At 31.6% G+C, this 72,089-nt stretch overlaps 5 protein-coding genes and 2 long non-coding RNA genes across 30 annotated transcripts; 2 read left to right on the top strand and 5 right to left on the bottom strand.

Moving 5' to 3' along the window:
- Window positions 1-13,776: 13,776 nt before the first annotated feature.
- LOC114166496 (peroxidase P7-like) lies at window positions 13,777-15,284 on the bottom strand. The gene is made up of 3 exons (XM_028051236.1): window positions 14,978-15,284; window positions 14,580-14,774; window positions 13,777-14,460 (listed from the first exon to the last, which is right to left on the bottom strand). The coding sequence occupies exons 1-3, from the start codon at window positions 15,191-15,193 to the stop codon at window positions 13,912-13,914; spliced, it is 960 nt and encodes a 319-aa protein (XP_027907037.1). The 5' UTR covers window positions 15,194-15,284; the 3' UTR covers window positions 13,777-13,911.
- Window positions 15,285-27,154: 11,870 nt separating this feature from the next.
- LOC114167000 lies at window positions 27,155-36,127 on the bottom strand. 22 transcript variants are annotated; one of them, XR_003600051.1, is made up of 10 exons: window positions 35,979-36,127; window positions 35,743-35,908; window positions 35,458-35,640; window positions 34,106-34,337; window positions 33,544-33,579; window positions 32,629-32,702; window positions 32,055-32,231; window positions 31,586-31,820; window positions 27,435-27,527; window positions 27,155-27,349 (listed from the first exon to the last, which is right to left on the bottom strand). It is a non-coding gene; the product is annotated as an uncharacterized LOC114167000 (long non-coding RNA). The 22 variants fall into 22 exon arrangements; XR_003600048.1 differs by having other exon boundaries at window positions 27,155-27,527; XR_003600061.1 differs by lacking the exon at window positions 31,586-31,820.
- An 809-nt stretch (window positions 36,128-36,936) lies between these two features.
- Window positions 36,937-38,770, bottom strand: LOC114165487 (cationic peroxidase 1-like). Its single transcript, XM_028050099.1, has 4 exons — window positions 38,555-38,770; window positions 38,152-38,343; window positions 37,826-37,991; window positions 36,937-37,346 (listed from the first exon to the last, which is right to left on the bottom strand). The coding sequence occupies exons 1-4, from the start codon at window positions 38,768-38,770 to the stop codon at window positions 36,961-36,963; spliced, it is 960 nt and encodes a 319-aa protein (XP_027905900.1). The 3' UTR covers window positions 36,937-36,960.
- A 3,667-nt stretch (window positions 38,771-42,437) lies between these two features.
- Window positions 42,438-45,354, top strand: LOC114166667. 3 transcript variants are annotated; one of them, XR_003599976.1, is made up of 3 exons: window positions 42,438-42,625; window positions 44,459-44,573; window positions 44,922-45,354. It is a non-coding gene; the product is annotated as an uncharacterized LOC114166667 (long non-coding RNA). The 3 variants fall into 3 exon arrangements; XR_003599977.1 differs by having other exon boundaries at window positions 42,438-42,716; XR_003599978.1 differs by lacking the exon at window positions 42,438-42,625 and adding an exon at window positions 42,738-43,533.
- A 2,543-nt stretch (window positions 45,355-47,897) lies between these two features.
- Window positions 47,898-50,525, bottom strand: LOC114167299 (cationic peroxidase 1-like). The gene is made up of 4 exons (XM_028052354.1): window positions 50,204-50,525; window positions 49,021-49,212; window positions 48,745-48,910; window positions 47,898-48,512 (listed from the first exon to the last, which is right to left on the bottom strand). Exons 1-4 carry the CDS (start codon window positions 50,471-50,473, stop codon window positions 48,127-48,129), a joined length of 1,014 nt encoding a protein of 337 aa, XP_027908155.1. The 5' UTR covers window positions 50,474-50,525; the 3' UTR covers window positions 47,898-48,126.
- Window positions 50,526-62,355: 11,830 nt separating this feature from the next.
- LOC114165486 lies at window positions 62,356-66,023 on the top strand. Its single transcript, XM_028050098.1, has 6 exons — window positions 62,356-63,910; window positions 64,364-64,595; window positions 64,677-64,991; window positions 65,074-65,173; window positions 65,250-65,576; window positions 65,691-66,023. Exons 1-6 carry the CDS (start codon window positions 62,356-62,358, stop codon window positions 66,021-66,023), a joined length of 2,862 nt encoding a protein of 953 aa, XP_027905899.1.
- A 4,348-nt stretch (window positions 66,024-70,371) lies between these two features.
- Window positions 70,372-71,095, bottom strand: LOC114165485. The gene is made up of 2 exons (XM_028050097.1): window positions 70,478-71,095; window positions 70,372-70,392 (listed from the first exon to the last, which is right to left on the bottom strand). The coding sequence occupies exons 1-2, from the start codon at window positions 71,093-71,095 to the stop codon at window positions 70,372-70,374; spliced, it is 639 nt and encodes a 212-aa protein (XP_027905898.1).
- Between the last annotated feature and the right edge of the window lie 994 nt (window positions 71,096-72,089).

The following is a 72,089-nucleotide window of genomic DNA, read 5'->3' as shown; positions in this document are numbered from 1 at the left end:
CCTTTGTCTTCATTTTCTACTTATAAATACCACTTAAGTGCATCGGAAAAAAAAAACAACAATAACAAAGAATAATAAATACTAGAGTTTTCTCCAATGTGTTATTCTTTTCTTTCTATATTATCTTTAAGACATTGGTGTTCATAAGGTTCGGAGATCCTTCGCTACACTCGATCGATTTGATGGGTTGTTATATCTTGAGAGAGAAACGCATATTATTTGATTTGAAACACATATGATTATGCGATAGAGGCGTTTTCTCTCTAAGGATAGCACTATGCGTGCCTCAACCCAGGCTATTTCTACTCCTTTCCTCATATACTTTTTATCTCTTATTGTTATTATAATTGTCGATCTCTTATTAATATTCATTGATATATATATATATATATATATATATATATATATATATATATATATATATATGTGTGTGTGTGTGTGTGTCTTAGTGTTATTATTGCGCTAATAATTATTATTATGTTATTTCATATTTTTATTATTATTAGTATTATTTGAGTAATCATTTTCTAACATTCTTAGAGAGAAAAATTTCTTGTTATTTCTATTTTTAATTACTCATTTGTATTCATTTCTAAAATATAAAAAAAAATATAGAGCTATAGACTAAAAATTCATTTTATAAACTAATGTGTTTATTATGGTTATAATTAAACCAGTTTCAACTGAGCCTAAAAACTTATGTGTATAATTATTTTTTTCTTTTTTATTGGTAACAATAAATGAAATTATGGATAAATAAAATTTTGGATAAATAAAATTTTGGATCATTGAATAATTTTTTGTGATGTCTAAAGCTAATATTTTTGTTGTTATATTAATTTATGCTTTAATATTGTCTATTCTTACCATTGATAAAAATGTTCTATATCATGTATATATTTTAAGTGTTTTGTCTGAAAGTAATTATAAAATAATTTGTCATATTAAAACTACTATTGTGTTATGGAAAACACTTGAACTAAACTTTACATTTGCAAAGGAAAAAAAAAAAAACTTAGCTTGATATTTATATGAAAAGAATGACTGATCAATAGTGCATGGAAGGCAAACAACAACGGTTATTTTGAAGTGGTTTTTGATTACAATAAATTATTAATTCTAGACATGTTCTTTGGTTGGTAAATGATATATTTGTGATGATTTATTTGAGTTGAGTACCTTTATCTTGTAATAAAATATTTATAAGTTTTCTTTGATTATTACAAAATGTTAAGTTGTGATTTATGACATGCTATTATTACAATTGTTGAGATGTTGAGAAATTGTGATTAGAGACCATTCAAATTATAAAATTTTGAGGTACAAAATTAATTAAATAGAGAAGTGATAATACATGTCTTTACAAATGGGTGTTTTTATGTAAAATTCATGGTATAATTCATTAAGCAACATTTTCATATAGTGTTAATCTAATGGTGCAACAAAAGAAAGAAAAAAAAATGCTTTGATATGGTAACATTATATTAGTGAAATTTTTATATCATGCTTACCATATTTTGAACACAAAAGATTGTGATAAAACTTGTTATGAGTTATGAAAGAAAAAAGAACCACATTTAAAATATTTCAAAGTGTGGGGGTGTCTTGCAATGGTAACATACCTGTTAATAAAAAATCTTGGTTATATATTATAAAGTGAATGAATATATACATCACCGTTTTGCCATCTAATGTAATATTATTTGTGTTTTTTCTAGTTATGACAATATGTCCAATTTCTTGAGATGATTGAATGATATTTTAATGTAAATTGAATATTGATTTTGGTGACACAAAAATCACCTATTGGTTATGGTTATGGTTATGGTTATGTTTTAACCTTGGATGAAGTGTCCTATCATGGAAATATGTTAAAAAGTTGTTGTCATGATATACTATGCAAGCATAAATTATTCCTATTTTCAATGCATCATCCTGATAATCAAATTGTTATATTTAAAGTTTCTAGTAAAAATGTCAATGAAAAATTGACATATAATGATGAGAGACAAATGTATTAGAAACTTAACTACTCATGATATTGTCTCTCTTGACTTTCTCAAGTCAAAAGAGAAACATTGCATATATGATTATCAAATGGTTGATGCATAAACTAGTATTTGAGTCGTCGAGGGGAATGGGACTATAGCCCATAAATTAGTTGCACCAATGGACACCCATCTCCACATGAATGGTAATCCCATGAAATGGAGTTCAATGGGTAACAACGAAGTTGTTGTTGACTAAAGTACACCAAATAATTTGATTAAATTTTATGTCTCATTCCTATGATGAGGTGTACTATAAATTGTGGCGATAATTAGGTTGAGCTATATGCATTGTTATGCTTATATATTCTTTTATAAAATACCTCTTAATAAACTCAATGACAATTATTGTAAGGGTGTGAGTCACAAACCACCCTTTGAGGGTTTACCTAGTGAGTGTGATGGTGGGGCCGCCATTGTGAGACATGGGCAAGTCTCTAAGTGACACTCATGAAACAAGATACATGCACAAGGTCGTAACGTGCACCCACTTATTAGAACCTATAATCAACACCAATATTGTATGTGTTATTTACTAACACCCGGTCACAGGAGATGTAGCTCAAGGCAATTAAGTCTCTGCATTTTCTCGGGTGGAAGTTTATAAGTACTAGGTGTAAGGGTCAAACTCGGAAGGGTTAAACTCGGAAGGGTTAAACTCGGAAGGTTCCTTACGCTGAACTACAATATTTTGTTTTAAAAGATAATATATTTTTTTGTTTTATTTTATTTTTTAAATTATGTGGGGGATTGTTAGAAATATTTTAATATAATTTAAAAAATAAATAATTAAAATAAAAAACTTATTGTTATTCATGTGTTTATAAACCTTTAATTTATGGGTTAATATTTTTTATGGCTAACGACTATATTCTTATTATTATTTACTCTGTCTTCCTTTTCTACCTATAAATATCACCTAGGTGCATGGGAAAAAAATAACAACAACAAAGAATAACAAACACTAGAGTTTTCTCCGAAGTGTTGTTCTTTTCTTTTTATATTATCTTTAAGACATTGGTGTTCATAAGGTTCGGAGATCCTTCGCTGCACTCGATCGATTTGACGGGTTGTTATATCTTGGGAGAGAAACGCATATGATTTGATTTGAAACACATATGATTGTGTATTTGTTTAGCCTTGTGCAGTATGGGCGTTTTCTCTCTAAGGATAGCGTTATGTGTGCCTCAACCCAGGCTATTTCTACTTGTTTCCTCATATACTTTTTATTTCTTATTGTTATTATAATTGTCGATCTCTTATTAATATTTATTGATTTATATATATGTCTTAGTGTTATTATTGCTCTAATAATTGTTATTATGTTATTTCATATTTTTATTATTATTAGTATTATTTGAGTAATCATTTTCTAACATGCACTATTTTTAATGTGATCAATATTTCTTTTATAAGAAAAATCAGTCATGATTATTACCTATGATAAAAAAGTTATTAGTTTTTTATCGCTAATAACTAATAATAATATTAAAGAATGACAAAAACAAAAGTTAGTAATAATAATAATAATAATATACCCAAAAATGCAAAAATTTGAAATCTTGATCTTCATTTCCTATCACTAATATTACAAAAACAAATTATTGTTGAATGACAAAACTTATATATATATATATATATATATATATATATATATATATATATTATATTATATTATATTATATGATCTTTCCAAACCAAAAATGTCCTATAGTCTTTCTTCTAATATATTTAAGAAGATAAGAATTTCCTTTGAAAAAACCTAGATAACTTAATATTAGAACAAGAGAAAGCAACCTACTGGCAACACGGGATAGAAAACACAAGATAGAACAAACAATACAAAAAAAAGCCTTATTTTTTAGTTTTCCATTGGAAATAAAAAGAAACCTTTTCCCGAGACACTACAAAAAAATTTTATATTAGCTACAGAATATTTCCTAGCTATTCCGTAGCTAATCCTTCATTAACTAGTTTTGCAACAGATTAACTATTAAATTGCTACGTAATGTTTGGTAGCTAAATCCAAGTAGCTAATTGGAGAGGGATATATTTTCTCGCTATTCCGTAGCTAATGTCTTGCTAATTCCTCGCTAATCCCTCGCTACTTAAAATCAGAAAGTTTTATAAATTGTAGCTAATTTGTAGTTATTTCGCCGCAATTATGTTATCGCTAATCCATAGCTAATCTGTCACAATTGATTTCTCGCTAATCCGTAGCTAATTTGTCGAAATTAATTTATCACTAATCCGTAGCTAATTTGTCGCAATTAGTTTCTCGCTAATCCGTAGCTAATTTGTCGCAATTTATTTCTCGCTAATCTGTAGCTAATCTGTTGCAATTAATTTCTTGCTAATCCGTAGCTCATATATCGCAATTTATTTCTCGCTAATTCGTAGCTAATCTGTCGTAATTAATTTCTCGCTAATCCGTAGTTAATTTGTCGCAATTTATTTCTCGTTAATCTGTAGCGAATCTATCGCAATTTTTTCTTGCTAATTTGTAGCTAATCTGTCGCCATTTTTTTCTCACTAATCCATAGCTAATCTGTCGTAATTTAGTTTTTGCTAATCCGTAGCTAATCTGTCGCAATTGCTTTCTCACTAATCTATCGCAATTATATTCTCACTCATCTTTAACTAATTGCTCACAAATATTATTTTGTTAATTACAATTACTTCATAGTTATTCACTCTTTAATATGCCCATGAATGATTAACAAGAGTGTCTAAACAACTCCAATATTTGCACTACATATTTGAAAAGGAAATTAGTCCTGCCATGATCAAAGTATTTCCAACAATTATAGCAAACTGTACAAAATAACATAAGTTCTCACCAATATATAATGGTTTTAGGGCACAAAAGCATTAGAATGTATCAACAAAAAGTAATGTATCAACACAATTATAATAAAAACAAAGTTTTTTTAGTCTGAGACACATCTTCATTCTTGTTTCTTTAATGCAGACAATAATTCTCTCTTAAAATATTGCATTTGCTCTTGCATTTATTGTTGCATAACTGCTTGCATTTCTACTTTGTGCCTTCATTTGTGCTTGCATATCAGTATGTGCTTGCAACTGTGTCTTCACTTGCTCTTGCAAATTAGATATTTGTGTAGCTAAAGTAGTGATTTCTTCAGTTGTTGCATTTGGATTTTTGGAAGAGGAGCCTTCAACTGTTGAAGATGATACATGTGGATTAGTGTCAAGATCCAAACTGTGACCAATGTCATAGACTCTACCTTTCTTATTTTCACCCCTTATTTTTATCCAAACATCAGAGTCAACTATAGGATTCTTTGATGTGTCTTCCCTATATTTTTCAGTCATAGCATTTTCATATGATTCCTACATCAAAATTAATATGTTAGCAATATTATAAATAAATAGTTTAACATTTATAGAATAAACACATACACTTACAATGAAGCTTTTTGCTTTGTTAGACACATATTGATCATCTTTTCTTTTATGAACTTTGTTGTATAATTCACCATAACAAAATATACATGAACATTATTACACTAGATAAAAGCTTAGCCAAAGTCTTTGGCTCTTAGAAATAGAGAATGTTTAAGCAATAATAATGGTGAATACCATTTTTTTCAAGTGTTGTCCAAAGCTTCGTGATCCTCCTGTGTGAACCATGGCATCAGGCTTGGCAGCCCTATTGCTTTTACCCGCATTAGACTTTTTTTTCCATTCTTCTGTTGCCCATATGTCTACTAATCTATTCCACATCTCAGTCTTAATGCCTCTTAGTCCAAGACCCTTTAAGTCTTGAATATTAGCTGAATTTGCCCTTTCTTTTGCCTTTTTCCTTACCTTACATAAAGAGTCAGAATATCGATCCATGCATGTCAAATTCCAAACCTTTCTTGCCATACTACGATCATAATTTGACGCAAAATGATACTTATCCTACATTAATAAAAATCAATTAAATTCATTTATTATGCAAAAGTTTATGCAAAAGTACTTCATTACATTAACATAATGATTACTAACCATAAACTCATTGAATAAAATTTCTTTCATATCACCAAAATATTTTTTCCAATTTGGTGTTGGATTAGGCATCCTGATGAGTAACTCAGATATAATATCTCGAGTAATTTAATCTGGAACAAATTTGGAACAACATATACACTGTTGACAACATTCTAAGGATTAGTTTTTTTTATACCAACCAAATTAAGCATTCCATATCTTCTTAATAAAGTTGTAACATCGAATGCATTGCATTGAAATATATTCGATAGAAACATCCAATTTGTTCTTGAATGGAATTTGCTATTCAAACCATAAAACCCTAAAATAGTTTAATCAATCAAAAATCCTAAAACTTAAAATACGTTATGTCAGCTTCTTTCACCTTCAATCTTTAAAAACCTACTCCATTTACTGAGAAGAGTGTTATCCTTGAAAGATTGAGACAATGAAAGGGAGTATATGAGACAGGAAAATGGAAAATTGAAAAAATAAATGGAGGAAACCACGTACCTATGAGCACAACTGAACTATGAGCACGAAGACGAAGGATTCAGAGTATGAGTGAGGAGAAGAACAACAAAAGTGTGAGTGAAGAGAAAGTGAACATTTGAGTGTTTGAAAATGTGAACGAGAAGCACGGAAACAAGACAAAAATGTTTGAAGATGTGAACAAGTGGCACGTTGGTCTCTTTCAAAAAAATTAAAAAAGATAGTTTCTAAATAGAAAAAATCTAAATAAAAAAAGGAAAACCGCTTTACTAATTTTCTTTTTAAACTATCTTAGTAAATAAAAAATATCCTTAGTTAAAGTATACATAAGTTATCTCCTTCTTTGATTTATATTTTTATTAAACTTATAATTTTTTTACTAAAATTAAAATTTATATATATGATTTCCTCTTTTATTTTATTATATATTTTAATTAATTTATTAATATCTATATTTATATTTTAATATATAATTATATTTAAAACTATTTTTAAAATTTTAAATGTTAAAATATTTAAAATTAAAAATATTTAAATTAAAAGTATTTTAAAATATTTAAATTAAAAGTAATTTTAAAATATTAAGGTTAAAAATAATTTTAAAATATTTAAATTTAAGATAATTTTAAAATATTTAAATTATAAATAATTTTAAAATATTTAAATTATAAATAATTTTAAAATATTTAAATTATAAATAATTTTAAAATATTTAAATTATAAATATTTTTAAAATATTTAAATTATAAATAATTTTAAAATATTTAAATTATAAAAAAATTAGAATATCTAAATTAAAAAAGTATATATTTATACTAAAATTAAAAATAATTTTAGTATGAATTTAATTGAGAAGGATTAACTACAAATATATTTTGTAGTAAATTTGTAGCTATTTCAAACTAGCTACATTTTTATTCCTTCGCTATTTCATTGCAAATTAGAGAGGAATTAACTACAAATATATGTTCTAGTAAATTTGTAGTTATTTTGCTATGAAGAAGCTACAAATTGTTTCTTTCACCATTCTCTCGCAAATTAGTTAGAGATTAGTTACAAATATATGTTCTAGTAAATCTGTAATTATTTTGCTATAGACACGCTACAATATTATTCTTTCGCTATTTCCTCGCAAATTTGTGAGGGATTAACTACAAAATTTTTTCCTCTCTAATTTTCCTAGCAAAATAGAAATTTTCTTGTAGTGTACACTTGTGTGTTTCTATAAAGATTTCATTAGATGAGATTTGTGTACATGCAGTGAAACAAACAACACCAAAAACATGTTTGCTATACTAGAAAATATTTAAAAAAAAATACTAATTTTAGTAATTATATTTAAAAATCAATTTTTTAATTAAAGGTCAATTTTTTTAGTAGTCAAAATCTTAGTAACTAATTTAGATATGAATTTATAATGAAAACTATTTTAATTATTAATTTAGAAATCAATTATAATTTTTTATTCATCATAGAAATTATTTTAGTTATCAATAATTTTTAGTTTAGAAATTGGTATTTTTAATTATTTTTAGTTACTAAAATTGATCATTATTTATAATTGGTACTTATAATTATTTTAATCATAGAAATAAATTATAATTAGTTTTGAAGTGATTTTCTAAATATTTATTCATTTATAATAAACAATTTTAGCAAAATAATTAGTATATAATTTTATTATATATGTAGATAAGTTATGAACGGTTAAATTATGAAACTTCTGATCATGAATACGAAGCAACCATGAGACTCCTTTGTTACTTCCTAGTAAATTATGGAGAATATGTGAAAGGTCTTTCAAAGGTGAAAAAGTATAGGACGTTTTCATCTTAATGAAATTGAACAGGCATGGACACTGAACAAAGATTTGAATTTGAGAGATTCGTTGGAGTAGGAATGCGTTGGAATTTGAAAAATCGGTAGACAAAATTTAGATTGAGAATAGCATACACAGTCTTCATCATCAACCTTCGTATTCTTCCAAAGACCAGTGTTCTGGAAAAAAAATTATATTTTAGATTGGATGTTCGGAATTTTATTTTTTTAACTTGATAAATATTTTTCAAAACATTCCATTCAAAATAGTTTCGAATTAAATTTTCTAGAATATTGGATTTGGATTTTTTTTTTATATTTTAAAGATTGAGTATTCCATAATGTATTTTTAAATTTTTAAATCCAGAAATACGTTTTGGAACACTTTGACAAATATTAAAAAAATGAGGTGTAGGGACTTTTATTACAATTTTAATGAGGAGTGGATTGGAAATTACAGGTTTTGTGGGGCTAGGGGAAGAAAAAAGTGGGGTGTAAAAAGAAATAATAGATGAGATACTAAACAAGTCCAAATGCACATGGGACATGGGGTCATTAACGAAAGGCATGTGCTTCTTACACCTTATAGGCTATGATGAAATGAAAGTTTTATCTCCATAGGAGTATGTGCATCTTCTCCACCACCAAATCTGGTGGCGTAGAATAGAGGTGATAATGGATTGAATTTTTAATGATCTAATCTACATCTATTTTAGATCCAAATAATTGGATTAGATTTTCGATCCAAATATATGTTTTTAGAAAAAGTAGATTAGATTTTTTAAAATCTAGATCCAAGTATTTAGATCAAATTTAAATCCATATCCAAATATTTGGATTAAGTTCAAAATCCAAAATTCATTTTCCATAAAATAAATTTAAATTGATTTTTCTAAAACTTGTGTCCATAGGGCCGACACCATAGAATTTGGCAGATTTTTTGCCGAGACTAACGAGGCCAATTTTCAGCATGGGACGAACTCAACTGACTTTTGGTCGGAGTCAACCGATTTTTTGTCGAGCTCGACTTGGTCGAATTCGTCCAAATTTTTGCTGGGGTCGACTCGACTGAATTTTGGCTAGGGAAGACTCGACCAAATTCGAACGAATTTCAGTCGGGGACGACGTGACCAAATTTGGACCAGGGCCGACTCGGCAAAATTTTAGTCAAGATCAACTTGACTGGATTTGGCCATAGCCAATTTTGCCTAATACGACCAAATTTTGGCCAAACCCGACTTGGCCAAATATGGCCACATTTTGACCCGGGCTTGATCAGTCAAATTTTGGTTAGGGTTGACTCTACTAAATTCATCGGTTGGGACCAACTCAGTTGAATATGACCAATTTTCCCTCACAGTCCACTCAACTGAATACAATCAAATTTCATTCGGAACTTACTCTACCGAATACAGCTAAATTTGGGCTAGGGCCGACTCGACTAAATTCAGCAAAATTTAGTTATAGGTCGACTTAACTCGACCTTCGGTCTTAGACCAACTCAGTCGTATATTCAGTTCGGGTTGACTCTGCTCGACCCCCGGCTCGGATGGATTCGACACGACCTTCTTCCCGACCAACTTCTCGACCTTCAGCCCATGCCAACTTGGCTCGACCTTGAACCGTGCTCGAATAAACTAGACCTTTGGCTGGAGTCCAAGTCATCTTGACCTTTAGTCTGGGCTCGTCTCAGCTCGATCTTCAGTTTGGGCCCGAATGGACTTGACCTTTGACTTGGACCTAACTTGTCACTACTTTTGGTCAAGGACGACTTTGCATGACCTTTGATCTGGGCCGATTTGTCCAAGTCGACTCGACTCAACCTTCAACCCAAACCAACTCGTCTTAACCTTTTGCCTGGGTCAACTCGTCTTCACTTCGACCCAATCGATTTGTCTCGTCCTTTGACTTTGGCTAACAAGTCATAACCTTCAACTCAAGCCAATTGTTTTAAAACTTCAGTTTCCAGAAATTTGACTTTCAGCCCAAGTCGACTTTGTTGAAATGTCAATCCAAACTGACTCGATTGAGTTTTGGGTCTTAATCAACTTAAAGTCTAAGCCCACTTGACTCAACCTTTGTGGATGGAATGAAAATTATTGAAAATTTTAAATTTCTTATATTTTTTAGGATATTTAAAATGATTCTATTTTATTTATTTGAAATATCTTCCAATTCTTTTTAAATTTTAATTTCTTTTTAATTATTTTATTCAAACAAATTATTTTAGTGTGAAAGTTATCAATTCAAATAAATAAATTATCCTTCTAAATTTTAGGAATTATGAACATGTACAAAATTTTACTTTGACCTACTCTCTTACATCATGCCCAATTGTACATTTTATATATATAATATAATATAAAAATTAAATATATATATATATATATATATATATAAATTATTTAAAAAGTAATCCCTACATAACACGTATAAACGTAATTATTACACTGTAAACTTGTCGTAAGTATATACAGTAAAATATGTGGTTAGTTAAAGACTGTTCCAATAAGGTTAATCAGCATCAAACCCATAGTAAATGACATTTTTTTTCCAATGACTTTTGTGTAAAATTTCTCAGCGTCAAAATATCATGTGCAATGAATAATATTTATCACAATGAATCTGGAATATTTTATCTTTGGTCTTGGATTGGAGGCGTGAATCTAATCAATGAATACAATATAATACATTGAGCATAAAGCAACACAGTTTTTTTTCAGTGATATAATTTACTTAACAGAATATAATTAGAATATTTCATCTTGCATAAATTATAAAGTAAAACTGTTAAAAAAATAAAATAAAATATAAATTGATTAGAAAACTAATAAGAGAAATACAATGTATAATGGTTTTAAAACTGAACTTGTTTTGGGATATTAAAATGACCTTAACTTCTTCCTTAAAAAGATGAATTTGACCGTCCAGTTTCAAGTTGTCAGTGTACTTAATCATAAACTATTTGTGGAAATACAGCTTTGCGTTTGGATCATACAACAAAAATTGCTTCAGTTGTTAATGTCTGTCTAAGGAAATGAGGCCTCTTAAAGTTTTGTTTTACAATTTTTATATTATTTTGTTATTGGGGGAGACAACTCAGTTTTTTTATCAACAATCATATATCCTACAACTAAGAAATAAATGACTGATTGACTCATATCTTCACACGTCACACAAAATTTGCATGCTATCTTGACCCCCCTTTTGTACATAATATCCTTCGTGGGCACCCTATTTTATATCACTCTCCATTCGAAAATCTGGGTAGAAGGTAAGCCTAACTTTCCAAATCATACCATACATTTTCTCTTTTCACCACTAACTTCATTTTGTAGTTTCTTATATGCTAATTTAACAGCATAAACAAGTTTCTTATATCCATTCATCTTCAATGTCAAATTGTGAAGTTCTTGCACCAATATATATACTTGACCAATTTCTCGTTCGAACTCTCTCCTCCATCCCAATTTCCATACACACTTATTAACCAACTCCCTAAGGACTCTAAAGTTGCTTCTTTACAATTTAAGTTTGTATCCAGCCTTGGAAATCTCTCTCTAAGTGCTATGTTTCCTATCCACTTATCTTCCCAAACCTGAATTTTCTTTCCCACTTTTATTTTCCATTATCATCATGAAACCAATCCTCGTATTCTCCTTCTGTACACACTTTTCTAATATCCCTCCACAATGATTCATGCCTAGCATCACGGTTATTGTTTTCATTTATTCATCTCCCATATTTAGATTCCAATATGTCTTTGCACTAGGGGTGAGCAAACGATTCAAATTATGAAATACAATTTATAACAATCCAAATTCATATTGCCTTAAGCCTATTTAAATGATTTTTTTCCAAATCTAAATCCATATTTTTATTTTATTTTAAATCCAATCCACTTAATTGGATTTGGATCAGATTTAGACTTCAATTATTTTTTGTATTTTGAAATCCAAATTAAAGGTGTGTCTAAGTCAAGCCAAAGCAATTGAGGACAAGATCCATCAAAATCGGCCTAGGTCCAAACTCGAGTCGAGTTGGCCTAGATCGAAAGTCATGTTAAGTCGAGTCGGTGTGGAATGAAATGTCAAGCTGAATCGGCCTGAGTTGAAGGTTCGAGTTAAGTCGATCTGAGACACTAGTTGAGACGAGTTGATCGAACGTCTAAACGAGCCAGTTTAGGCTAAACGTTAACTTGAGTCGGCCAATTTGACCCAGGTCGAAAGGTTATATCGAGTCAACCTGAGTCGAAGGGTCAAGCCAAGTTGGTTCAAGTCGAGGGCCAAGCCAAGTTGGTCTTAATCAAAGATCAACTGAATCGATCCAGGTCAAGGGTCGAGCTAAGTCGCTCCGTGTTAAAGATCGAGTCGAGTCGGGCCAGACATATGCTTGAGTCAAGTCATCTTAGATTGAGGGTCAAGCTTAGTCATCTCGGATTAAGGGTCGAGCCAAGTGGACTAGACCCAGGTCAACATAAGTTAACTTAGGTCCAAGTTGAGTCAAGGCAGCTCAACACATGTGTAATAGACATGAAAGTCAAGTATATTAGCTCGATGTAATCTAATTGACAAAGCGGATTGAATCTAGATTTAATGCAATTTAAATTGAATTAGAAAATAAAATCCAAATTTTGTGATCTAGTTCATATGGATATGGACTATATATTAAATCTATTTTATTAGGTTTAGAATAGATCTAGACTAAATTTTGAAAAAATCAATTCATGCCCACCCTTATTTTCCACAATTCTTAATCTAGATTAGAAAGACATAAACGATGAAGTTAGCATAGATTTTAACAAACTTTTGGTTCAAGCAGAAAATAAGTATTTTTCTTTATTATTTATATTTCTTATTACTAGAGTTATTTGTAGTTATTTTTATTTTATGAATAAAGTTTAATTTTACAAAAAGACCCGTGTTTAGTGTGTGATTTCTATGATTATATGGTTTTAAATTGTGACCCACATAATTTCGGTCACAATATTGCTCTTGTAACATAAAGTTTTTGGGAAGACATTCTATAGAGGAATGTTTTGAGGAACCTCTTGATCTAGTAATGTTTTTAGGAAACCATTGTTTACCTTGTAAAAAATATACACGTTTTGTCACGTTTTTGTCTTAGTAGGATGATATAGTAAGATTATATATAGAGGGAGATATCATGAAGTGACAATTCTATTCTTCTTTTATTTTGTATATGACTTTTTTATGTATAGCTCGGGAAAATACAATTGTACCATTTAAATATAATTGTTTTTTTCTGATAAAAAAGTATGTTGCTGCCATAGAGTAATTTCATGCAATTGAGATGTGATTTTGAATCAAAGGTAGTCGTATAGTTTTATCAAAACCTTAATCTCTTTCTATTTTGAATCCTTCACAGTAAATTTTAATCAAAACAAAAAAACAAACAAATCTTTTATCATGAAACATGATACATCTACAAACATTACATTACAATATAATAAATTCAAACCCATGCAAAACAATTTTTCTTACAGTTTCCTTCAAGAACCTGCGTCATTTACTTGATTCTTCATTTGTGTAATGAATTAGTTCACTTTCCTGCAGTTCAAACGAATTTGCCCTTTACTCCCGGTGAGAGGCTTTATGTTTCCCATCTTAATCATAGATTTTGCAAAGTCCTGGTAGAAAGCCTTGGAATTGTAGCTATATCTTTTAACCAATGCATCAGTAGAACCACCATTGAACAGTTCCTGATCAGAGTGAAGAACCCCTTTCTTATGAACCAAACCAGAGAAGTAGGCTGAATCAAATTTCGCTGCTGTGTGGTCCAAAGGAGCAAGGTTCAAGTCACCTCCTTTTCTAGGGCAAATGTACTTAAGTTCTTTCGCAAAACGGTGATTGATATTAGAGTCATTGTAGATATGGTCCCTAAATGTAGCACAACGTGCAATTCCTATGGTGTGGCCTCCAGAAAGAACAACAAGGTCTTTCTCATCAAGACCATGGTTCTTGAAGTTGGTGATGAGTTGAGAGAGGTTGAAAAATGGTGCTGGAATGTTTGCATTTGCTGCTTCACGGCTTGCTGTGGTGGAGTCTCTTCTTCCTAGTTTCACTTCCCATGTTGGCCCCCCTAGCTGCAAGGGAAAACACATAATTGTTGAAATCAATTTTCTTTCATCTTACTCACAAAAAAATCCTTATTTTGTAATATATAATATGTACACAAATTTCATCGAACGTGAATATCACTCACCGCAACGACAGAGTCACGTGCAGCAACAGCCAATATGTCTGCACAAGAAAAAACAGGTTTTCCACATGCTTCGTCTAAAGCCTGCTTGATCTCATCCACAACTTCAAATCCTCTTGCAGATTGAACATTTGGAAGTGCATTCTTTTCACTGTCAATGGTGGGTGAAGGGTCTAGCAGAATCGAACCATCACAGCCCTGTTGAGTCACAATTACAAAACCAATTCAGTTATCAGACTACAACAGTTGCATCATTCTTTTTATCAGCCATGCAAAAGACATATATAGAAACAGTATCCAAAAGAAGCACCATTATCTACTACAACCTAACATAAAAGACAATAACAGCAACATAAAAGAACAACTCATTATTAATATTGTGAAAACATAGAAAGTCTTACGTTAACAAAGCAATCATGGAAGTGCAAACGTAGCAGAGAAGCTCCCATACGTTGCTCTTTCTGCACAGCAGCTTCCACAACACTTCTGATGGTGCTCAAAGCGTTAGGGCACGAGTAGTCATAATAATCAGGTGACAGTGATGAAAATGCTGTTGATGCAACAGAAGCAAACACAAAGGAATAGAGGAAAACAGATAAATGCTTATAGGAAGCCATTTATATCATGCAATGAATGGTGAGTACTGTAAGATAGAACTAGTTTTTGGGTTATGGAGATCAACGTGTTCTACAACCCCTTTATATATAGAGATGAAGCACTATTCTACGTAATATCATACCTATTACTTGGTGGACTGGGACTAAGAATGGATCAATTCGGTGAAAGAAACGTTCATCGGGTCATTAATGAAAATACTTAACTTGCAAGAGTTCACTTGGATATGTATAAGAAAATGAGAGAAGAATTTGTCATGGATTGATTTAGTCCATGGGGTTTGTTTATTGAAAGTCAACCATTAAATGATTAGGTTAAAAAGTAGTTTTAAAGGAAACGTACATCAATGCATCTCTTTCGATCGAGTCAAACCGAAATATGAACTTTCTTGCTATAGTTAATATTGATTTGTAAAATATACATTATTTGTTATTTGGAATCATTGGGAAGTTTCAAAATTGCCCTTGTTCTTAGAATATATCATTATATAAAATAAGGTTAAGTACGTCGTAGTTTCAAAGTTGATTGTTTCACCCTTTCTATAGTGACGTCAGGTTCTTTAGGACGATTGAGTCAGAAATTTATTTTATCTCTCGACTAATAAACAATGTCAATTTTTCCTGCAGAAAATAATTCAAAAGAAATTTTGCACATTTTTATCCAGAAAACGAATCACAAAAAATGTTTAGTTTGGAAATAAACACATAAGAACTCAATTAAGATGAACAGGAAAATGAAATAAACAATAAGTAATAATTTAATTTTATTAAAGGAAAGAAATTTGCAATATTTTTCTTCAACTCTAAGGAAAAATAATAATATCATTCTCTATTGAAAATAGGAAAACAACTTCAATGAGGACTTTAAAAAGGGAAAATGTTTTTCTCTTTTAATTTTACTCTCATGCTCTAAAATGAAAAAAAAAAAATTGATTTTGATGTGTCATACTAAGAAAGCAGTGTGCTTTTAACAAGAAAAATAATAGCATCAGGATAAATTTTTTGTGGTATTATAGTTCTCTTATCACATCCTCCCACTGAACAATTTTGATGAAGTTAATTAAATCTTCACACACCATGTCTTAAGCTTATATTTTTCCATCATGTTTATTTTTCTCATAGGCCAAATAGTATCAAACTATATAAACTTGTCAATTCTAATCAACTTTGTCAAAACACTTATCATGTTTTCTTCAATGTAAATCTTTTGGATATCCACCTTCTTCTTTTTTTTTTTTACTTCTCAAGCAACGTTCACTACAACAAAAATCACTTTAGATAACAATATAAAATTGTGATTTTAATTATAAAAACTATGGTCTAAAAATTAGACCATAGTTTTTTAGGTATGGTATAGGTGAGTGTAATTATAGGTAATAAACAACAGTTTTTTAGGTTAATTTTAAACCTCACCTATATTTTTAGACCACGTTTTTACTGGTTTTGTCCATATAGTTCAAAGCAACAGTTATATAATTATGGACTTTCATGATATTTATACAACATTTATAAAAATGTTGTTTATTATATGTTTAGGCTACATTTATTTAGTCATTATCGAATTTAGTGTGGTCTAAACTACAAAATGTTGTAGTGGTTGTAAAGTATAATTATGTTTTATACCGAAAGACAATTCCTTCCAATGCCCAATACACTTTGACTATCACAATATACAACTTTTTGTTAGTTGTTTCCAAGTTCCTTGCATGTTTAGGTAATTTTCATGTATTCAAATTTTATGATAAAGAGAACTACAATATCCTATAACTTGGATAACCAACTTATTACCTCTTTTGCAAGTAAAAATACAACGTATAAAAGCTATATTCTTGTAGTGTCTTGATAAATTTAATCAAGACACTACAAGAATATTGGATTTTAACTTCATAAAAGAGTGTTGACTTTTAAGGAATGCTACTAAAATGGGTTAAACTAATTATATAACGACTTAAAAATAAATAAAAAGAATAGAATGGATGAAGATCACTCTAAGTTGACTCAAAGTATTATTCAAATAAAAATTAATATAAATTTATTTACATTAACGTATATGACAGTGAAATAAAATAAAAGATATTTTATTATCTACAATAAATGTTGAGTTCATTAGCATCCCTCTAACCCACAAAAACTAAATAAATTAATTAAACAAATTAAAATTATTTATTTATTTATTTATCTCAGATAATTTGATACTAAGTTTTTAAACTAAGTTGAAACATGAAAGTAACGTGGACAAAGACATTAAGTAAGAATAAGAAAATAGATGTATATATTAATTATAACTTCAATTTTCCATTTTTCATAAATTCTTTTTTTTTCTAAATTCCACTAGCTTGAAAATGGAAAATGAATAGCCATCCCATCCATATATCCTTAAGGCATTTCACTAAAATGTGCATCCATCTCGGTAAATGAGCTATAAAGGCTTATTTATTATATTTACATAATGAATAATCTCTGTCAAAATTACTACTCCAATGCAAACTATACCTTTCTCGAAAACAACCACAAAACTCTCCAATATGGGCCATCCAACGTTCCATGTCATCGATCCTCCTCTCAATCAATTGAACAATGCTTCATCACATTTCAATTTTCTACGCTCCATAAATCATCCAGCTTAGTTCAATCCAGCCTCATTCATTCCAATAATATGAGACGAAAACATGTTTAAGGGTTCATAGCTCTGCAACTCTCAACTTTTCTTTTTCTTTTTCTAATCTTCTCATGTATTGCAATGGTGGTGCTTAAAACGCTTGTGGTGTCATTTTGTATGAAACAAGATTTTCTATTTGATTGATGAGATCTTGAAGCGGACGACGAGAAGGACCACATGTTCCGCCACCATTAAGTGCACAAACAACAACCTTCTCCGAATCTTCTTGAAAGGATCCAAAACCTCCAATTCCTTTTCATTGCAAGCGTTAGTGTTTTAAAGTTTGAGTAGTTTCCACGGCTCTAGAATCTGCAATAGGTTAACCTCTCCAATAATAAGTTTGAATAGTTTCCACAAGTCTGGAATATGCACAAGTTCAAACTTTGCAATAATCATATTGTTGCTGAACGCTATAAAATATTCTTTTTTTAAATATGAAAATATGACTATTCAGACCCTAATACTACAAAATATAATATTTGAAAAACAAAGGAAAGAGACGGTTTAACCGACTCTACTAATAAATTATATTTAAAAAATAATTAAAATTTATTATATTAAAATTTTAGGGACAGTTTAGCCAACCCTATCTGTGACGCAAAATTAGAGTTGCAAAAAATTAAAGAATCTCTTTTGAGTGGGTGAAATTGTCTCTAATTTGTACTGTTTCTCCACATGCAAAATTTTAAAAGCTTCCTAGTTTAGCGCAAAGGTTGAAAACAGACGCATTACGAACACATGAGATTCCTTGTATGTATATAAGGATCCTCTTAATAGCACTCAAATTACAATTGATAGGAAATGGGATAAAAATTTGCCTGCAATCATGCATGTTGAATTGTCGTAAGATTTTTAGAGTATTTTTTCTAAAAAAATCCAAATCTTCGAATCTTTTTATTTTGGTAAATTTGCATACCTCATCAATAGTTGTTTATTGCTCCCTAGTTCTTCATATCAAACTTTCTAGCCAATTGTGTATTGAATTTTTGGATTCAAGCTTTGTTGAGGCATAACACTAACATGTCATCCACATGCAATAAAAAGATGATAATATCCACTAGTACATATTTGATAATTTACCTCGCCTTATAGGCCTCGGTTATGGTGGAACCGAAGCCTATAAGGAGGCGGTGGCAATTTTCCAATTTTAGCAACCTATATTGCTTCGGTTCTACAAATAACCGGTGCCGTAAGCAGCTTTAGGCCTCGGTTTCTTAAGAACCGAAGCCTATTAGGCAGCTCAGAAATGAAAATTTTAAAATTGGCGCCAGCGAGCACACATTTGGCCTCGGTTGCTTTTTGACCGAGGCAATATTGGGCAGTTTTAGGCCTTAGTTGAAATAGAACCGAAGCCTATAACCCTGCCCAGAAACCCCAATTTATAAATTTCATCAGCGCCACCCCCTTTGGCTTCGAGTCCCCTTCAACCGAGGCCATTGAGCCTGTTAAAATCCCCAAATCGCGAACCCCGATCATTATTTATCTTCTTCCCCAATTCTTTCTGCGCGAACCCCAGGTGTGATGGATCTTCGTCACTGCCGGCGAGTTGAAGAACGGAACTGCGATGGAGCAGTTGCGTCAATAGTGCCATCTCTGGGAGCACCACCTACACTCCAAACTCCTTCTCAACGGAATTCCCCCTCCTCCGCGGCTCTGCAACTCTTCGCTTCACGCAAATCCACAAGGTAACACACTTTTCCTATCTCTACTTTCTCTTGCGCATTCACGACTGCGATTTAGGTTTTTGACTTTTGGAAGAAATAGTTTCAGTTAGCATCTCCATTGTACTTATGTATGTGCTGCAATGGAGGATACGTCTCCGCTGCTGCCATGGTGGTCGCGAATCTAGTTCGATGTGCAAAGGTGGAGCTCGCGCCGGCGTTGTAGTGGAAATGATGGTGGTGATGTTGCGTCTTCAATGGTTGTAGTGGCAACGTGAAGATGAACTCTCGATGCGCGGCTGCGTGGCTGAAAGCTTGGACGTAGTGCAGATCTGTGTCACGGTGATGTTGGTGCTACGTTCGCGTTTTCGCTGCTGCAACTGTTCCGGTGTGATGGTTTGTTCTCGCTACTTCCATGGTGGAGCGTTAATGGTGTTTTGAACGTTGTTGTTGCTGCAAGCGCGGTGGTGATGGTTCAGTTGTTGTAAATTCGAACTGCGGGCAGCTTGCTCATGGTAGTTCGATGGGGTATGGTGCTGCGGTGGCTACACATTGTAGAGAAGATGGAGAAGCGGTGGTTGTCGGCAATGGTGGAACGTGAACTGCCATGGTTGGTGCGCGAGGAAGCTTCGTGGAGGCTACGAATTTTTTAAAAAAAAAAATATTGAATCTATGGCTTCGGTCTCTTTGCAATCGAGGCAGAAAAGAGATCTATGGCTTCGGGTAATGACTGAGGCTAAAAGAGAGTGCCTTTTGACCTCGCTTTAATATGCCTCGATTCTTGAACCGAGGCAGAATCTCGAAAATAATCGAGGCCAAAATGGAGTACTGCACTAGTGATCATTCCCATCAAATAAGTGGTGATTGTTTGAACTCATTGTGTTGCGGCCAAGGTTAATAATGAAGGAGTCAAATCTCTTGTACCAACACATGGCATCAACTTTAAAACCATACAAATATTTGGCCAACCTACAAATTAAGTTTTTTTTTTCTTAAAGCCTTCCAGTTTGAGCATATATATTTACTCTTCATTTGTGTGTTCAATTTTCCGGTTTATTTTCTATAAAAATTACATCCCTACTAATAATAATCCAATGAGTTGTGAAATCACATAAGTGATACCCCTTCATATTATCAATATAGTCGTAGAATATACATTTTCTAAAGTTTAGATCCAGTTTTCATTTTTCGTAAGAGTTGCACTCCTTTCTTTTATTTTATTTTGATTTAATGGTGTGTTAAGTTTTAAGTGTTAGTTCAACTACAATTATTGAAAAGAAAAAATTCAGATCTAAAAGTATTTCTAAATCAGTTATTCTAAAACCTTTTATATTTCTAAATGATTGTTCACATAGATATTTATAAATTTATAAATGACTTTCAAAATAATTGTTTCATAATTTTCATTTATATTTTGGAATAATTATTTTGAGATTCAAAAATATATTTTAAAATGATCATTTAAAAATATAAAAATTTTTTCCAAAACATTGTTCTAGAAATTATTTTGGATCCCAAAATATCTTTCGCAACACCAAATTCAAAATATATAAGAAATATATTTCAGCACACCCAATTTGAAATTTACAAATATTTTTCGAATAAAATATTTTGAAAGATACTTGCCAGTCCGAAAATATCTGCAAAACGTGTATTTCAAAATGTTAAAAAAAAAAAGCGCTTTCCAGAATATCCAAAATGCATATGAAGGATACTTTTCAGATAATATTATTTCTTGTTTAGTTTCAATTATAGTTTTTTTTTTTTTAAATACTCCTTTGGTTCATGTTTTTGTTGAAAAATCTCAAATAGGTCCTAAGATTTTTTTTAGTCTCAATTAGGTCCATATTTGTGAAAATATGTAACAATTAGGCCCATTCTGTTAGTATAGAGTTAATGGTGTTAAAGATGTGCCATGGGTCAGCTTCACATTTTTTTGAATTTTTTTGAATTTTTTTAAAATTTTTTGAATTTTTTTTTGAATTTTTGTTTTTTGAAAATTATTTATGTCACGTGTCACGTTAGTATTGTGCCACGTGTCAAGTCAGTAAGGTGACACGTGTCAAATCATTGTCTGAATCTCAATTTGGTCCATATATTTGTTATTTTTATTACATTTCAATCCATTTTTTTAAAATTTTTTAAATATATTTATTTTAACTTTTTACAAAATTGTTTTAAAATTTTATATTTAAATTTATAAAATTGATAATTTTAAACCAACTCTAACATTTGTATATAAATTATTTAAAACAATTTTGTAACAAGTTAAAATAAATATTTTAAAATTTTAAAACAACATATAAAATAAACTTAATATTATTAAAATGTTTAATAAAAATATCATTATAAAATTTATATAAAAGTTAAATTTGATCTCAATTTAGAAAGGATGAAATTAAAAATTAAAAAAATGGACTGAAATATAATTAAAATAACAAATATATGGACATTCAAACAATGACTTGACACGTGTCACCTTACTGACTTGACACGTGGCATGAATAATTTTAAAAACAAAATTTAAAAAATTTAAAAAAATTTAAAAAATTTAAAAAATTAAAAAAAATGAGAAGATGACACGTTGCATATCTTTAACAAAGTTAACTCTATACTAACAAAATGAACTTAATTGTTACACATTTTCAAAAATATGGACCGAATTGAGACTAAAAAAAATCTTAGACCTATTTGAGATTTTTCAACCAAAACATGGACCAAGAGAGTATTTTAACCTAGTTTTTTCGTGATGGTTGAACTATTTTCTATCGGTCTTTAAGAAGAAGCATGGAAGAGGTACAATAATGCACCCACCTTCTTGCACACACCAGAATGAGAAGATGTGATGGTGGTCTCGTGGTGCCGCCAACTCCATGACGGAGTGGCGAGGGGCGTGGAGGTGATTCCCAAGGTGAGATCGAAGGCCTGGAGTGCGTGAGAGTTTAACGGCGGAAGGCGACCCAGTCCAAGGAGGGTTCAGCGGTGAACGGGTCACAATGAAACTTCAGTCGTTGCTCACCGTGGTAGAGCCAAAATGGGATGAGGTGAGGCGCTAGAAAAATAGAAACTTTGAGAGGGGTGAGGGGCTGACGGTGTGAGGATATAACTAAAGGGTAGTTTGGGGATTATGGGTTTTATGAAGCTGCAGAAAGAGAAAAGGGAGATGTAGGAAGAAAGGGTCTGCTTTTATTGGTTGATTGGGCCTTTTGTCGGTTGTTATTGGACCGCTGTTGATCTACGTTATGGATACAAAGCGGGCTGTTTATTTTTGCAGTCCCATAATTTCCATCTGCAAATCCATCAAATTCAATACCATTATTACCCTTCTTCCATCTTGGTTCTATTATCTGTTAATTTGGGTAGGCAACATTAATTTTTGTTTTTCTGAAGTTTGGGTATGGAGAGCTCACAGAGGAAGGGGAGATGTTAAAAAATTAATTTTGACGCATTATTTATGCTAAAGTGAATATCATTAAGATGAATAGTTGTTTGAGATTGATTTTTTATTTTGACAAGTTCAGATTTTTTGTGCTGAAATTTGTCCCGGATTAAGCAATCGTGTGAATCCATATTACATAATGTTAAACAAATTTTTTAATTGAAATTTTAGTCATGAATTCTTAAAAGAAAAAAACGTAATTTCTTGAATTACGTAATATAAAAAGTAAAAAGTAATAACTTAAAAAAATAATTTAAGAATTATACTATCGGCAAGGTTGATGCATTTTTTTTTCTTTTAAAAATTGAAATTTTAAAACAATTTTTATTCAAAAATTTCATTTTCTAGAATAAAAGAAGGTGTGTGGATCGAGATAACATGAGGGAAGTTGAGGCCAAATGTAAAGACTCTTTACAATAATAAGCCTAGAAAAATTGCTAAGGTAACTGACTACGTACTTTTGTCTCTGAATGTTTAACTAGTGGCACATTAGTTTATGTAAAAATGAGAATTATGATTTAATTTTTGAATTTGTAAAAAGTTTGATAAATTATATTTCATTATACTACTTAGTAATAAATTAATCATTTTAAAAACTTCACAACTTAATTAATATTGAATTAAAATTCAATGATTATAAACTTACAACTTAATGATAAAATAGTATTATATTTAAAATAGTATAATAAATGTTCAAAGATTTAGGAAGGATATTCGGATTAAAACTCAAAGAAAAATAAGGAAGGTGTATTTTTTGTCAGGTCGGACTGTAATAAGTTACAAGAAAAATTTAAAGAAGACGAGAAAAAAGTTTTTAAAATGTTATGGAATATAATGGTAAACCCTAGGGGTACAATTATTAGAAAGGAGGATATCATGGGATAAACTATTAATAAAGAAAAAATTTATTACAAGGGGGTCATATTACAACACACCTTATGTTAATTGTGCTTAACATGTGAAGAGAGTATGAAACACTTATTCTTCTCTTTTAAAGTATCTAAAAAGGTGTGAAACATGTGTGATAGTGGACCGAAGGTGAGCTCCATGCATCACATCAAAGCTAGAGTGAATTTTAAACACGTTAATATCGTCAACCTAAACACTAAGCAAAACATGTAGAGAGCTATGTGGTCAGCAATTGTTGGAAAAATTTGGAAATATAAGAATTAGATATTCTTTGAGCAAAGAAAAGTTCACCCTGAAAAAATATTTGGCCTTACCTAAGTGACAACTTTTTGGATGAAACACAATTATTTTAGTAAAGTTTCCATATAATGATTAGTATTTCTCCTCTTCTATGGTCTTAAATTCTCCATGATATGAAAATTGTTGTGTATTTTAAGTTTGTCAAGCAAGCAAAGAGTAAGATCTAACTTAATACCAGGACCGAGTGGGACAAAGTGGAATCAAGAACATAATTATTTATCTATGTAACTAGAATTGTGCCCAATATCTGTATGTGGAAAAGGGTTTGCAACAGCTACACGCATATCTAGGGTAAGTAGAATCCTGCATTTCTTCATCCTTACAAATGTGGGCTTCAAGAACATTAATCAGAAAGGGGCAGAAAACAGTTGGGTAAATGCGATTCAATGTCTCCCAACTTGTTTCAAATTTTGGTTCTTGGTTTGATTCTACCTAAAGATGTAAAACAAAGTTTCTGGTGGATGGTTATTCTTTATTCTACATGTATATCCACACTACGAAAAAAAGTAATTTTAATGGGGATTTATTAACGGAGGTTATAAAACCTCCGGTAGTTTTTTAGTATAACAGAGGTTTTTCAAACCTCCGAAAATGTATAATAGGTTTTCTAATGAACCCTGAGAAAACTCCCTTTACATCTCTTCACAAAACCTCATTTTTCATTTTTAGTACGTTCAAAACTCATTACCGCTTTCTTCTTCTTTTCCTACATTACCATTTCGTCGTAGATTCAAATTTTCGTCTCTCAATTTCACTAAAAATCTTAAAATCTTCCAAAAAAAAAAAGGTAATTGTACCTTCCAGATTCTCTTCATTTCCCTGTCTGTATCTTCACTTATCAATCATAGCTCCCAGTTGGTAATGGTTTCCCTTTTTTTTAGGTTTTCAATTTTTATTTTACTAGCCATTAATTTCTCATTTTCCCCTCGTTTGGTTATGTGAAGATATTCAGTTTCAGGTGCGTCTAAGACCAGTTACTTTGGTCATTCAGTGGTTCTAGCATCTGCGTCATTGCTTCATGTTTGGTTGTTCGAGGTTGTTTCGCGTTTGGTTGTTAATGGTTATAGTAACTTTTATGTTTCAATTTCAGGTGATATGAACTAATTGGTGAGTGTTGAAGCAATTCACGATTGTGATCGTAATAGTACCGTTCTAAGAGTAATCACACATGTGACATTCTTTGAATTCACGAGACAAAAGGCCATGCATTTATATTGCAACTAAAACTCTCTTCTATAGTTTTGGTGTGGTTCTTGAGTGTCTTTCTATTTCAACCAGAAAATCTAACACTATTCTTTGTAATCTATGTTCTCATTCTCTGACGTTTCATGTTCTGTTCATATTTGTAGCACACAAAATTTTTGTTCTAAAATTCTCTATGCTTGGAAGGAAGACAGGGGCATGGGTCATCTATGTGCTTTGGACTTTGATGGAGTTATATGTGACAGTTGTGGGGAGATTGCAATCTTTGCTCTCAAGGTTCATTATATCTCACCATTTATTTCAAATGGAAGAAGAAAACATCACAAAAATAATTGAAGTTTCTGATGACCAGTTTTAGTCTACATATGGTTTCAGTTTCAAAACTAAGTTGTGATTACTTCGTTGGTTATTTTGTAGGTTGCCAAGTTAAGATGGCCTTCCTTGTTTGATGGTGTGAATTCAACCATAGAAGATTTGGATTGTTGATCAAATAATTGTAGTAAATAGTTTATGGCTGGTTTTGTTTTGTACTATTAGTTATTCCATTTTTTCTTTAAATTTTGAGAATGTTTGGATAAAGAACGTAATTAAGTACTTGATTGTAATAAAGAACTAATAACTAATATGTGGTTTTGTTTGCAGTATAATGTTTATGCTGGAATTTGTCTTAGGAGGTGTTTGGTTGAATTTATGCATAGATGTTCCAATGTATTATAACAATTTGCTAACTTCTACGTGGAGGCTTTAATGATCTTAACTCCAAACCTGAAAAATGAAAATTCCAACCAAAAGATCATAAATTACAATACCTTAAGGACTTGTTGTTGACGTGAAATAGAATTTGGCTCCTTTTCATTAAAAAAAAATTGCAGAGCATTTATTTTTCCATGGTGACTAAGTACATTTTCAAGTGGTTTCTCTTTGCTATTATTATGGTTCATAATTGCTACATATGAAATTATAGTTTGATCGTCTTTTTTTTATACATGAGATGTTAAATATGGAATGGAAGTTTTTCATGCCAGATATGTTCAGTTGTTGCTTGAGACATTCAGAAGTCTTCTGTTAGTATATAAAGCCTTCAATTTTTTTTGTGTTATTATTACTTTTGGTGTAAACCTTTAGCATTTATTTTTTAGTTTATTTTTTAATAAATTGATAGTGTAAAAATTATTTCTCACAATTTGGTGATAGCATTAAAAGATCAAAGCTACACAAGGTAAAATTTTGATGCAGAAGGAAATTATTATAATAGTGATACTAGTTAATGATCATAAAATGAAAAAGAGATTGCGTAGGAGTCCTACTAAATGCATGTAATAACTTCAAAATTTAATAGAAGTTAAACAAACATAGAGGTCCTATCACATTGCTAAATTTGCATCTTCAAATAAAAATAAACAGGGCATCTCTTAGAAAGCAGAAATATAGATTTAAAACATGATTTAAGTACAGTGGTGGTGGTCTCAAGAATATGTGGCTGCCATAGGTGGAAATGTTTCTTAGATTTCATCTTTTAATATAATAAACCATACTAAAAAATACACACTGGCAATTACTTATTTAATCATACATGAACATTAACCTATTATTAAATAAAAGGCTTTGGTAATTTTTTCAGAGCAAAGGTCCATTTTGGTATGTGCCTCTAGGTCGTAGAGATGGTACAACAACAAGTGAGAGCGAGCAAAATAACTTGCCATCACCCTTTGAACCTTTAGAAAACATTACAAACAAGTTTATATCCAAGGGTCTTGAAAAGAAGGATGTAGCAATACTCTCAGGTTTGTCTCCTTTAAAATTTTACCAACCATGATGTCTAATCAGATAATGTTTATATATGTGATGAATGCATGCGCACATACTTTTCATTTTGCTTAATGTTTCACATTCAAGCTAAGGCTCTTCGACTTTGGTAGGTCTGGTAAATCTGATCCAACACTAGATGAGTCGCTTCTTTAGAGTTTAAAAATATGTGTCCATGTTTTCTATTTCAGAGAATTTGGGGTAAGCATCAAACTTTTATAAGCAGTATCATAGATTAGGATAATAGGAATCTACTCCATAAAATACCGTTATATTCTCTTGAATGGCTTTGGTGAAGCTCTTTATGTCTGAGTCATAGAATCTTTCTTCAAGTGTCATAATTATGTTCACATCCCAAACCTGTGTAGCATAAACTTGGTGACTAGAGTACATGGTGAAATAGATCATATAGTAATAGCGAATGAACCTAAGAATTAGACTTACATGGTGAAGATTTTGCTTCCTTTTGTACCGGTGAAGGTTAATTAAATTGCCTCCCTTGTTAAAATGCAGGCAATTTGATTAATTTGATTAGTTATGTTCTCAAATAGGTTTCTTTATTAACATCACAAGTCAATGAAATGAAGGCAATGATGACTTTCTTCACACAAAACTATTAAGGAGAATTGCCTCATGACTTTCCTGTGTTTTATTCGCTAATATTTAAATTTTAAGTATATTAATATATATTTTATACTGTGAAGAATGTTACTAGTTATTATTATTATTATTTTTAATATTAGGTATCTTATCAGGGGAGTGTTTCCAATGGAGAAACAAATGACTCATATCAAGATTGATAGTTGAAGAATCTTATTAGACTTTCATTTTATTTGACTTTATAACAAGTATAATAAAGATATTGTAATATTTCATTAGCTTGAACGTTTAAACTTTATTATTTACTTTGAATTTATAGACTACGTTCTTGTTTTTATGAATGTTATATCTAGTTATAAACAAATATCTAAATGTTAGAATTTTTTCTTATCAAATGTTTTATGAATTATATGCAATCAAAAAGTATAATAAATAAAATTAAGAAAATTTGAAAATTAAAAACATCAATAAATAATGAATTGCATTCTAGGGATAAAAATGGACTTCCAGTATTATTATACAGTATAAAGGATTTAAAACTACATACAAGGAATAGGTACTACGATTACAAAACCACAATAAATACAAGGGTTCCAAACCCGTCAGTAATTACCAGGGGTTTAAAACTGCCGGTAATTACCAGGGGTTTAAAATCGCCGGTAATTACCAGGGATCATAAAATCGCTGGTAATTACCAGGAGTTTTAAAATCGCTGGTAATTACCAAGGGTTTTAAAACCGCTAGTAACTACCAGGGTTTTAAAACCGTTGATAAGTGCTGCTTTACTAGGGGTTAATCAAAATCGTCGGTAATCCGTTAACGACGCTGATTTTTCTAGGGGAAAAACAAACCGCTGAAAATTCCTTTAACGGGGGTTAAAACCTTTGGAAATGCCATAAATAACCTCCGGTAAAAATTGTTTTTGTTGTAGTGCCATTGCTTCCTCATTTGCTAAGGTTTATATTTTGTATCTGATTTGGTAATGTCTTCACTGGCTTATAGAAGAGGCCTTGGCTCCAAAGCTTTTTGATTCAAGTGGCTCTTCATTAAGGATATTTTCCTTATATCACTACAAAAAAAAAAGCTAAATTGCGGAGGTTTTAATTTCGTTTAGCGGGGGTTTTTACCCTCCACAAAATAATTTGCAAGGGTTTTTCAAACCTCCACAGTTAGGTTCCCCACAAGTTTTTTGTGGAGGTTTTCTATAACCCCTGGTACCAGGTTTATATTGTGGAAGTTTTTTAATGGAGGGTTATAACCTCTCCTATTCATGACTATTATTTTGTGGAGGTTTAAAACCTCCTCTATTTCCATAAACCTATTTTTTCCAAAATTCCTATTTTTTATTTTTTTTGGGGGTTAATACCCTCCTCAATTTGAGGATTATACTGTAAAATTTTTTTAACCTGTTCCGTTTGTATTATTTAATTTGTGAATTTATTACTGTATTTTTCTTGCATTATTCAAATCTCACAAAAAACAATATTTTGTTTGTAATTAGAAAACAACATGAACTTTTTGAAATTTAAATGATATAAGAACTTGGATCCCGGATACCTACTCCCTTTCCTTTACTTTGTTCAATGAAAAATTGCAGTAAATTCTTCCACATTTTTTTCCTTTATCATAATAACATAATATATGGTAAAAAGAAAGATAGTTAGACAAAGAAATTTGCTCAAAATGTTTACAACCTAAAACAAACACAAGGTGCAAAACATTTAAAACAATAAAAAAGGACAACCAAGTCAAGGGGTCATTCGCATAAAAAAATTATCATCTTTACCAAAACAATTTACTTAACAAGTCCAAGTTAGTCAATATTCATGATTGTGAAAATCGTGGTTTACCTCATAAGATAACAAGTTTACTGATCTCTATATTTTAGAGAATCTAATAAAAATAAGAGGGATAAAAAATTCAATTAATAAAAAAGGTAAAGATAATTATATAAAAGTTTGATCACAACAAAGATACAGGATACTGTTAAAATGTACTTACTAAATCCTTGACAACAATTCAGCAATTTTCTTAATTTCATTTTCTAGAGTCTCAGAAAATAGAGTAGCCCATAAGGCAAGAATATAAAAAACATCCTCTTCAAGCTCCTACATGCAACCAAAAAGTCCATGGCATCAGAATTTAGCTTAAATCAATTATGAGGCTTATCCTAGGTACATAATTTTCAAATTTCATATTAAAAGAGTCTTTTGAAAACATGTAAAATTTCGTGTTATAAATTTTCAAAATGTCAGAAAGCTAAGGAAAATCACATGAACTTCATATTACTAATTATTCTGAAGGAAGTAACTAAGACAAGCTCCATGGAAGTCCTGATTATTTAGACAAATGAATTTCATACATCTACCTTACTTTTATTTACAAAGCATTACAAATGGTTCTAGATACAAAGTATGGGAGATTAGTGCAATTTTCTATCAAGAACCCATAACTGAAATTTATGCTACTACCAGTTAACAAAAAAGATTACCACCAACCATCTAGTAAAACATCAAATGTCCAAACTTTTCATCTAGCCAAACCAATCCAAACCAACATAACTGTCCCAAGAATTAGGAATATTTGAAATTATTTGTAGAAGTAACTGAAAGGCCAATGCCCAATGCATAATGACAAAGAACTGAATACAGATTATAGAATATGCTCTAAAGGGAAATTTAGGATGTTAGTTGAGATTAGGTGATGAGTCAATTCACAGTCTGCGGAGTCTGCAGAGTCCACCACCAATACATAAACTATGTTAGGCAACCTATTTAAGAAGCAATTTTAATTTGCTCCAAAAGGTTTCCACCATCATTAGTATAGAATTCAGCTTTATATAGTACAACCTATGATAAAAAAAAAAAATCATACTAACAAATATCACCACCAGTTAACAGTAATTAACTAAAGCTAGTGTGACATCTTAATTATGAAATCCCTCTCTTTTCACTATATTTCAGCAGAGCCCCATTTTGGTGTAGTTTGCTTCCATCATTATTTTAATGTTAGTTCCACCAAACATGTTTTGGATCATTCACTCTTTCCCTTGTGTTTCTCTCTAGTACTTACCAATAACAAATCACCTCTAAAAATAAGGCCACAAGTGTCCTGTTACAACTAATCTAATTTTTACATAACACTTTTGAATCTTTTCTTTCACCAATTCTTTCTCCTTTCCAACTTTTCTCAACATCATAAAATACAATTTTTTAGTGCTTTAAAACATCCAAAAGCTCAAACATCTAAATTATTAATTTCAAGTTTATTATAAGGTATAGAAAATTGACCCTAGGAATGTCTAATTTATAAAACTAGTTAGTCTTACGTGTTCATAAAACTAGTTAGTCTTACGTGTTCTTAGTTTTACGTGTTCTTAGTTATATATATATATTAGCCGAGTACATATTTCCTAACCTGATGTTGCAACCTCCACAATAACTTATGTCCCCCAACCCTGTAATTTTTAAACAACCTTGAACTTAGATCCTTAAACTTAAGTTTTTTAATACTTTCTGCTATCAGTGTTCAACTAACTTTGTTAATTTTAGATGTTTTAATACTGTCACTAATTTCAGTTTGATAATCTAAAGTTGTCAGCACTAAAATTGTTTCACCAAGCCCAAAACATGTGTCAGAAACATCTTCACTTTTTTAATTTCGGTTAACAACTCTAAAACCAACTTTGGTTGTTAGGAAACTATTAGAAGAAGTTATAATCAACAATTTTCTTGTAGTGGAAATGGGCATGCTATAAAATCTTAAAGAACTTTCAATAGAAGGGCAAATGAACAAGAAAAGAGATGCTAGGGACCAACCATCCATGATATGGAACAAGAACTGAGGAATGCCAGATGTGTCCCACTAGGTTGTTTAGCCAAGAGCTGTTTTTGACACAATATAGGCACCTAGATACCTAGGCCACCCTTTACTCTCTAATGAACCTTCTTTGAAATCACTTAGAAACTTCTTCACTATTTCATCCACTTTCTCTTCTGTTAGGTTATCAACATCACTCAACACTGCTCTTGCCCATGATTCCTTAGGGAAACTCTGAATTTGACATGATTAAACAACAAGACCTTAAGAAAATTAAAGGAAACGAGATGCAATAATAAACTAATATCTGTTATAGGAAAGTTTTGAATAGACTCAAGGTTAGATTGCATAACATATGGATTGGCTATTAATTAAGTATTCAGAAGAGAGGAAGTTATTAGCACAATTAGATGGAGTTTATCAAAAAAATAGGAAAAGAATTTATTGGCACAAGAAATTGGTGCCTACCTCTAACTGCCCAAGAAAGGACGATAGATTCACAATTGTTGGTGAATCAGATAATTGGAGGAGGGGCATGAGTGATTCTACAGTTATTTTAGTGCCATAGTAATTTATTTGCAAGCATTCTTTAGCTAACTCGTATGTTTGAGTCACTGTCTTTGTTCCTTGCTCATTTGGTACCACCTAAAAACATGGTAATTCAGTTTCTGTTTACAAATCTTCTAATAACACATAACTACTCAAGTTCTTCATACATCCAAAAGATCTATTGAACGTTTTGATAATAACAAGAAAAATAGACCACTCAATAACATTCCAAAAGAAGAGCCAATTCCAAAAAACTTAACTATTGTGAAAATGCTTTCATAATTCCTTAACTGTGTTGGGCTTAACAACAAATGCAAGTTCATGATATGAGAATTTTGCAAGCCTTTATAAGCTCTGCTTTTACTATTTCAATATTTGACATGGGATGGGATCTAGAATTTCAAATGGTCATGAAAAGTTTCAAACTTTAGGCCCCTTTTAGACAACTTTCCATATCTATTAATTAGATTTCACAACACGAGTAGAGTCTTACCCCACGATTCAGGATTACTGTACTGATTAAATCACTGTCTTAATTACAACTCCACCAATTCCTGCATTGTTAACCTGCATGGAACAACATTTCATACTAAAATATGCTAATACAAAATTTACTAGATGTGAAAAACTGATTCCCTTCAAACCATTAAAAGAAATTATCCTAACTATGAGTAGATGTAAAAGGAATCTGTTAAATTGATTCAATGGCAACGGAAGCTTACTTAATACCAAATATTAACAAAAATAGAAAGAGCATAATCATCCCTTTGCCAAATGAAGAAAAGTAAAATAAAGGAGATATATAAAATGCTCAATCTCTTTTTAACCCAAGGTGGTTGGTTCCAGTATCTTAAAACTATAGTGGATGGAGATGACACCAAAATATGCAGAATTTGGCAAAGTGTCAATTAAAACATATGTGTATTCCTTTGGGGTGGTTCTACTACAGCTAATAACAGGAATGAGACCTATAGATAAAAGACTTGGAGAAAGAACTCTTGTGGGATTGTAACAATCTAAAGCCTATGAAATTTAAACTTAAGTATATTAATTCTTTAGTACAACCTCAACTCATCAAGGCATCTACATAATTCAAATAAATTAGTCACTCTGTGCCCACTCAAATATTGTTTCTTTCCTCCAAAGTCATTATAGTTATTATCTATGCACATAATTCGTAGATAATGGACAATAGGCTTAAAGCCAAATTTTGTCTCCACCCAGTGAAGCAATGGATCCCACTTGACGATCTGCAAAAATGGAATTCAAATACATACATATAACCAAAAAAAAATAACGACACTTCTTGATATAAATAACTAAATTTTTTTATACAACATTCACCATAACAAAGTTCAAGAATATAATACCAGAAAGTTGAACCAGTCCCAACACCAGAATCCAATACCTTAGATGGGGAGAAACCGGGAAGCCTTCTACAATCCTAAAAAGGAAATTTTGAAATAATTAAAGCTTATTAAACTTTAAACTTTCCAACAGTAAACCCTTGGCTATATAAGATATAATCATAATTAAAGATATAATCATAATTAAAGAAAGTAGTAAATCTTGAAATATTAGAAAATATTGAAAGTAATCCTAACAGATAATCCAACATATTCCAGATTACTATAAGATATAAACAAAATATTGTTTGGAATTTTAATATATTATAACATCTCCTTAGGTAAAGCTTATTAAACTTTAAACCTTTCAACAGTAAAACCTTTACATACGAGTTTAAAAGTATATACCATCCTACTATCTAATATAATATGGTAGCAGCTGTAGTGGTTTTTTCTCTATTAAAATACATGCAAAAATATAGTTTAAATATGAATAGTATAAAGTATTGGGTCATTGAAAGATCATGAATGATTCTCCGTAGGTTACATGTCTCTTTCTTAATGCTTAATTGCATCATTATTTACATGACATGACTTTTAAGTTATAGGAAAAAAGACTTTTACCTTCAATGCATGTAGTTGTTTATAAATATCACATCCTGAAATGAATTGAATTAGGAGAATGTGTCTCTCCAGAAGAGGAAGGGTGGAGAAACTAACATACTAGAGCAAGAAAAAAATACTAGATAAGGCGTGTCTTTAGTAGAAAGTAGAAGGTGGAATAACACTAGTGTTGGTAGTAGTGAAATTTGTTGTTCTAGAATCCTTTTCCCAACCTTCACTTTCCAAAATGGCCCTCCAAGTTGCACCATACAAATCACATAACAAATAGATATTGAGTTAGCATGATATCTATAAGATAGTTGAATAATATTGTAAAATAGTGTTGTTCTTTAGACTATTATTATAAACTCACCAAGACAACAGAATTACGAGAAGCAATGGGCAAGATATCAGCACATGAGACAACACCTTATTCACACTTAAGAAATTACAGGAACAATTCTTACTATTATTCACAAACCAAACTTACAACTTCAAAGTGATTCAATTAACTTTTAAATATACATTTGAAATAGCTATGTGTATGTCCATGATTATCAAAGCATGAACTTTTTCCATCAATGATTGCATACATCAATGTCCAGAATTATGAGTTTGGATGTTTTGCTACTTCAAAATTGTACTGATAAATACATTACAATAAACTTTAATGATTCAACCAATAATAAATATCGATAAAGACACTTAAATAAATGCTTTGAATGCAAGTTTTTCCTACCAGTTATTCTGAAAAACACTCTTATTAGATATACTATCACAAGAAACATTACACCCTTTAGGTATGCCATGGAGTAAAACCAAACCTTTTTCAGTCAAACTGCTCATGCACTTATTCAAGTAAAATTCTATTACACCAATTCCAGAGATCATAAACACTTTAACAAATCACTATATACCCTTCCACATACACACAGTGAATTCAATGCAGTGAATTGAGTTAACACATTTAACACATTTTCATAGACAGATTACAAATTGGGTTAAACTAAACCTTTAAAGACAATGCAGTGAATTCAATCTATAAACATTAGAAGCACATTAGCTAAAACTTCTTTTGATCAAGTGAGCTAATAAGTTAATCAAACTAACGATTATAAATTCTTAAAAAGGGACAATTAATAGTATTTACCCTAGCCTTTTGAAGAGGAATGCAAGTTAACAAAGTCTTAGTAAGGATAAGAGTAGTCATATAGTACTTGCTACCAATTGTTATAATTCAAAACTTCACTGTTCTAAATTTAGCATTATTAAATATCATAATCATCTTCCAATCATATCAAAGCAATTTTCTAAATACAACGAACAAAGGGGAGACTTTTGTATTGAACAAAAAGTGTTGTGAAGATGAATACCTTGGGAAACAATTTTTCCAAAACCTGCAGAGCACTTGTATTCCAACCAGTATATTGTCGATTGAATATATCAGCTTGTGTCATCCCAATGTAAGAAGATGATTGTTAAACTGATGAATGTTCAAGTAGAAGTGATTTTTTTCTTCCAAAACAAAGCACACCCAAAAGACAACAATAACTTCTCTGATAGCAAAAAATTTATAAAAAATTAGGGTTAAAAAATGCTCTAAACATCTCTCTGCATATCAAAGAGGGTTAAAAAATTAGGGTCAAACCCACACTCACTAAGAGATGATCACTGAGAGACGAGCAACGACCAACGAGCACTGATCGATGACGGAGAGGACGAGCACTGGTGGACGAGCGAGGACGAAGATGAACGCCGGTTTGATGGATCCAAATTAAACTTCTAGAACGAGCTTTCAGAATGCCAATTTGAAGACGGAGCTTTCTGAACAAAAACGAAAATGCTAATGTTTGGAAATTTGGGAAAAAATGCATGAGGAGAGTGAGTGTAAAACCTTGGACAGAGATGAGAAGATGAACGCTGGTTTGATGAATCCAAATCGAGCTTGATGGAGCATTCTGAAGAAAAACGAAAATGTGGGTTTGGAAATGTGTGGAAAACCCTTGAGAGCGAGAATGTAAAACTCTAGAGGGAAAGGTTACAAAAAATTAGGGGAGTTAAAGGTGTAGAAATTTACGGAGGTTATAAAACTCTTCAAAAAAACAATTAAAATCCCCACAAATCTTAACACTTTGACAACTTAACACAACCATTTTAAATATTATTATTTTGTGGAGGATTTTTATAACCTCCATAAATTAACTCCCACTAAATAGTAATTTTTTTGTAGTGTATGATTGGACTCTTTTGTTTTTTTAGACTTCTTATTTTATATGATGTCAAATTTCTGCATATTTTTGTAGAGGTTGAGTATATTTGATAAAAAGATTAGAGCATCCCATAAGTATTTTCTTATAATTTATTTATTTGTTGTTGATAAAAAAAAAACTTAACAATATACCTTTTAATTAAATTAAAAATTTTAATCTTTTAATTATTCCTATTTACATGACGAAATTCTGAAACTTACCATATGAAGAGTATTGTAGTTGGTCATTAGTTAGTTATAATCAAAATTTCACTTTAATAGATAGCCTGAAAAAAACAGCACTGTAGTCTGTACTGATTAATTGGAATATTAAAATAAATATTGTCCATTGCTTGAAGGAATTAACCATTAAGGGACTTTAATAAGTAATTGACCATTAGATGACTTTGACTAAATTGGGCATACATAGTTATTAAAAGTGTTTTCAATAACAATTATTTATAAATAAAAATATCATTTTAATCTGATTTTCATAAACCCAAATTACTTAACAAAATTATTTATACAATTAATTTTTACTTCAAGTAATATAGGTATAAAAAATCTACATTAAAATAATATTTTTATCAATAATGAACTGCCATTGAAAAAACACTTTCTGATTAACTCAATTAACTTTGCTGCACTGTTTTCTGATTTGGCCATGGGTGCCAGTAAGAGGACCAAAGTTTCCCATCTTGATCGCTGTGTTAGCAAAATCTCTTCTGAAGTGTAAAGCGTTGGATGCATAAAATTCAACTATTGAATCTGTGGAACCACCATTGTAGAGCTCTTGATCAGAGTGTAAGAGACCCTTTTTCACCACCAAATTCTTGTAATAAGCATTATCAAATCGGTGAGGAGTAGAACGATCTAAAGGAGCTAAGTTATCATCACCACCTACGAAGGGACACTTTGCTTGCAATGATCTTGCATACGACGGATCGATATTGCTTTCGTTATAAATCCTTGTTCTGAAGAATAAGCATCTGACGAAGCCTACGGTGTGAACACCTGAACAAGAAGTTTCATTTGTGTATATATAATCGGTGGAAATAATTAAGGGTGACTCAAAGTTCCATATTAAATATAATAGACAAAGATTCATGATTATGTTGTCTTAAAATTTTAGATTAAAAACGATATCAAAAATATTTATGTGTAAATCTATAATATTATATATAAAACCATAATCACTCGATAACTATAATCTATATAAAAAAAATCTTAATTATGGTATCAAAACAGATAGTTCGAGATTAAAATAACAACGTAACTATAATAAAAAAATCATTATGCACTAATGATTCGAGTGACTGATACCATAACCATATCATACGAAGAAAAACCAATAACCATATCATACGAAGAAAAGTTTAGGGACTCAACGAGAGATTGTTGACTCATGAAAGAGAACCCAACAATAATCAGATGCATAACCCTAAAGTATTGCGAAAAAAACAGCATCTAATGCATTATGGCAAGTAATTAACCTGTGAAAGCAACCATTTCTTTGGCTGTGAAATTCTTTTTGGCGAATGTAGCAAGAAGCTGAGAAAGATTCATAAAGGGAGAAGGTAAATCTGTAGAAACAGCACTTATATTAGCAGTTGTCGAGTCTCTTCTGCCCAATCCAACGTTCCAACTTGGTCCACCTTGCTGGGAATCATCATGTCTCATTCATCAACAATCATGCACATCACTTATATACAGAAAGTCTTAAATTTTTACATTTTATCCAAAATCTAATTTGTAAAATAGGTATATATAATAATCTAACTAGCTTCTTTTCTTTTTTTTGAATGAATTGAATACTTACAGCAACAATAGAATCTCTTGCAGCAACAGCTACTATGTCAGCGCAAGAAACAACACCAGGACACAGTTTTTCGAGTCTACCCTTTATCCTCTCTATGATATCCGTGCCATTTGTAGAACCAGTATCGGGAACGCCACTTTGTTCGCCGGTGAAATTCTGCGTGTCTTTCAACAGAATCGATGCATCACATCCCTATACAACATTTCACCCAGCAAAAGCAGAAAAATAAAAATCAAAGATGAAGTTTAGTATCTGGGTGAGTATGATATTGTATGTTACTTTAACTTGTAAGTTATACAGTTTAGTTTTGTATATATCTAGAAGGATATTGTATGCAGAATGCATATTTGTATGCACTGTTCTCGAAAGTAATGCATAAAAGTTGAGGAAAATGAAGACTTGCTTGAAGAAAGCAATCAATGAAATGAAGACTGAATAAGGGTAAACCCATGGTAGGATCCTTCCTCAAAGCAGTGGTTACTTCTTCCTTAATAGTTTGAAGTGCGAGGGGGCATTGTAAATTATAGAAGTCTGGGCGTAACTTGTTAGCAGAATCAGCTGAAGCTATCCCAATAAGGCATAAAAACAAACAATTAATGCAGAGTTTAATTGCAGCCATGGTTATAGGAAATTCTTTAGCTACTGTAGACAAGAGAGTTCGTGAACACACAAGTTCATGATTGACAGAAAAATATATGGCACCTTTATATAAAGACATATGATGCTTATTTTGGATATTGTTTACCTCGGATATTGTTTGATAGTTTTTAAATTTTTAAAATAAATTTAAATATTTTTCCTTTTGTTTCATAAAACTATTTTAAATGTAAAATGGAAACTTTTCAACGATAATTAATTTTAAGGCTTAATTCTTAATTTGATCATTTAATTTTATTCACATTTTCAAAAAGACCCCTAATCTTTTATTTTTTCAATTTAGTACTTCAAATTTTTTAAAAATATTCAATTTGATCATTTTCGTTATATTAACATTAACATTGTGTTCGTATATTGTTATGTTATTGTCACATAACTATGTTTGTTTTCAATTTAGTCCCCTTATTTATAATTTTGATTCAATTAGTTTTTCTTTTTTTAAATGAAGCAATTTGGTCCTTCAATTTTTTTAAAGTGTTCAATTTGATCATTTTCGTTATACTGACATCAACGTCGTGTTCGTACATTATCATATTATTGTCACATAACACTTAGGGATGACAATTTGGGGCGGGCTGGCCCGCAGGCTCGCACAAAAAATTGCGGGGCGAGTTGGGATGTTGAACCTGTTGGCCCGTAATGGCCCATCCCTCATAGGCCCGCAGCCCTCGCAGGCTAAAGGTGGGGCGGGGCGGGCTGGCACGCTGACCCGCTTACAAAATTATATATTCTCATTTTCTAATAATCACATCATTCATCAGGTTGTTTCTTTAAGTTCCTTTTATTTTTATTATTATTATTATTATTATTATTATGTTTATGTATAATCATTGTATATAAGATAATGATTTTAATTTTTGAATATGGAATATCTTTTTATGAATTTTTAAGTAGATGTCTTGTAAGGTGACATGTTGCTATTGTATTTTAGCTATAATCTTCGTTATTATTTTTCTTGTCTTTGATTAGGTAAACTAATTGGAATTATTTCGATAGAAAATTAATATCAATTATTATGAAAAAAAAATTATTTTGCTCAACACAAAAAAAAAATTCACTCATCACAAATGCGGGACAGCCCACAGGCCAACCCGCAGGGCGGGGCGGGCCAAAAAGGTGAACCCAAAATTAAATTGCGGGGCGGACCAATCCAACCCACACTTTGCAGACCAAAACACGGGACAAGTCAAAACAGGCTGGGTTGGCCCGCTTTATCATCCTAATAATAGTGTTTGTTTTCAATTTAGTCCTTTTATTTATAATTTTTTTTTTAAATTTAGTCCCTCTCTTATTTCAGACCAAATTAATAATTAAATTTAACTATAAGTTATATATACATTTATATATACATATTAAATTTAAAAAATATATATATATATATATATCAAATCACTTTGTCTAAATATACAAATTGTTTTTGTTTTTTTACATTTTTATATTAAAAATCTCTATTTAAACTTATAATATTTTAAAATATTAAAAATATAAATATAAAATGATACTTATCATATCATATTAAGATATTTGTCACATTAAACATAAATTACGAGGTACACGATATTAAAGTCATGCATGATAACAGATAGGACGAAAGTATTAAACCTAATTTTAACTGATCATTCAATTTTAGGAGGGTAGTCAACCTCTTTTGTCCGATTCTCTCCTCTCAAAATTCGTCTTTAATTTTGGATTACCTCTTTTCTTTCCATTCTCCTCTGTCAAAATTCTGACCACTCTTTTTTTCTATGTCATTTTCTCTGTCCCACTCCTTCAATAAAAACTTTAACCTTCATTTTTTTCTGGACCAAACTCCTCCATCCTCATTCTTCTATTTTGAAACTCAACCTCTATTTCTTTTTCTTTTTTGTTGCAACCTCTCCATCTCAAAATTCAACTCTCTTTTTTACGTTGTTAAGATTTTATTTTTATCGGAATAATATGATTTGTTGTGGGAAAATAATTTGTTGTGACAAAAAAGACAAACTCAAGTGTATGCGAGTGTAAAGGAAATTTTAATTTAAAATCCGAACACTTAAAACCTGTTTTATTCATATTAATTTATTTATATTTATTTGAATCCAAAATATCCGACTGTCCAGTACTGTTTCTTTCGGATGGGCCGGTTTCGCTTAGGTATCTTTTCTTTTCAACTAGGAGAATGGGGGCTTCTGCCTGCACCCCCAAACCTTCTCCTCTACTTCCAATAATTATCTTTTTGACCCTAAGTTTTCTTCATCCTCAAATTAACTCCACCGCCTCCTTCTCCTCCCGCTTCTCCTTCTCCATCCTCTTCTCTCCCTCCTGCCCCTCCGGAAAAGGCCTCGCCTTCCTCATCGCCTCCTCCACTCACTTTCCCACCTTCTCCATGGGCCTCCCCCCAACCCTCCCCCAGCACAACCTCCTTCGCCACACTACCTTCGACCCCTCTCTCAGCGACATCAACGACAACCACGTTTTTTTTAGAAACGGATTTCGGAATCCATTTCATATTTTTCTAAAACGGATTTCGATATCCGTTTCACAATTTTTTTTTGTGAAACGGATTTCGGATTCCGTTTCAGAAAAGTATGAAATGGATTCTGAAATCCGTTTCACAAATTTTTTTTTCCAGAAACGGATTTCAGAATCCGTTTCATACTTTTCTGAAATGGAATTTGAAATCCGTTTCATACTTTTCTGAAACGGATTCCGAAATCCGTTTCACAAATTTTAATTTTTTTTTTGTGAAACGGATTTCAGAATCCGTTTCACAAATTTTAATTTTTTTTTGTGAAACGGATTTCAAAATTCGTTTCATACTTTTCTGAAACGGATTCTGAAATCCGTTTCATAAAAAACATGAAAATTTATGAAACAGATTTCGAAATCCGTTTCATGCTTTTGATTAGGGTCAAAAAAGTAATTATTGGGGATACAAGAGAAGGTTTGGGGGTGCACGGAGAAGTCCCCTAGGAGAATAACTACAACTTACACCGCTACAAAAATATATATTTTGTGTTAATTTTTTTGAATTGTTTTTCGTAAAAAATACGTTGTGAAAAATAATTTACAAAAATGTAATATAAATTTTTTTAAAAATATTTTGTTTAAAATAATTTTAACAGAAAATTATGTAAAAACTATTTATGAATTTTATAATTTTGTTAAAAATAGTTATTTATGCAAAAATTATCTACCAATTAAAACTTTTTAACAAATTTATAAGAAAAATATCATTAAAGATGAAAATTTTTAGTAATATTTATATATTAAAACTCTTTTACAAAATCAAAAATAAGACATTTTAATCATGGTAAAAACTCTTTTTCTTACATCACTTACAAAGTGCTATACCATGCAAAAATTATCCTAGCACTTGGAATTCTTTTACTATGATTTTTTTTTATTGTTGTTGGTAATGAGAAATATATATTGATTATTGAATTATAATGTATACCTAACCTGTATGTAAATATGGGATTTTGATACGGTGCATGAGGTTAAATAGCCACTCAAGGAAAGAAAAGCAAATCCTATCATATTTGCACTAGGATTATTTATATGTGACCAAATTAATTTATAAAAGAGTCATGATGGAGTAAACAATATGTAGAAAAATATCGAAGTATGTAATAGATATAATTCTCCAAACTTACAAGAATTCACGAAGACCTACAATAGTAAAAAATGGTAACAATAATCTCAAAAGAAAACACCAATGTTTTTAACGTGAAGAAAATCTTCTCAATATGACAAATAAAAACCCACAAGCACAAGTCAGTCGATGAAGCTTCACTAAGATCAAGCTTCTACCTTAATAGTTGATGCAATTGAACTGGTTAGACTTCCCTCGATTCCTGTATACTGATTACATGGTGTGCTTTCTCTAGTGTTCGCTCAGCGTGATCATATTGATCACCGCTTTATAGGTGCTTGACGAAATGTCTGAACAAATTCCTTCATTTTGTTTTTTCTGTTTTACCGTCTTCCCTCTTCTATATCTATTTATACCTACTTCCCTTCTTTAAACACATATAGTAATACAACATTCTCACTTCTTGAATTGTTATCTCTTCTTTTCTCTGGTTTACTCTGTGATCATCAAGTTCCATCCTTCGGTGCCTTTCTGCCACAATCTCTCTTTGGTTGCTTCTATGTCCAAAATCACGAATGGTATCAGAGCTCTTCCTTTGAAGAGCTCTGCTACGTAACTTTGGTTTCTTGCCTCGCTTCCTTTTTCTTTTCTTGTTCTTCTTCCATTTCTTGTTTTCTTTTCTCTCTTCTATACTATCATGACTAACCAAGCTGCCAAACCAAGCTATTTAACTCTCCATCTAATTGAATGGTCACTGCATAGAAGCCTGTTACAAGAAACATGGCTTTCCCTTGGTCATAGATTCAATACCAAGTTAACAATCCCAATTCTCAAGAAGCTGTATCCACAAACAAAGATAAAGGTCCACCTTTTGATGTTCTTGACATAAAGCTCACTACCCAACAATATCAAATTCTTGCAAATCTTTTCAAGAATAATACTGATAATGGCTCACAACCCACTACAAATCTTGTCGGGTCCACCGTTTTGCAAACCTATTCGCCAAGCAATATCTCTCCTTTTCAATCCCTTTAGCTTGTGGACTCTGGTGCCATCGATAATATCTTCACCTCATTAACCTATTTCTCATCTTATCATATCATTAACCCCATTTGTATTGATCTCCCCAATGGTAACCATGTTTTTGCTATGTATGTTGGCACTATATATTTCACTCCAAATTTATTTCTTGAAAATGTTCTCTATATTCCTTATTTCATATTCAATATTATTTCCATTTCTAAACTTACATTTTTCTCTTCATTGTGAACTAACTTTTTCATCTTCTAGTTACATAATATAGGATGTAAGATCGAAAGAGAAGATTGGTTTACTTAAGACTAAGGATGGCTTGTATATACATACATCTTATAAGTAATTTTTCATCTTCCAATTATAATGTTGAAAACATTGTTCTTTGGCACTCAGGACTGGGACATCCTTCCCACAACATTATGAAAATTCTGCAATCCAAATATTCCTATATTCATCCTAATCATAATCATCTATGTGATATCTGTCATATCTAAGTTGAGAATGAAAAACATATATTCCCAACTTGAGGGGGCTTGATAACATAGTGTGCTTTCTCTGGTCTTTGCTCAACGTGATCATATCGCTCTATAGGTGCTTGACGAAATGTCTGAACAAATTCCTTCTTTTTGCTTTTTCTGTTTTATGCGTCTTCTCTCTTTTATATCTATATATACATACATGCTTCCCTTTTGTAAACACATACAATAATATAATATTCTTACTTTTTGAATTGTCATTTCTTCTTTTCTCTTGTTTACTCTATGATCATCACGTTTCATCCTTCGGTGCCTTTCTGCCAGGATCTCTTTCTGGTTGCTTTTTTGTCCAAAATCAAGAATGGTAAAAACATGTTAGCTAATACTGGAATCCTTGAAGCCACTGGCAAAAACTTTTGTGTTAACATACATTCATCATTTAGATTTTGATTTGAATATTACATTAAGCAACCTTGTTTTTCTTTTGAAGATTTTTCTTTAGTTAAGTAACTATTAATTGTCTATGTATGAGTATTGACTTCATGTTTCTTAAACCACATATTAGGTTGCATCTCAACAAGGCATCTGCTTGGCCCAAGGTTTTAATCGGATGGAAGAGCTTGAGGAAAATCCAGAGGATCCCTTCAAGTTCAAGGGAGTCATGGCTTCAAACCTTTTAGGTAACATGATCATATTAGTTTAATAGCTTTAGTTTTATGGGGTCTGTCCCTTGAGATGATAATGAAATGATTAATATGATTCAAGATTTTTCATTGGTTGGTCCAGGGTTGTGGTATTCCAATGCAGGTAGTGAGGTTTCCTTCTAAATATTATATTATATTCTTAAAAATGAAAACTTAACAGACCCATAATGCATTATGATTATAAAGTTAATAAAGCTTCTCCAACTTTGCATGTATAATAATACTATCTTTTAGAATTGTTTTTTATTTCTTTTAATATAACTGTCTTTCTATTAGTACTCTTATTATTTTTATAGATCTCTTTTATCATGCTCTTTTAAATAGGAGATGGATGCAAGTTTTCTTTATCCACAATTTGCCCATGGTTTAAGATCAAAATTAGTTGGAGGGAAGTAAGGCCCTACTTACCCAAGCTTTCCCATCTCAACCACTCATGTATTAGGCCAAATAGATGCTGAAAATTCTTTTATGGCTCTACTTTGTGGTTCACCATTCTCGTTACAGTATGATTTTTAGAATGTCTGAACACAAGCTTGGCATGTCATCTAGTGATTCTACTAATGCCATTGGAAATTATGTTGTTGATTTTATGGAAAGTGGAACCCTCTAGATTCTGGTGTGGGGTTCATAACAAAAGATTTGATTAACTGTAACTTGCAAAGTTGGGTGAATAATTTTCCTGCAAAGATAGCGTACTAGATGTAAGATCATGAGCATCAGAAGGAACTCATACACCAACAAAAAGAGTATATGAAATTGTCAACACCCAATTTCGTTCGGGTAAATACATTTGTTTTGTTAAAATAATAATAATAATAAAATAATAATAAATAATAAAATAAAATAAAAAAATATGTTTTGATTGATGATAGGTTTTTAACTTTAATTCTATATGAAAAAAAAAAGAAAAAAGAAAAGAAGAAAAAAGCCAAGAGAAGGAGAATCTAATTATCACACTCTTTTCATAAGCTCAAATGTTTTGTACATATTTTCACCCCGTTGTTTGCTATTTACACTCTTCACATGACATGTCAGAAAAGGACGTTTCATAATTTCTGTTTTATATGATGTGTCTCATTTGTCAGTCAGAAAAGATACTATTTTAAAAAAATTAGAAGCAAATATTCCCGATAATAATGCTTTTAGAGAATGGTACAATTTTAATTGTTAAAAGAAAATATTTCTAGTAATAATTAGAATTAATTGTATGAATAATATGTTATGATTTGATCATGATCTGTATGTGACAGAAAATATGATTCTAGTAATTACAGTCAATATATCTTTAATAATTATAATCAATACCATGGATATTATGCGACTATTTAATTTCTATAATATATTTCATCAGGACCAATTCCTTCCTCATATATTTTATTATAATTAAAGACTAGGATTTCAGCAGTACCCAAGGTAATGTTTTTCATGATTCTCTTATAACATCAAATATATGACCGTTTGGATTGTTGCATGATTAAATGTGTTCGGGATTCTCATGTTTGATAATTTTGGGTTTCTCATTGATGCGCTCAACATTTCTCTTATCCTTTATTTTTATCTTGGTAATTAAAAAGGTATTTTTTTCGTAGGCGTTAATTCTCTAAAAAAAAATAATAAATAAAAAAAGTAAAAAATTATATTTTCTTTTATATAACTTTTGAATGTCATGTCAAGTCTCGGACTTGCTTGATAATCAAGACACCCATTCGTAGGCTTTTAATTCTTTTTTTTAATTAATAATAATAATAATAAAAATAAAAAATTATAAAATCATTTTTAAATGTTATGTCCAATCTTGAATTTGCTTGATAACTAAATATTTTATCATGTAGAATCTCGAGTTCTCTTAATATTAATATATATATATATATATATATATATATATATAATTTAAAATTTAGAAAAACAAAATAATAATATCAAACAACAAATTTTTTACAAACAACTACGTTATCCCTGATTTTCCAAATGGAAATACCTAGGAGCAAAGTATAATCCTTGTCGGGCCAACAAAAATAAAAAATTAATTTTCTTTTTAATCTTTATTATTTTTATGTGTTTTTATTTTGTTTGATTTTTGGGGAACAATAAATATTTTAAACATCAAATTTATCTTGCATACTTAATTAAAGAGGGAATCGTCTTAAGACGGGTGTTGTGGGGTGCTAATACCTTCTCCACACGTAATCGACTCCTGAATCCAAATTAGGTTTCGAAGACCATTCTTTTTAAGGTTTTTCTATGGTTTTTCATAATAAACTAGGGTGGCGACTCCTCTGTTTCATTTTAAATTATTTTCGTCGTCCCGCCGTGGTCTCGGTTGCGACAAAACTTATGCTTAGATCAACTAGAAGAGCAATTTAAAACTTGTATATGTATTTAAAACTAATTTCATTTTTATGCATTACAGTATATTATAAATTAGAGTTTATTGTTACTTAGTAATTAAATATGTAGCATTTTTAAGCAAGTAAAAAGTGGAATATATGTAAGTTTACTTAGCCGCCGATTTAATCACCGATTCAACCATCGATTTCGTCCCCCATTTAGACACCTATAATATTTTAATTAAATTAAACAATGTATCTATTTGCAACTGAAAACCGGTTTATTAAATTAATATTCATTTCTATAAGCGATGAAATTAGCAACTGAATTTTTAGTTGTAAAATTAGTCTCCAGTACTTCGATGTGACCAAAATTTTAGTATCGATTAGCCACTGTAATGTCAGTGACTATTTAGCCACCAATTTTGAAATCGATGACTAATTATCTTGCAATTAGTGTTTTCGTCACTTTTTAGTTTCAGTGGCTAATTTGATAACTAAGTGTTTGCAACCGATTTTACCTATTTAGCCACCAATTTCGTTAATAATTAAAATGCTTTTTCCTGGTAGTGGTTAGAGGTGTGGCCATAGACAATATGGTTAGTGACTGTCGTATTATAGAAACTATATTTATGTTTTTTGAAGGAAATATGTTCCCATGCAAAATTGCTTATTACCCTATGTTTTGTTTGAATATTTGAATGTGTTAAGTATTGGATGGTTTTATATCAAATGTAAAGGTTAGGGATGTTTTTATATCAAATATACATGTCTTAACTATGAAATATGTGGATGTAATTACAAGGACATTGTACATATTTCTTACACACACTTTGCCCATAAGTATATATTTATTTTATTTTGTTTCATTTGGTTAACTGATTACTTTTCTTTTGAACCCATGTGGTGTTTATTAAAAATATTTATATGGTTGAACATGAAAAACAGAACATACATAAAAATGCACCCATAATTTTGCAATGAAAATGAAAAAATCACATTATGTAATACACATACATCATACAAAAATATTTCCTGAAACAATCAGCAATCAAGAATGGCAAATTACCGATAAATGTAAACGAATGTGTCCAACATTGACACATAAATGAAACTTTAACAAACAAAGGAATGCAAGATTTCATGAGGAAATGCATGCACATTATGCATTACCACATACAGTTGAAACCAAAGAACTGAACTCAATTCACTCTGCTGCACACTTTTCTGATCTGACCCTGCGTGCCGGTGAGTGGACTAAGGTTGCTCATCTTGAGCATGGCGTTAGCAAAATCGAATTTAAAGAGTGACGGGAAAGTGCTGTAAGTTGTGACCTGGATGGCCGTGGAACCGCCACTGAAGAGTTGTTGATCGGAGTGGAAAAGACCCCTTTTGTTGATCAAATTTGTGTAGTAAGCACCGTCGAAAAAGTCTTTAGTGGAGATGTCTATGGGAGACAAGTTGCTATCACCACCAACCTTGGGGCAATTAGCTCTCATTAGGTTTGCATAAGTTGGGTCTATATCGCTCTCGTTATAAATCCTTGATCGGAAGAGTAAACATCTGGCACTGCCTATTGTGTGAGCACCTGGTCATCACCAACAAGTTTAACTACTTCAACATATATGAAAGCAATGTTCATGGTGTTCGAATCTTGAAAGAAGAAAGAAAAATGATCAATATGGTGTGAAAGAAAGACAAATCATAAAGAGGTGTTTGATATATAAGAGTGTTCTGCTGGATTTTTTATGTGTTGTTATTCTTTTGTGCTTCTAAATATATACCGATAGATGCAGAATGATGCAGTGATGTGTATGTACCTGATAAAGCCACCATTTCATTTTTTGTGAATTGCTTCTTTTGGAAAGCAGCGATAAGACCATTAAGATTGAGAAAGGGAGATGGAAGATCAGAGTTTGCTCCACTTAAACTTGCAGTGGTTGAGTCTCTTCTTCCCAAGCCAATAGGCCATCCAAGCCCACCAAGCTGAACATTTTTTCTCACTCATCAGTTTTTCATATGTATAAATGCATTCATGGAAGTTTTGTTCTAATATGTTGGTGATATAATTAGCCATTTCTAAAGGGAATACTTACAGCAACAACAGAATCTCTTGCAGCAACTGCTAAGATGTCAGCACAAGAGACAACACCGGGGCACTGACGCTCTAGTTCGGCTTTTATGTTCTCTACGACATCAAAACCCCTTAGAGAATTCAGGTTGGGTAAGGCACCTTGTTCGCCCTTGAAAGTTGCTGTGTCCGCTAACAAAACCGATGCATCACATCCCTTCAAAATGCAACCTAATCTTAGAACATGTTTCATTATATTATAATAACGAAATTTGCCATAATAATGGCGTGCTACCATTATCGTACTCCTTTCGATTTTTATGTTCAATATCTCTAAATTGATGAATGCATTAAATATTATTAAAAAGTAATTCAACCTCTCCCTTTTGTATTCAATTATATATTATAAATTAATCTTATTTTTAATTGAATTAAAACTTGAAATAAATATCTAACCTCAATTAAATATAACACTAATTAGTGAGATTAAGTTTAATTTTAAACAAATTACATCAATACACATAATACTATTAAATTATTTTATTTAACAAAAATGTGCCACGTCCTTCCCTGACACTGTCACCCAATTATTAATTAACGGCTAGTATGGTTATGTAGCTAACACGAGAATGTGTAGAGCACGTTATGGAATTGACATTTTAATAAAAGTTACAGCAGCATTAGAGTATAAAATATAAATAATAATAATAATAATAATAATCATATTTAAAAACTATTTTAAGAAACCAAGAACATAAGATATCAACTATGTTTATGCTAACACACTAATACCTTTGGTATATTTAAGTATGTGAAGCAAATACATTCAATGCTATATTCAAATGAAAGAAGAAAAGAACATATTTAAAAAGATTGAAGTCATCAGAGAGTCCATTAAAATATTTTACTAAATAGCTATGTCACACAAGTAAATTGTTAGTCACATAATTGGACGACAAATGATAAAGTAAACTATTCATTATTCAACTAAGAGGTTGAGGAATTTTTCTTATTATAAGCTTGAAAACATACAATTAACTAAAATCGTAAAATGACCTAATGGGGAATTATTAGTCTAATCAATTAGTGTGGATCGTTGTGTATATATCCTAGGTGGGAGGAACATATATTTCACTTGTTAAACAATGTTGAAGCTCTTGTATGCAGGTAAAATTTGAAACATATAAAAAGATTAATGACAGACTTACTTGGACAAAGCAATCATGGAAATGAAGACGGAGCAAGGAAGCACCCATGCGAGGCTCATTCGCCACAGCATAGGTTACGTGTTTCTTAATGATGTCAAGGGCTTGGGGACACTTGAAAGCATAAAAAAAGGGGTTTAGCAGAAAATTAGATGAAGTGCCAGAACTAGTTGTTGATGATGATGAAGGTGTTGAATATGCAGAAGCTGAAACTATACCAACAAGACATAAGACCAAACAGATTTTGACCCTTTGTTGAGAACTTCCAGCCATGTTTGTAGGAATTATTCTCAACGTAGAGTGAGGAGAATAGAGGGGTTTGTGGTTCGTGTTTGGTTTAGGGCATGATGAAATGTGTTGTATATTTATACAAACATACTTATGTTTTTATTAAAGTAATGTGAAAGTTGTGGACATCCATGATATCCAATTGTTTAGATTAAATTAAGGTTTCGTGCTATGGAATTAGCTGTATTGTGCTAAACAAGTTGACTTCTTGATGGTTTGCAGATCTTATGCGGATTTAGTTGCAGGCTCCTGTGCTAATTAACCACGCGAAAGTCTAACCAATTGATAATTTAGGTTTAGCAAAAGCAAAATTGTTCATCCCTTTCGCTGGCAATTATATATACGTGTATCCTTCTTTTAACTTGAAATTGATATACATCAAAGTCTTTGATGTTATTGGGAGAAAATGGAAAGTTATACGATGGTTTGGTACATTCACTCTGTCATTGGATGCATTTCAGTTCCATGATTTGAACATTAAAAAATTCACCTTGTGTGTCACTTTATTTTTATATTATTTTAATACAAATGTAAAGAATCGGCCTAAAGCTTTTTAACAAAAAAAAAAACACATATATAAGTTAAGATTTTCCAACATTTTCCAAAACATATATCACCAAAACATTTTCCAACATATTGAGGAAAAGTTAAGATGCTGATATACATATATAAGTTTGTCTATATAATTTTTTTTTATTTGTTATTGGGAACTGAGTTTTAGAATTGTCTTTCACTTATAAATTTTATTTGGTATGAAACTTTCAACACACACTTCTCAAATAAAATAGGTACATTTCATATGTAAATCTAAAGATTTGTGGGTGAGTTTTTTTATCAGCAAATATATATATATATATATATATATATATATATATATATATATATATATATATATATATATATAATATAAAGCACTTTGAGTTAGGGATGTTAAAAAAATTCGTAATTGCTGGTATCCGTAAATAAAACCCACAACGGGTAGGAAATGAATATTGGAAATGGATATCCGCGGATAACAGGTACAAGTATTTTTTATACCCGCATGCTAATGGGGCGGGTACGGGTATCATAATATTCGTACCCGTGGATGCTCGTACTTGTTATACTCTAATTTAAATTAAAAAAAATATTAACACTAACACATTGATTTTGAATGGATTATTTTGTATCAATTGATTTTAAAAAATCTCTATTTATTTGTAAATTTTTTTATTAAATATTAGATTTTTCTTTTGTAAATACTTGTGGGATAACCATAAATATCCTTGGAGATTTAAAAAATATGCGGGTACCCGCATAATAAATACCCACACGAATATGGGTACGGATACGAAGCGGATATTTATCCAATGGGTAGGGTACGGAAGAATTACTCAAATCTCTCGTCAATTGCCCCACTAGTCTTTAATAGTGAAAATTATCATAATTGGGAAGTTCGAATAATCCTACCTGGATGCTTTAGATAAATGGATAGCACTGAAGAAGAATATGAACTTTCTATATTGCCCGACAATCCCACAATGAGTCAAAAAAAAAATCACAAAGATAGAAGAACCAGAAAAGCTAAGGACGATCACCCTTTTTGTTGTAGTATCCACCTACAATTTTCAATTGAAACGTGTTTTTAAAGTCTGCCAAAGTCATTCAGGAATATCTAACAAAAAAGTATGATGAAGATGATTGGATTAAAGGCATCCAAGTGTTGAATCTTTTGACAATACCATTTACTTTACTTGGGAATGGTAGTAGGTAATCCAAGGAAATTTCAGTTTTGGCAAGGAATAGTAGTCAAAGTAAATTATGGATTATTGAAATGGAAAGGGAAACACATATCTTTTATGGAGAAAGTAACTATGGTAAAATCTATGATGACTTCTTTACCTCTGTTTTACTTGCCTTTTCATAAATTTCCAATAAATCTATTGAAGAAAATTTAGAATATCCAAAGAAATTTTTTGTGGAGGTGAGAGTGAGGGTCGGAAGATCTCATGGATGAAGTGAGAAAAGATATATATATAAATCAAAGGTGATGAAGGTCGGAATTTCCAACAAAGTAGGCGTGAAATACTCAAGGTTATTTAATATGGCTTTCCTTATAAAATGGGAATGGAGAATTTCCTACAAAAAAACTAGAGAAAATTAAATTATTTGACATAAAGATGGCAATAATTAGTATGGTGGAAGGATCTTAGGAAGGTAAGTGGGATGGGAGATGGGTGGGAGAGGTTTGATAACAATGTAGTACAAAAATTAGGATCTAGTAAGAAAATAAGATTTTGGAAAGACAAATGATAAGAAACACATCCCTTAAAGATAGAAACCCAAGGATGCATTTTAATTTTAATTGTAGGGAGGCAATAATTGAAGACTTATAGTGTATTTGGATCAAGTTATTTAAGAGAGTAATTTATTTATTTGATGAATTTGGTATTCTTTGAAACAAAAATGAGTTGTTTAGAGAAGAGTTAAAAAGAAATTAAAATTTAAGAATTTTAAGATATTTCAAATAACTAAAACAATTGAATTTGAAATTTAAGCAAAAAAGAAATTAAAATTTCACAACTAGTCACTCACTCTGTTAGAGGTCTCAATTTGACTAATGTCCCATGGAGCACCCCAACCCACTCCTAAATAAGCCACCATTATATTGGTCCACCAGATCGACTCCGTTCATCCTTTGGCCGAGTAAACTCAGATTGACCTTCGACCTTAACTGGCTCAGCCTAGGCTAACTGGACTTGATTCTTCTACCTTCATTGACTCAACTCGACTCTTAGGCCTGATTGATTTGGGCGATCTTTGGCTTGGGTTGACCTTCAGTCGGGCTGACTCAAGTCGACTTTCATTCTAAATTGACATGCCTTGACCTTTGACTTAGGTTAACTTAACTCAATTTTTCGGCCCGACCGACTCGAGTTGAATTTTAGCCTAGATTGACTTGAGTCAACCTTCGTCCTTGACTCAGGTTGACCTTTGACCAAGTTTGAATCGGCTCGGCTTAACTCAACCTTTTGTCTTAGGCCGGCGTACTTGATTCTTTAGCCTACTTGACTTGACCTTTAACTTGGGCTTGAGTCAACCTTCAACTAGGCCAACTTGACTTGATATTTAGTCGTGCTAACTCTACTTGAACTTTAAACTTGGCCGATTCGACTCGACTTTTGCCCCCTTTGACTTGTGCCAACTCGGATCGACCTTTCGTCCGTTTTGGCTAGGTTCGACCTTTAACCTGGTTTAGCCGAGCACGAACTTCAACCTGGTTCGACTTGGATCGATTCTTCAACTTGACCAATTTGGCTTAATCTTCACCCATTTAACTCGATTGAATTCATCAGTTCAACCAACTTTGATCAATCTTCAGCTTAAACCATTGCGGCTCCAATCATCTTGCCTCGATCTTCTTTCCAAAGTGACTCAACTTGACTTTCGGCACAAGAAAACTTTGTTCAACCTTCCCTTAAGCCAACTTCCCTTAAGCCAACTTGCCTCAACCTTCGGCTTGACCTTTGGCTTGGGTAGACTCAATTCGATTCTTCGGCTCGACTAACTTGGGTCGACCTTTGGCCCAGGTTAACTCAACTTGACCTTTTACCACGTCAAATCGACTTGAGCGACTATATTGACTTTGCTCGACCTTCGATCCACTTTGTCCCTTCAACTCTTTTAGCCCCTACGGACTCGACTTACTAGACACGAGCTTCGACTCGGGCCAACTTAGTTTAACCTTTGACCCCAACTAACTTAGTTTAACCTTTGACCTAGTCTGGCTCAGCTTGATTCTTCTACTGGACCGACTTGGCTTGATTTTGGCTCGTGTCATCTCGACTTTTGGCTAGATTCTTCGACCTGACTTACTTGGCTTGACCTTCTCAAACAATTTTAGCTTATTCTTCTACTCGAGTTGACTCGTTTCAACCTTCGATTTAGGCCAACTATTTTGGCTTTTGTTACTCTTGGAGTCTTATAAGCTTTTTTTATATGGATCTTTTGGCTTTGAAAGCTTTTTAGGCTCCGACGCTTGTGGACTAGAGTCAAATCCTATGGGTTAGACCAAATTGACAATTCTATTATATATATATATATATATATATATATATATATATATAAATTTACTTTATCCAAATAAGAAAAATGAAATGTATAATATTTTAATGTACCCAAGTAAAATGTTTAGAAAATAAAAAGAATTTGAGTATAAAATTATCAAGTATTTTAATTTCTTAAAATTATTCAAATCTTTAGTCCAAACACATGGGAAATTTGGTTGGGTGATGAGTGGAGATTGAATTTGGAAGTAGACAAGAAAGTGGTTTGAGTGAAAAAAAATCCCTAAGTATCACTATTGATGCAAAAGGTACGTATAATAGTATGGATAAATGCATGGCAGTATGTGTACAAAGCCAGGTGAATGGTGAAGAACATAACATAACATGTTCTAGAAAATTAAGGCTTTACCCTCACGATGTTCCAAGGCTGAACAGCGACACAAGTTGTACTAAAGGGGATTGGTACATGATCTAATATTAACTCAAGTAAAATTAGAATTAACATTGACATAAAGTTTAATAAATATTAAAAATAAATTACACTGATTTTTTTTTTTTGATCAACAAAGAATAAAATTAAATTAGCAGAGCACTTGAGGGGTGCTCTAACCCTTATACAAAAAACCTGTATGATTTAATGCATTAGCTTAGCATCATAACATCACCAATCACAACCCAACCAAAACACTTGGTTAGAGTCTATATAAGCATTATGATCCACAACCAAAAGGACCATAAGTGAGCATCTATATCAGATCACCTAACATAATATATACCAAATGCTAACAAAAACCAATTCTTCTTTTTGATGCAAAATAATATTGCAGATTGTATATAACGCTGAAAGCATGAGCTTTGGATTCCCTGGCCAAAAAATATATGCGGAAGTTTAGCCTTGACGGAAGTCTTGCTAGTGTCGTGGTCTGTCTGTTTTCATCCTTTCACACAGCATCCACCGGCTTTCCTTCAAGCTGTTTTATGGTTTCCTCCATCTTGTTTACTGATTTGCCTTTTTTCTTTAGTTTATGTAGTCTTCCTTCTGTCCTTCACTTAAGAATCATGGCTCTCTTAAACACATATCCTTCATTTGTTTGCCTGAAGCACTTAAACACACAACAATTATCATATCAAAGAGATTTTAAGCAAGTATAAGGGGATAAACACCAATCACTATATGAGAATTTTACAGATGAAAATTTGTGTTTCATCCATACCCATGCATTTACTTGTGCAAGACCAAATATCTCAATAGGGTCTACTTTATATTGCTTGAAAATAACCTCATTCCTTTGTTTCCAGATTTCTCCTATGATTGCTAACTACATTCCTTTCCAAACAAGATTTTGCTATCTATTAAGGTTAACAATGTTGAAATGTTGAAAGTTGTTCCTTACCATAATATGAGATACAGTGCTTAAGCCTAGCCACTTATAACACATGTTCCACACTTTTTGGGTTTCTTTACATGAGATAAATAGGTGCTCTATAGTCTCTTCACATTCTAAACAAAACTCACAGAGACTATGTTGTAAGTAAGTCCCCCTCACTAATAATTTAGTGTTTGTTGGAAGCTTGTCCAAAAACAGTCTCCAACCTAGTACTTGTACCTTCGGCGGCACTCTCATTTTCCACAAAATTTCAAACACTCTATTCTCTCCCCCTTCATGAGTTCCTTGCAGTCTATTATAAGCAAACCTAACTGAGTATATACCTTCCCCATCTTCCTTCCATTTCCACATATCTGGATTCCCTTTAGTAAGGCTTCGGTTGATGAGTATTTGAAGGAGTTGTTCCTCCAACACTGTCTCCCATAATAGTCTTCGTCTCCTCCAAGTTAGATCCCAAATCCATTCATTCTCTTCCCAATGTCCTACCTGTTGTAGTGATTTTCCTTTACATTCTGATATAGAGTACAATCTAGGGAACTTATGACAAAGTGATTCTTCCCCTATCCATTTATCTTCCCAAAGTTTGACCTTTTTTCCTTCACCGATCACCCACTCTATGCAATTGTCAAACCAACGCCCACTCTCAGTATTTCCACACACTTTGTGGATGTCTTTCCACCATTTTGAAGTTGTCCTAGAGGTATTAGCTTCATTGAGTACCCTCCATGAACCATACTTTGAATCCAAGATCTATTTCCATACTCCATGATCTTCCACTCCCAATCTCCACTTCCATTTGGCTAGGAGTGCTGTGTTAAAGTTCCCAATATCTCTAATGCCTAAACCCCCCATCTCCTTTGGCTTACAAATATTTTCCCAACTTACCCATGATATTTTCCTAGCTTCAGATCCCTAACCCCAGAGAAAATTTCTTTGTATTTTGATGAGTTCCTTTTCGACACTCTTCGGCATTTTAAAGAAAGACATATAGTATAACGGGAGAGCAGAAATTACCGATTTAATGAGGCACACCCGTCCAGCTACGAAAATTAGTTTTCCTTTCCAACTAGAAAGCCTATTTCTAACTTCATTTATCAATGGTTTCCAAAATTGACTCCTCCTTGGGTTTCCACCAATTGGCATTCCAAGATACATGAATGGGATTTTCATATGTTTACAATTTAAAATATTGGAGAATTGTTTAAGTAATGTTGCCTCCAAACCCACTCCTCCAATTTTAGTTTTGAAGAAATTAACTCTAAGTCCTGAGGCCAGTTCAAAACTTCTCAATATAGATTTTATGACCCAAGCATTTTGAATCTTTGCTTCATACATAAAAGGGGTGTCATCTGCAAATTGTAGTAGTCCCACGTTAATAGCCTTAGATCCCACATGTACTCCATAATACAAATTTTTCTTTACAGCTTGTCTGACCATCCCTGCTAGACCCTCTGCTACTATAAGGAAAAGGAAAGGTGTCATAGGGTCTCCCTATCTAAGCCCCTTTTTAGGACAGAATTCCTTAGTAGGACTCCCATTAACCAAAATGGACACTGTCGATGATTCCAAACATTCTTTTATCCATCCAATCAACTTAGCACAAAACCCCAGTCTAACCATCATATAGTATAGAAAGTCCCAACTCACTGAGTCGTAGGCTTTTTCATAATCCACTTTGATTATTTCCAGCCTCTTGTTCTTAGCTCTATATTCTTCCACCACCTCATTGGCTACCAAAATGCTATCTAGTAGTCCTCTTCCTTTAATAAATGCCGATTAAGAGTAATCTATTATCTTAGGTAATACACTTTTTAGCCTATTTGCAAGGATCTTAGATATAATCTTATACACACAACCAACTAAAGATAAAGGTCTGTAATCCTCCATACCTAGCGGGTTTCGTTTTTTTGGAACAAGTGCTATGAAAGAAGCATTACACCCTTTTGGAATTTTCCCTTCAGTCTGGAACCATCTTATCGCTTGACAAACATCCGTCTTTATTGTGGCCCAATTATGTTTTATGAGTGAGAAATTGAAACCATCCTGGCCTGGGCTTTTATTTCCTTCACATTCATTTATGGCTTCCTCTATTTCATTGTCGCTTATATCCACTACAAGAAAAAGGGTAAATGGTGACCAATTTTAATGACTAAAATTATTAGTCACTATTAATTACTTAATTAGTGACCAAATTTATTTTTTTAAATTAGTGACCAATTTAATGACACGATTCTTAGTCACAAAAAATCAATAACTAAAACAGTCACAATTATTAAAAAATTAATAGATAGTGACTAAATTTTAGTGACAAAAAATATTAGTTACTGTCAGTGATTAAATTAGTGACCAAACAAATTTATTTATTTAATGACTATTTTGGTGACTGAATTATCAGTAACAAAAAATCAGTAATTAAATTGGTCACTATTATTAATAAATGGTGACCAAATTTAATGACTAACAAATATAGTCATTATTAATAACTAAATTGGTGACCAATTATTTTTCCAATACTTAACAACGGATTTAGTGACAAAAAATCTTTAGTTATTCAAATAGGTTACTAATTTAGTCATTATTAATACTCACTAAATTAGTAACTAGTTTTAGTCATTAAATTAGTCTTTAATTTATTTATATTTTTTGTAATTAATAATAATAAAAATATTATTTATTATTTAGACACACTAGACTATTTTTAAAAGTGTATAAACTTAAAAATAATATTAATTTCTTTATAAAACTTGATTATAAGGTTTGAAGCTTTTATAGTATATTATTTTGTTAATAAAACAGTTAAATTATGAAAATTAGTTTTAAAAAATATAGAATTCTTCAGATTCAATCACCAAAATAATAACTAATTTTAGTTATTAAATTAACATCTAATTTATTTATATTATCGGTGACGATAATTAAAAAATGTATTTCTTGATTTAAAGGCAATGTAATTATTTAAATAGTGTATAAACTGAAAAAAAGAAAAAACATTCCAAGTTACATTAAAATTAAAAATAAACAATGTTGTTTTGTGTTTTGCCTCCTTCGTCAGCCTTTATGTTTTTGTCTCCTCGTTTGGTTTTTGAATAAACGTGGTTCCGTCCTTCATCTGCTTCGTTTGCGAGCGCTTGCCATATTCTTGTGCCTCTCAACAACATCTCAACATCTCTTCTTCCTTTGCCAACGCTTGCATCTCCTTAACTCAACACCATATTTTTGTGCCTCTCAACAACATCTCAACATCTTCTCTATGCATCGCTGTCAACGACGTTCCTCTCAACATCTCTCGATTTTCATTGTGCCTTCAGGTGCGTCTTCGTCTTCGTCTATATCAATACTCAAGTGCAATTCTTGTTTGGCAAATTAGGTTTATTCTCTCATGAATATAATTTAGGGTTTTGTCTTGTTTTGGTTAATTTATTTGAATTTAGGGTCAATTTGTTTGAATTAGGTTAATTGTAGCACGAGCCAGGCTCAAATTTAGGATTATTACTAAAATGAGTGTGGTCTTAGTGTATGTTTATGAATTTATTACTAAGTTTCTTGCAATAGGAAAGGTCGCTTACTTCTTGGTGATGAAGTTAATGCCTTAAAATGTTAAAGTAAGTTAGCTTACTTGTACTTACAAAGTTGATTTACTTAAAAGAGTATTTTAGCTTGTGTTTTTACTTTACTCTTCAACATCTGTTATGGACAAACTTTTTAACAAATGAATAATTTTTGTGAATACTCATTAATCTTAATTTTAATTGTTTTCTCTTATAAATCATTAACGTGTGTGTGCATATGCATCATGTGTACCTTCAAAATGCTGTGTGTGTGCATATTTTATAAGGATTCTGATTTTGAAAAGGTAATGATGATTGGTGAAATAAAGCATAGGGACTGGTACCTTGAGCTGTCTCCTGTATTTCAATGAGGTAAACTCACGTGAGATGGAGGAAATAGATGTTTTTAAAGGCATATGGGAAAATCATGTGTTCATAGTTGTCCTCGGTTGCACTGTTTTCTTTCAAATCGTAATAGTTGAGTACTTGGGAACCTTTGCCAACACAACACCTCTCAGTCTAGTACAATGGATCTTCTGCTTAGGGGTTGGATATGGAAGCATGCCACTAGCAGTTCGCTTAAAGCAGATCCCCGTCTGAACCATGCATGAAGAGATATCCAGTTTTTAAAACAGCTTCATATTTGTTATGTTACTGTGCTTCGAGGTTCCCTACACTTGTACAGTCACTAATAGGTCTGGTGTTGCTTAAGGTTTTCTTGGGTAGGAACCAGAGTTTGATCAAATAAAAGTAGAAATGTGGAGTCTCGTAGCCGTTATATATAGTTAGTCTTGTATAAGTCACTATCAAAGAACCTTTTGACCATTTTATTTAGCACCCGTTGTTTATTTTTCAAAGGCTAGTAGAAATTTAGGCTAGAAGACCTGGACCATTTTTCAGAGTGGATACTGTTGATTATAGATTGAATATGATTGTACAAGTATGCTTCCAAATATTACGTACATATATACAACATATTTCTTGCTATAGCTGACATGTGACAACATTAATCACTTATGCAAAATTGTTATTTTCCAAGATATTTTCGTTTACTGAAATAATTATGAGAATCAATAACTAGTCTTTCAATTTGCCTAAACAACTTTTAATTGATTATTATGAATGTGTAAGTCTGAATCTGCTCATATACTCACACACACAAGTGTCAGCGTTGTTTAGTCATCTCTCCTCCCCAAAACCACCACAAACACAGTTCTATCCTGCATCCTTCCCACTTCTTTACACACTTGATCCAAACTATTTAGAAAGTCTCTCACAATCATAAAAATTCTAAAAGGGTGCGCCTCTTCCTTTGCTGCATCACCATAAAAGTAGTTTGTAACTGCTTTCATAAGGAATAAGTCATTTCTCTCATCAGCCTTGATCCTAACAATTTCCTCTTCTGCATCTTTCAGAAATAGCCCAGTTGAGTTAAAGAAATTTCCATACATATCAGGCTTTCTGCACTGCAAAACTAAGCTCACTTTATCTAGCCCACTTAAATAAATTTTGCTCACTGTAAGATTTTAATCTGAGTGTATACTGAATATTAAATATTTTCACTTTCATCAGGTCTATATATTAGTGCACATGGGCTTTACTCATTTGAATGTGCCAGCAGGCCAGGTAATACTCTAAATTTATTGGATAGATTTAATAAACAATGTAAAATATTTTATGCCTCTATCCTTTACTATTCTGGAGTTTACAGCTGTAAGTTGGGTATGTCTCATCTAGCTTAAATCAGTGTCGGGATTAAGTATACATATAAAATGTCTCATTTTTTGTCTTTACGTATATACTCGATCTTAATCATCTATCTCATTTGTCTACTCTCCATTTCTAATTTTTATATCATTTTTTTAAATGAACTTTTCATTATTTGATAATTACATAATATCACAATCTAAAGTATCGAAAATGTAATTTATACACTTAAATACACATATTTATTATGAAATTAGGTATTGTTGAGACGAAGTTATTTTTATATTAGGGAAAGACGAAGAGGAGGTATGAAGACAGGGTGTTCGATATTTCTAATTCTAGAGATGTAAATAGTTTTGGATTGGTGGGTATTTTTGATGAATATTCCTGGTAGAGAAAAGAGGGGGAAACAAGTGTAGCAGGAGAAGAGAAGAATAGTATAGGAGGGCATTGTGTGATAAATGCCAAAACATTAATGATAGAAGAGATACACCTGTCATGAAATTGGTATTTTGTTGAAACATCAAACATGGGTATCAAACATGTGGGTTGCTTAGGTTACGTGGGAAGGTGAGTGAGAAAGAAAAGGTGTTATGGTTTTCATATAGATACAAGAAAAAATTTTGTTTTTTGTTATTTTTTATAAGAATTTTAATTGATAGGCAATTTCTTCATAGGTAATTATTTCTTACAAAATTATAAAATTCGTAAGTATTTCTTACAAAATTTGTTGTGAAAAGTATTTTATACAAAATATTATATAAAAAATAGTGTTATAATGAGTTAATTATATATTTTTTCGCATGTACAAATTATTTGAAGTATTTTCATAATGTATTTTTCTCTTATATCTCAGTTTATTTTGATTTAGGCAATTCACAAAATTGATTTAGCAATTTGAACTTGCAGGAAATCATTATTCAGAACATTGAGCTCCTAACTTAACTTTTTGACTTACGACCACACCTTTGATGAGGTAAGTTTCCTAAATTGGCAAATTGATTTATTAATATGTTTTATTTTGTTGATAAGAGTTTTTCTATGTATCATTCTCCATTTCTTTCTAATAAATCTAGTCTCATTTTTTTTAATTTCTTTATTATAGTTGAATGATGCACTCTTTTATATGACAGATTATGAATATTCTTCAAAATCGAAGTTGGATGTATAATAGATTAATGCCTGATAGGAGGGGATATACTGATGCATTTGTACAAGGAGTAGATGATTTTGTGTCCTATGCATGTCAAGAAACGAATGTGTCAAATGGGAAAATAAGATGTCCTTGTTCTAAGTGCAAAAATTTGAAATTCTTCCATTTTGAAGAAGTTAAAGTTCATCTTTACAAAAAAGGATTCATGCCTGAATATTGGTATTGGACATGTCATGAAGAAAGTGACCCAACTATTTGCGTAGATACTAGTCCTACTATATTTAGCTCACAAGAGAGACACCTCAATAAATATAAGAGCATGGTTTATGTTGTTGCTGGTTTAGAGTATGAAATGGGTCATGATCAAGAAATAGATGAATCTCCAAATATGGATGAGTCTCCAAATATAGAAGCCCAAAAATTTTATGAATTATTAGATGCAGCCCAAAAACCATTATGGCCTGGATGTAATAATCACACTGAATTATCTTTTGCTGTCAGATTCTTGACAATTAAATTAGAGGGAAACATGTCTCACAGATCATGTGATCAAACATTAGCTCTTATGAAAGAGACCCATCCTACAGATAATATTATTCCTAAAGATTTCTACAGGGTCAAAAAAATAGTCTCAAAACTTGGTTTAACTGCAAAAAAAATTGACTGTTGTGTTGATGATTGTATGTTATTTTACACTATGGAAGATATGCCATTGAAAGAATGCAAATTTTGTCATAAAACACGTTTTCAAATGAAAGGTGTTGGTAGGGGTAAATACAAAGAGGTTCCTATTAAGAGAATGCATTATTTGCCTCTCATTCCTAGGCTTAAGAGATTATATGCCTCTATGAGTTCTGCTCCACATATGAGGTGGCATTATGAAAATAGAAGAGAACCTGGGGTGTTGTGTCATCCGTCTGATGGTGAAGCTTGGAAACATTTTGATAAAATGTATTCTGAATTTGCATCTGAACCAAGAAATGTGAGGTTAGCTTTATCTTCTGATGGGTTTTCACCTTTCTATAACTCGACTCCACCTTATTCTTGTTGGCCGGTAATTGTCACTCCTTATAATCTTCCTCCAGAGTTATGCATGACAACTCCCTTTATGTTTTTGACATTGATCATCCCTGGGCCACATAGTCCGAAAGGTAAAATAGATGTGTATTTGCAACCATTGATTGACGAGTTAAAACAATTATGGACTGGAGTGTTGACATATGATATTTCGAAAAAAGAAAATTTTATCATGAAAGCTGCCTTAATGTGGACTATTAGTGATTTTCTTGCATATGGAATGTTGTCTGGTTGGAGTACATCGGGGATATTAGCATGTCCATATTGTATGAACCAATCAAAGGCTTTTAGATTGAAAAACGGTAGAAAATTTTCTTGGTTTGATTCCCATCGTCAATTTTTGCCTATAGACCATTCATTTAGAAGAAATAAGGATGCATTTTATAAAAATCGAATTGAAAAGTCTCAACCTCCACACCTTTTGTCTGGGAATGAATTATGGGAACAAATTTGTCTTTTTCCAAAAGTCACTGAAGTCAGTCCTTGTGTATGTGATGAACATGGTGAGTCTCATAATTGGACGAAACAAAGCATCTTTTGGGAGTTGCCTTATTGGAAAACCAATTTGATAAGACATAATCTTGATGTAATGCATATAGAGAAAAATGTATTTGATAATGTCTTTAACACTATTATGGATATAAAAAATAAGACCAAAGATAATGTTTAGGCAAGAATAGACTTGAAGGAGTATTGTAAACGAAGGGAACTAGAACTACATATTCTGCCTAGTGGAAAAGTATTAAAGCCTAAAGCAAAGTTTGTTTTGTCCAACGAACAAAGAAGTTTTGTTTACAAGTGGATTAGTGAGTTGAAAATTCCAGATGGGTATGCCTCAAATTTGTGTAGGTGTGTAAACCTAGATCAAAGGAAGTTGTTTAGGATGAAAACTCATGATTGCCATGTATTAATGGAGATGCTATTACCTATTGTTTTTCGTGCACTTCCCTATCAAGTGTGGAATCCTATAGCTGAATTAAGTAAGTTTTTTAAGGATTTGTGCTCTACAATTTTGAGAGTGGATGATTTGTTATTAATGGAAAAGAACATCATCATTACAACATGTAAGTTGGAACGAATCTTTCCACCTGGATTTTTCAATTCCATGGAGCATCTACCTATTCATTTACCTTATGAAGCAAGAGTAGGAGGTCCTGTTCAATATCGATGGATGTATCCATTTGAGAGGTAATTGTTTATTTCATTTAATGTAAATAGAATTTATTTCTTATTTTTGAGTTTAGTAGTTAACAATATGATTTTGGATAGGTACTTGAATAGGTTGAAACGAATGGTTAAAAACAAATCCCATGTCGAAGGATCTATTTGTGAGGCATACTTAAGCATGGAGACTTCTCATTTCTGTTCATATTATTTTGAGCCACATGTCCAATCAATGAGAACTAAAGTTAGTCGAAATGATTTTGGAGGTCAAAGTGACAGGAGTCAGAAAACTTTATCTGTTTTCAATTATATTGGTCGTCCAGCAGGAACTTGTAACAGTCGTTATTTGGATGAAAAAGAATTAGTTGCTGTGCATTTACATGTCTTGCTTAATTGTGAAGAAGTTCAACCATATATTGAGTAAGTAGTTTAAGATTATATCTCATTTATTTATTTTGTTAATAATTGCTTGTAATTCATATAAGAGTGTATACAATTACAGATACTTTGTGCAATATTTGGAAGCATCTATTCCAAATATAAATCGAACTGATATTGATAGGAGAATTGCGTCCGAATTTCCATTTTGGTTTCGAACATATGTAAGTATTCTGCTATTTTCTCCTAACTAATCTTATTAATTTTGAAAATTAATGACATAATGTTTGTTATTTATAGGTTCATGATAGAAATAACTTAGTACAAAATCAATATTTGCATCACTTGGCATGGGGCCCTCAAAAAAAGGTTCATACTTGGCCCATATACTTTGTCAATGGTTTCAAGTTTCACACGGAAGAATGGAGTATTGGTAGAAAAACAATCAATTGTGGAGTTTGTGTAAAGGATGATGGTGAACAATACTACTATGGTATTGTTAAAGAAATTATGCAAGTAGAATACTCAGGAGAACCAACCAAGCAATTAGTGGTATTTAACTGTGAGTGGTTTGATAATACAATTAATCATGGTATAAAAGTTCAACCCCAATATGGCATAGTGGAGGTTAATTTTCATAGAAGATATTCAAATTTTGATCCTTTCATATTTGCCACAAATGCAATTCAAGTATATTATGTACCTTATCCTGAAAAAATAAAAGAAAAGGTTGATTGGTAGGTTGTCATTAAAACCAAACCAAGATGTACAGTTGATGATCGATATATATTAGAAGTTGCTTACCAAGAATCAACAACTAATGTTAATATCACAACAAATGAGGAGCTACTTGTTCATTTGGTTGATGGAGAAGAGTATGAGGAACTAGATGAAGTAGATATGGCAGTTGTTGATAATTCAAAAGAAAGTAAGCAAATTGAAGAGGAAGAAGAGGAAGAAGAGGAAGAAGAAATTGTTTCTCAAAGTGAATTTGAGTATGATTCTGAAGATGATGAAACTCAAAATAAACTTGATGATGAATTTAATGGTAGCAATGATGATAGTGATGAGTAAATCACTTTCTTTTTGCTGGTGTAAAGGTGATGTTTCATTTGTATTTTTGTTGTTTTCTTTTCTATTTTGTTCCATTATGTTTTGTTGATTTCTATAATATCCAAATTATGTTTATTGCTAACTTTTGAGTTGTGGAAAAATATCCAAATTATGGTTATTGTAGATGTCAAACCAAGAGCATGGTAAAGAAGTTGCTTCTACAAGCCATTCGACCAAACGACAACCAAGACGTCCTTCACAATTTACTTGGAGTTCTCAACTTTTTGCTTTCCCATCCATTGGTTCATCATTTAGAAGAACTCATTTTGGATCTCGACCTTTGGCACAAAGAGCATTGAAATCAAATTCAAGGCCAAATGTTGATCAATCATTCAAAACATCTCAATTTGCACCTCCACCGTTAGTTCATGGAGCATTGAATTCAAATTCAAATCCAAATGTTAATGAATCATTCAAAACATCTCATTGTGCACCTCCACCTTTGGTACAAGGAGTGCAATCAACAAATCCAAATCCAACTCCTATGGATGGTAGACCTAATCTTGGATCAGATCAAACTAATTCCAAATCAGATGAAACTAGTTCTACAATAAATGCAACTAGTCCTAGATCAAATGAAACATTTGTTGCATCTGAGTCAAATTACAATGTTTTCAAGCCAATTTTAAACCTTGATGGACAAGGGTATACATATACTTTCAACAATTTATGGCTTATTTCAATACTTTATAATTATTATGACTTTATACATGTCATTTTGCAGATTCTTACCTTCATGCCTTGCAGCTAATTGGATTAGTGATATCCTCAAAAGTCATTATAATGAGCCATGGCCATCATGGAAGAAGATACCAATTAGACAAAGGGACTTGTGGTTTGGAGAGTTACTGGTTGTTTCATATAATTAACTTTGTTTAATTATATAGTTTAATTTTCATGTCTATATTAGTCTTACATATGGAAAACTTTGTTTCTTTATTGTAGAAGAAGTTTTCAATTTGTCCACCGGATCATAGATGGGCAAGAAGAAATTTTGAAATGCGAGGTGTTGTAATCATGAAAAGTAGTCTACAAAAGGCTCGGAAAATCAATACTAAGCCAAATTGGATTTTAGATAGCACATGGGATATATTGTGTCAGCATTTGGAATCTAAAGAATTTAAAATAAAAAGCATGACTGGAAAGGAAAATCGGGCCTCTAACTTTGGAAGTTTTGGAGGGTCTCTTCACACATGTGGCTCTATTACCACATCTCAACATAGATATAATATGGTAATTTGTTTGTTAACTACTTTCTTTTTATAAATGTGCATAACTGTGTAAAATTTATTTTATTTTTTGTAGGCAAAGATGAATGGAATGCCTCCAACATTAATAGAATTGTTTCGTCACACACACCAACGGCGTAAGGACAACTCTTGGGTGGATGAAAAATCAGAGCAAGTAAATGTAATAAATCACACTTTTATGATCTTCATATTCATTTAGTTCAAAGGTTATTTCCACTATTGATATTCATTAATAAAATATATGATTGTAGCCATTCCAATATAGATACCTACATATGTTTATGCCTTAGTTTCAAACTAATGTTACTAGTTGCTTTGTTCAATTTATTTCTTAGTATCATGGTAGGTTTATTTCTTGCATAAAAAGAAGAGTTATGTAGTGGACTCATATTTTTCTTATAATACACGAGTCTTAATATTACCAAGAAAAAGAAGAAGAAAAAAATAGTTCATGGTCTCTGTTTCAAGCTCAAAAAATAGATACATTTACTGTCCAACTTTGGCCCCTAGAACAAGCCTAGATTCACTATGTTTTTCGTGTCTTCCAACTGAAGAAGGCAGTGGGAAAGTTATCTGTCAGACGTGTATCTATTTCATTTCCATTTTCCAGGATTTGAACCATAAGGATTGCTGAATTTAAAAAGAACATGGTATTGTTAGGACACAGGGGAAGAAAAGTAGTTAGAGACGGTTAGAACAGTTGGTTAGTGGGAATCAGTTAGATAAAGTACGGAGGAAATGATTAAGTGTGAAAGGAATTTTTCAGATAATTAAAAAGTTTTAGGGGAAGAAACAACTCTATGAGAAGGGGAAATCCTTGTGGGATAATTCTTTCTCTTGTTGTCGTTCAATAAATGCATTTCTAAATTCTCTCTTCTCTTTCATCGGTTCACACAATGTTCAAATAAAATATTTGACTATGGGATGCTATGGGCTTTTCAATATGAAATATTCCTGGTTAGTAGAGTAAATATGTAAGATGTTGAAGATAGAATTAGTCCAAAATCTCATAGTGAAGGAAAGACAATTAAAATCTAGTAAAATAAAATGGTTAAGCTATCATTATGTTTGATTTTTTTTTCTAATCTGTATATTTATTCCACAACTTTCTCCAATTTTGAGATTTTATTGATATTACATTCTTGATATTAGCTGATTACACATTAATTTAAGGCATGAGTTATGGACTGATTACAACACAAGTTATGTAGTTAAGAAGCAAAATTGAAACTAGATAATACTAAATTATTTGGAGTGCTTTATTGAAAATCCACACCAAAGATTGACCTTGTATAAAGACATATCTAGCTAGTGAGTTATAGAATAACTAATAGATTGAGACATGTGTCTGGCAGTGAGTCCCCTAATTGGTATAAATGGAATGCACTAGTGCTATGGCATAAACCATCTCTATTCATTGTTATATTTGTATTTTCTCTTGTCAAATATTAATGTAGGCATTTTTTAAAATTATGAACTAATCACAATGAAATTTTGTTCATGTATGCTTTTATGTTAATAGGCAGAATTTACACGAAAATTTGAAGAATTAACACAAAGTGCATCTACACAAGGAATTACTCCACCAAATGAATTAGATGTTTGGTGTGATGTAGTTGGAACCAAGAATGGGAGGATATATGGCCTTGGAATGGAATCTACTGTGATTAGAGGTTGGCCTTATTATCATGGCACATCTTCATCAAATGGATGGATTCAAAGTCAATAGCTTGAAAAACTTAAAAAAGACCTTGAAGGAGTTAAGCAAGAAAGAGATGAACTTCGAATCAAAATTGTAAATATTGAGAGGTTGTTTGAGGAAAACAATGCAATGATTTGACAATGGATGAATAGTATTAATCGTCAATCCATGCCACTAAGTTTTGAGTAAACTCAAGAAGATGAAACACAACCACCTAGTTCTTGTCAAGGTAATTTTGTTTCATTATTTTCTCTCTCTCTCTCTCTCTCTATATATATATATATATTTATTTAAATTTCAATCTCTAATACTTTTTTTATGTTTTTTCACAGGTAGATAATAATTGGGTTTGAAGTAAATGTTGAAGGTGTTTTGAGAGGAACTATGACGGCAAATAAAAAATTGTGCTTATAGGTTATATAACACAACTAATACTTTGGTTATTCTTACAACTCCAACATGAGTAAGAGATTATTTGTGTTTAACAACTATTGCACTTGAATTCATGAATGAACAGGGTATGTTATATATATAAAATGAAACTCTTGCTTTGATATGTTCATTTTTTGTTTTGTTAGATTTTTATTCCTTGCATAGAAGAATTTTCAATGATGAACTAGTGTTCCTGTGGTAGTGGTTTGGATTTTCTGCTTCATTATGTAACATACATACATATATGTTTCTAAATATATTACATTTTGATTCATATTAAGAATATATTGTTAAATATTTTTATTTTTATAATTGTAAAATATGAATTTAATGTGAGAAAATCAAACACGGTATAAATTCTTGAATTTATTATTAAATATTGTAATGAATAATTTAAATTATAGTAAAAATAAATTTTAATTGTTGATATATTATTTTAATAATAATGATATCAAATTTAGAATTAAATATAAAATATGAAAGATTTTGTAGACAAATAAGAAAGTAGAAAATATTTAAAAACAAATTATCATTATTTAGACACCAATATAGTGACCATTTTTTATCTTTATATATTTTTGGTAACTAAATTGGTTTTTATATAATATGGTCATTAAATTGGTTTCTATATAACATGGTTACTAAATTGGTTTGTAATAAAATGGTCATTAAATTGGTTTTAAATATTGCGTTACTAAATTGGTTTCTATACAATTGGTTACTAAATTGGTTTCAACATAATTGGTTGCTAAATTGGGTTCTAAATTAGAAACTAAATTGGTAGCTAATATTAGCTACCTATGTTTTAGCTACTTGTGACTATTGGACTCTAAATTGGTTACTAATTGAATTAGTGACTAATTTTATCATTTTAGTGACCAATAATTTAGTTACTAAAACCAATTTTTCTTGTAGTGATCCTTCGTTAAATGCCTATTGTCATTCTCTGAAAGGTTTGGAAATTCAAAATTGTGTAAATTAATGCTCAGGCTCTTGGGTTCAGAAAAACGTTTTTCAAAGGTTTTTCTTACCTCCTCTCTTATCTTAGCTGGATCCTCACACCACACTCCATCCATATCCACTCCTTTTAGCTCATTCATGCTTCTTTGCCATCTAATCTTAGAGTGGAAATATTTAGAGTTTATATCCCCTTGTTCAAGCCATTTAACCTTTGCCTTTTGATTTAACAGAGAGCTTTCCTTCTGTAGGAGTAATGTTAACTCACTTAGAAGGTGCATTCGTCTTGATCTATCACCTTCATCTAAATTACTTTCATCATCCTTCTGATCTAGCTTCCCTATTTCCGAACTGAGGCTTTGTATCTTTTGTCCTATTATTCCAAATACCTCTTTGTTCCAGGCCTTTAAATCATGTTTAAGCTTTTTTAGCTTTTCTTTTAAAGTTGTCATTGAATTTCCTATCCCAAAATAAGACTCCCAAGACTGTTTGACCGTGTTCTTAAAGGATGGATCCGAAAACCATATATTTAAAGATTTGAATGGCTTAGGTCCCCAATCCATTGTAACCGATTTAAGCAGAAGTGCACAGTGATCAGATACTTGTCTACCTTTGATATATTGTTTGCTGTCAGGCCAATACTCTAACCACTCTGGGGAAATCAATACTCTATTTATTCTACTCTTTGCCATACTGTTATCCTTATACCATGTATATTTTCCTCCAATTAGCGGGACGTCTAGCAAGTCTGTCGTTTCTATAAAATTATTAAACCCTTCCACTTCTCTCATTGCAATACTACCTCTATAATTTTGTCCTTTTCTTTCACTGGTTTGTCTTACCGCATTAAAGTCACCCAACACACATCATTGTTTACATTCTTCCCCCATCTTTATATTTACTAATTCCTCCCACAAGCTTACTTTTTCATTGAATTCACAAGAGGAATATACATTAAATATGGCTACGGGAATTGGATTGACATTATTACTGCTGTAGAAATGTCCTATCACCCCTATGTACCTATCCCGTACTATTTGCTTCACGCATTTGAATTTTTCCTTATGCCACATTGTTAGAATGCCCCCTGAATTTTTCATTGCTTGTTTGCTCACCCATTCTACGTTGTTATGTCCCCACATATTTGTGAGAAATCTTAATCTCCAACACGTTCTGAAACAACCACGCCACCTCGTCGTCGCTCTCGCAACACCTTCGTCCCAACACCATTCTCGATATCACAGAAAGTCCATATTGCTGAAATTCCGAAACGACATTCACCGTCCGATAAGAGTTAAAACATTTCTAATGAACAGGGAAAGAAATATCACTACGTACTTCTTTTCCCACTTTCCTTTAATTATGGTGAATATGATATGTGGAAAGTGTTTCAACGCTGGGGAAGAGTTGCTGAGGTGTTTATTCCCAGAAGATTAGAAGGTGGGGCCATAGGTATGGATTCGTAAGGTTTTATGATGTGAGGAATGTACAAAGGCTTCAACGCGAACTGGATTCCATCATGATTGGATCAACAAAGTTGCATGTTAATAAGCCTAGATTTGAGAGGGAAAAGAAACATAAAAAGGTTCAACCATCTCCTTCTATGCGGATTAATACAACAGTTAAAACAAGGCCGGTTTGGAGGGAAGTAAAATGCCATCAAACGTACGCACAAGCTGTAAAAAC

Source organism: Vigna unguiculata, chromosome 10 (genome assembly GCF_004118075.2).
Source record: "Vigna unguiculata cultivar IT97K-499-35 chromosome 10, ASM411807v1, whole genome shotgun sequence".
NCBI lineage: Eukaryota > Viridiplantae > Streptophyta > Magnoliopsida > Fabales > Fabaceae > Vigna > Vigna unguiculata.
The sequence above is the reverse complement of the archived record's forward strand: the minus strand, read 5'-3'. Positions and strand labels throughout refer to the sequence as shown.

Bases quoted from the DNA above. Each gene is read 5' to 3' on its own strand.
- LOC114166496 (XM_028051236.1), bottom strand. From the start codon at position 15,193: ATGGCTTCCTATAAGCATTTATCTGTTTTCCTCTATTCCTTTGTGTTT. The intron at 14,775-14,977 runs GTAAGACTTTCT...GTGACTCAACAG, and splicing joins TCCATGATTGCTTTGTTAAC to GGCTGTGATGGTTCGATTCT. The intron at 14,461-14,579 runs GTGAGTGATATT...TTTCCCTTGCAG, and splicing joins CACGTGACTCTGTCGTTGCG to CTAGGGGGGCCAACATGGGA.
- LOC114165487 (XM_028050099.1), bottom strand. From the start codon at position 38,770: ATGGCTGCAATTAAACTCTGCATTAATTGTTTGTTTTTATGCCTTATT. The intron at 38,344-38,554 runs GCAAGTCTTCAT...AATGTTGTATAG, and splicing joins TCATTGATTGCTTTCTTCAA to GGATGTGATGCATCGATTCT. The intron at 37,347-37,825 runs GTTAATTACTTG...CTTCTTGTTCAG, and splicing joins AGAAATGGTTGCTTTCACAG to GTGTTCACACCGTAGGCTTC.
- LOC114167299 (XM_028052354.1), bottom strand. From the start codon at position 50,473: ATGGCTGGAAGTTCTCAACAAAGGGTCAAAATCTGTTTGGTCTTATGT. The intron at 48,911-49,020 runs GTAAGTATTCCC...AAAAATGTTCAG, and splicing joins CAAGAGATTCTGTTGTTGCT to CTTGGTGGGCTTGGATGGCC. The intron at 48,513-48,744 runs GTACATACACAT...GGTGATGACCAG, and splicing joins TGAAATGGTGGCTTTATCAG to GTGCTCACACAATAGGCAGT.
- LOC114165486 (XM_028050098.1), top strand. From the start codon at position 62,356: ATGCCTGATAGGAGGGGATATACTGATGCATTTGTACAAGGAGTAGAT. The intron at 64,596-64,676 runs GTAATTGTTTAT...GATTTTGGATAG, and splicing joins TGGATGTATCCATTTGAGAG to GTACTTGAATAGGTTGAAAC. The intron at 65,174-65,249 runs GTAAGTATTCTG...TGTTATTTATAG, and splicing joins CATTTTGGTTTCGAACATAT to GTTCATGATAGAAATAACTT.
- LOC114165485 (XM_028050097.1), bottom strand. From the start codon at position 71,095: ATGGCAAAGAGTAGAATAAATAGAGTATTGATTTCCCCAGAGTGGTTA. The intron at 70,393-70,477 runs GTAAGAAAAACC...CAAACCTTTCAG, and splicing joins CAGCTAAGATAAGAGAGGAG to AGAATGACAATAGGCATTTA.